This window comes from Protomyctophum bolini, assembly GCF_963924005.1.
Source record: "Protomyctophum bolini genome assembly, chromosome: 16".
In the NCBI taxonomy this organism is placed as follows: domain Eukaryota; kingdom Metazoa; phylum Chordata; class Actinopteri; order Myctophiformes; family Myctophidae; genus Protomyctophum; species Protomyctophum bolini.
In genome coordinates this window covers 19,246,417-19,318,505 of record NC_137877.1, presented here as the reverse complement: position 1 = coordinate 19,318,505, position 72,089 = coordinate 19,246,417, and the positions used below count along the sequence as shown (strand labels likewise).

Sequence of the window (72,089 nt, the reverse complement as noted above, 5' to 3'; positions counted from 1 at the left end):
TTTTCCTTGTGACGGCACCGTCAATACGGAAGGCATAGGCGGCAGACACACTACGCACCACCAATAACCCAACAATACAGTCCGAACATACCCTTGTGGAACGTACAGCAACCATTTTTATATAGAGCTCTACGACATGGCAACAGGTATGAAAAGCTACATTTACTGCAAAGAAAGAAAGAAAGAAAGAAAGAATAGGCCTACATTCTCACTAAGCCAGTCACAAACCAATATCAACCACCATGTCAGATCATCAACAACATTAAAGAACAGCGACAAAACACAGCAGATATACTGTAAGTCCACATAAGTCAATTGTTCCAAATTGGAATAATTGACCAAATTGATGGCTGTGACATAGAATCACAGCCATCTTGAGCCATCAGCTAGTCATCAGCTAGCCATCAGCTAGCTTGAACTTAAAAGGAAATAGCAAACTCACACATAGCCATAGGATAATTTAAGTGACCAAGAGCCACATACATAGCTGTTCATTCCCTGTTACTTACAACTCACTGTCTTCAATGACAGACACAACTCAACATACAAAAGGTTCACATCAGCATTCAATTCCAGAGCCACAAACAGCCACTGAACATGTTGGGCCACTGGGTCCCAAAATGACAGCAATAGTACAACAGCTTAAATCACATTACACACATCACAGCAGCACAACAAAATGTTCCTACCTTGAGCTGAATTCATCAGTTGTGTAAGAGATGGCCAGGGTCAAACCGCCCTTTCTCTAGTTCATCCCCGGATGAGCCCTCCATCGGCGTCTCCAGTGCGCCATCTCCGTTTAGCACCCACTGTGGCGAATGGCACTGATCATCCCCAACATTGTCACCTCAGACTCATGTCATCTGCTGGACAGATGAACAGAACTTTTAAAAGGCAAAAAGTTTGATTTGGTAGAAATTGTGTCCCTTGAGCAGCCATTGCTGCACTGAACAAACTGGATGTTAGAGTCTATACACACCAGGCTGGGGTACAGTATTGGGCTGCAGCGAAGACCAGGGCCTGCGTGGACATTAGCAGTACTGTGGTCCCAAGTACGTTGAGAGAAACACCACAAGCCTTGAGTGCCTGAAAGAAAGAAAAAAGAAATTTACACATCACATACTGTACCTGTATAATGTACAGTACCATGTCACAATAACTCACTATCTTTAACAATAGCCACAACACAACATCATACACAATACACAGCCTAGTTACCTACAGTATATGGGCCACATACATACTGTATCACACAATCTCACATCACTAAATGACGAAATAGCACATCAAGAAAATTAGAAATATATGTTCTGTGCTGTGCGCGTGCGTGCGTGCTCTTCTTATTGCATTGACGTTTCTTTAAAAATGAATAAACATGAGTAGAATACATTATCAAGACCCGCCACCACTTGTATAACCTTGTAAACATTGTTGTACATCATATGGCAAAAATAGCCAATATACAAGCTCACAACATGTCCATGACATGTTATGGCCATTTGATGGGAGTGTTATGCTATCAAGATGACTGAACCCGATAAGCAAGCCACAACAAGGAATGTTCAAAAATAAAAGTATTTATTTTAAATCCAGGGCAGTAAGAGACAAACAAAGGTAGCTATAAGCTAGCTCAGGAAAATTCCAAACTTTTCAAAAGTACAAAGAACTAGGAATCCCAAAAAGTACAAGGCAGTAAAACATAGTCCAAAAAGCAAACCTTTCATAAAGACAAAAACCAGGAACTCAGGGAAGAATGACAATGTTCTGAGTGCGTGTTTGTAAAGAGTCCAGTTATATAGTGAGCAGGTAAATTGTCAAAGTGTTCACAGGTGGGCTGACGAGGGAGTTGGAGACAGGTGAGTGAAGGGACTGTGTGAGTGGAAGGGAATGTGGGAGTTGCCAGGACAGACTCGATCGGTCTGTGGAGAGCCAAACCCTAACAAGAAGCTGTTGTGGCCATTTCATGGGAGCTCACAACAGGGCTTGCAGCCCTATACTATTTTTGCCACATATTTGCCTATTTTCACGATTCGAATGTTTGCCTGTTTTTTGTCAAACGTTCACCTGTATTATGACATGCCTATGTACTCTATGGACAGTTCACAAGGTTAATGATGAGGAAGGCCCAACTGACAGATAAAACACACTTCCAGTCTTCTCCCTGTTTGAGCTCAACATTTAAACAAGGACATAAGCCCTTATAATAGTTGGCACTCGGATATCAATCATGAATCCATAGAGAACACAGTTAAATATGCCAGGGTTTCTTTGGTTCTGAACTCATGTAGCTGAGAACCTGGAACCACCTCAAGGACTCTTTGTTTTTTTGCCAAAATTGTCAGTGTCAGGGTAGCTTAGAGCACTATAAGTCTGAGTTGTAAATCTTGTTGAAACGTGCTAGTACAGAAGACTTGTGCAACATTCTAACATTATCACATGCCTATATCAACTTCAAAGGATGATGATATGACTGTATTCTACCATAGGGACATACTGATATGCCTATATTTCCATTTAAAAGGCAACATACATCAAAGATAGTCCAACATATCATTTACTTTCACCATTTGCTGGCTTTGAAACATCGACTATACACAAGATAGCAATAGGTGTCCCTGATTGTGTGACAGTGTGTTATTATTAATGATAACGCCCCACTGCTGCTGGCTTGGTGTTCATGGATTCAGCCACAAAGACGTCTTCAGAAAAGATGCCGGTGGTGGTGATCCATCAGGTGCCTGGATGGAGCTCCTAATAATGATCTATCCTCTTCCTACCCACTGACAAGGAGCAAAGAAGCCCCATAGACAAGGTGTCCACAGGGACGTCCTGGTGATGGGGGAAGAAAGGAATGCAGGGGGTGTGACTTCACACACAGGTCTGTATGAAGGTTGTTGGCTTCAAAAGGAGATAGCCACAGGATGCTTTAGAGTAGACATCCAGGTTTGCTGGAATGTGTATGCATACTTCTCACTTTGTCCACGTGGATTGTTTTCCTCAGAATGATGAAAACCCGACGTACTGTACACCTGCGTTTTGCGTGGGTGTTAAGGGCCAGGCAGTAGCTACTGTTCTATACATTTTGCGCTATAGTAACTCATGCAGTCACACTGTGTGGAAATAATTTATATTTGTCACCTTGAGGGTTTTCAATGTTGTGCTGTAGGGCTAGAACGCTAGATGTTCCTTCACATCAGCCCTTATTCAAAGCTACTGAAACAACTCTACAGACCTTTTTTGAAGTCCTCTAGCCTTCTAGGAACATAGACTCTGTGTGTCGTTCTGTTTTAGAAATGTTTCCCGCCTCTGTTTGTACATCAACATTCAGTAGGTTTTCTTGCATATGTTTTCGTTGTAGCAACATTTATTTTATTTGTATTATTATTATTATTTATTAATAATTAATAATAATTAATCTAAGATAAAATAAGATCAACTTTATTGGTTGATTCAGGTGTTGTGCCATAGCAATAGCAGTGAGAATGAAACACAGGAGAGGGACGGATAAGAGTACTACTTGGAAGCGCTCATCGAAGTCACTGAACGGCCTTGTGTACTACTTGTTTCAAATTTGCACATAATGCAGGAGGCGGCAGCACGACCCATTAAAACACCCCGAACGCCCAGGGTTATTTAATCCATTAAATCATAGCGGCCAGCGAATTATAGCAGCAGAGCACATTTAGCGACGGACCGGATGTTATCCCGGATGTAGCCAAAACATTCGATCGTGATCGACAACAACGGGAGGTATGATTAATTCTATCGCGACGGGACCGCGGTGGGCCGTCTAACACATAATATTTTCTTAGAATTGGACGGAATTCTTTAGAAGTTTAGATCAATAGTATTAGTTATTAACATTTTAAGATTTTCGTTCTCGTCGGCTAAACAGGGGGGGAACATTTACGATGACGTTGAAACAGACGCTCCCAGCCTGTGGAGCGATGCAATCCAGCCCTGAGCCACCGTCGCCACAGCATGGACAGCACAGGACACACAGGACACACAGGACACACAGGACACATAGGACACACAGGACACAGCACAGGACACAGCACAGGACACATAGGACACAGGACTCAAGACAGGGGCTGATGTCACATGATGTCACGATGACCTGGGCGCTTGTCTGGGGTGAGTGACAGGTAGAGTGACGAGTCAGAGTGACGGGGAAAGTGGGTTAGGTACCTGTCAAAAACGCAAAGGTTTCAAACTTCGGTTGCAATAAAAAAAAGTTAAGCAGTGGTTAGGTGCAATGGTTAGGTGTAATGTAATGTGGCTCACCACGCTTTGTGTTACGATGTGTTGTCGAATGTTCGCACAAGAAGAGGGACATTAGGTTTCCAGTGGTTAAATATTAGGAATTAAGTGTAAATTGAAAATATGAAGACAATGTACTGCATGTGTCCAACTGTCCATGGTGTTGCTTGAAAATATACTGTATCTAGCACTGAGCTAATGTGAACTAAGTATAGAGATTTCTTTCTTGAAACTTCTCCCACTGAGCCACAAAGGAAGGATGGTGATTTATTTTACAGGGAGGCATCAACTCTGTTGGCGCCGGCGCTGTCACAGGGGGATGTGCTGTAGTGGACACCCTGCGTGACCCCACCTCTCCACCCTCAGTCTGCCAGATAGCATCGCCCCATCATTCTGTCTACTTCTGATCTTTCGCCTCTGCCTAACCCCTTCGCTCCGGTCGATGCTCAAAGGTGGCGCCACCCCGCCCTGACAGGCAGGCAGAGATAAGGACCACACGTATGAGGCCTTGTGCCACGCCCCATCCTGACCCCGACCCCTTACAGAATGACAGTGTGCCAACGTGCCATCTCAGGGGTCAGGCAGGCTAATTGGTTTGTGCACGTCTGTGACGGATCATTAGGCCTCACAACTAGTACATGGAGGCTATTTCCCCCTCTGTCTTCATTTCTTTCCCTGTCTTTGTCAGTCTCTCCATCTCAATCATCCTCTCAATCTCCTTTGCCTTTTCTACCCTTCCTCCCTTCTCCCTCGCTGTCTTTGTCTCTCCCCGGGTGGCCGATGGATGGTCAGATATCAAGCCAATGTAATAAGGCCCAGTTCAATCTGTGCCTCACACACACTGTGAGAGAGAAATGACTGGCTGTTTAATCTTATGGTCCAAATACTCTGGAGTGTTTTCTTTTTATTTCCTGTGTCGGCCGGTGGTGATTGGAGGTGGATGAAGAGGCGAGGGGGTGGGCTGACGGGAAGTAAAAGCTACGATGCTGGTCTCAAGACTGCAGTGGGTTTATTGGAAGTAGCCAAGCGAAACACACACACACCACACACACACACACTTAGTAAACTAAGCTAACCTTTAATGTCAGCAGAGCACTGGTGCCATGCAGAGAACATTGACCCCGTAAGGCTAATTTATGCTCCGCCGCACGACACGCCGGGAACGGACGAGAATAGCAGATCTGCTAATCATTGTGTGTATTCCTGCACTATCTGCATCGAGTGATCTTGGTACATTTGTACTGTACTGTCACTGTACTGTACTGGCACACCCAAAATAATCATATATACAGTTAATTTGCGTGTGTGTTAGGTTGCGCACAGGTGGTGAAAAACAACCATGCTGTTTTCGTGCTCAGACCCAACCACCCAGGCACCCACCCACACACATAGCTCCGTAAGGGAGTGGTTGCACCACTCAAAATTTTAATTGGGTGAGTGAGTGAGTGAGTGAGTGAGCAGTCTGACTCGCAGCATGTTTGGCTACGCTTCAGTGTGGACAAAATGAGAAAGGGTCAGATGGTGTCACCTTGTTCATGTTCAGCGCTTGTACGACATTCGGCTGACTAATTGACTCGACTGAATGTCAACAGAGATTCCTGGCTTTAACGATGAAATGTATCAGATCCTGAGGCCTAGATGTCCAGGCACCGGCAACTGACTCAATGAGCGAGCAGAGCTACTCCACAGAGGGGTGTTTAGATTGTGTGCGTGTGTGAGCGTTGGTGTGTGAATTCCTGTAGCCTGGCTTGGTCGTACCAATTGCACTGCAAGGCTAGTGTTCCTGTGGGCTCATGCTTCCATTCAAGTAATTCCAGTCATTTAGAAGCAAAGGCTGCTGAAGGAGCGCTTTTCTGTGAAAGCTCACCATTCACAATGCGCTGATGCATTGTGAGCTTGTAGATCTGCTATTTTTGAAAGTTTTTGACAAAAATCTGAGTCCTTCTACCACCACTGTATATGATTTCTCTGCTCCCCATCAAACTCTTAATTACTGACATTGAGACATCGCAGTCCAACCCTCCTCCTATCCCCCTTGGCCCTACACCTGTACCCACAGGGGAGTTCCAGCCCATAATTGCACGTGGAGCCCGGGAAGCGTTGCAGATGGAATGAGCGGAGGAGACTGTAGGAGTCAATTACCCGAGCTGACAGTGCCTACGATAGAATGACACACACTGCACACACTGTAGTGATCCATCTACACAGGATAAGGGAGACACAAGGCTGTTAGCTTACTTCCTCAGGAGGGTTTGGACATGCACGCTCGGAGAGAAGTCCCAACTGCACGGCCAATGCTGTCAGTGAGTCAAATTAGCTCTGTGGATAGCACTGTACAGTATATCGCAGGGAAGACGCCAGGGATGGTGTCAGTGCATGTTTGTTTAAATATGGCTTGGTTTCCCATACCACATGAGCACAAAAGCGGAATCTGGCCCCCCTCCCCCAGAGAATTGACACATAATTCATTGAGTTAAACACCACAGCAACTCAGCTGTGGCTCCATGGGCTTCAAAATGGATTAGCGTGTCAATGATTTAACAGTGATAACACTTTAATCAAAGACCCATCCCAGGGACCCAGTTCTCATTTTGCTTCCGTTGCTGCCACTGACAGAATGTGATTCATGAAGTCTTCATTCTCCGAGTGCGCATGACAGCAACGCAAAGATTGCTCAGTTGCTGTGAAGCCTCGAGTTCCTTCTCCACTAGGACAACTCACTTTCACTTCAAAATGAAGTTCTCATTATGTGAGTCTGTCTAAATGTCTGACATCTGTCTATATGTCTGTCTTTCACCTCTCCTCACGTCTCCTTCTATTTGTATAGTCCTTTCTATTTGTCTATTGGTAATGCTCTAGTCTAAATTACAGCCCACACTCCACAGTTGGGTATTAATTATGGGGTTACGATAATGTAGTTACAGGGGATCAAAACAATATGTCCGGGCATAAAGGGCTAACAATTTGGTATTCATGAGGGACTTATAAATTAATTATGGAGCCTTTTTTAACTACGGAACACTCATAAAATAATTATGGGTAGGTTACAGAAATGCCGCTACGGGATGTACACCAGCTAATTTCCTTTTCATTAGCAACAATAGATGGATGCGCCACTTATTCCCTATAGGGTTAGCACAAGGTATGCAGGCTGAAAGATATTCCCACCTTGTTCAAGGTAATTATGAGGTGGCTAATTATAAGCTCAAGTGGGCTACAGTAGTTATATATAATTGGTTACAGTATAGGCTTACCTCTTAACCACATTAACCGTAGCGTCCATATTCTGGGCCGAACATTTTTCCAAAATCACGTGTGTGAGGGGCGCTGTGAGGGTGTTTGTTTACGGCAGGGGTTCTCAACGTTTTGGGCTGGGGACCCGTCCCCCGGAAATGCTTTGGCCATGCAGTCTCGCGTCAGATGTAGTGTTGCTGGCCGGTGCCATATATGCAGATCTAGGTGATGATCCAGTCTTCACCATGTATGGTTATCCAGGGTTAGATGAGGTCAGTGTCATGATCTTCACATATGGCCATATATGGTGGCATGACGTGTCACGAGGCGTGACCATATATAGAGGCATGCATGTCACGGGCGTGACCATAAATTGAGGCATGATGTCACGAGACGTGACCATATATGGAGGTGTGATGTCACGAGGTGTGACCATATATGGAGGCGTGACTAACACACGGAGATGCAGGTTTTCATAGTAAAATGCCAAAAATACGAATAAAATATGTCCGTCGCCTCCTCTCCCAATACACAAACAAACCTGCTTGTGATCGACTGTGAGGGCTTTAAAGATAGACATGTCGATCGTGATCTGTCTACTGCAGGGAGACACACCTCTCCTCTGCAGTAAAGTGACTGGATTCTCATTTCTCTTCAAAAGCCCTTGCATGGAATATTAGTAACAAATTATACAAAATAAACAATACAATAATTGGCCCTCAGGAACCTTTGGTCTACTCTCTACTGTATATTGTCTACACTAAAGGCATGCTTCAGGAGGCAGAGGAGAGTAGAGAGCACGCCCCAACACCGCAACACCAGACTATCGAACAGTTTTTATCTAGCAACCAGACGACTCCCTGCAGGGGTGTTGAACGCGGGTCGAATTTGAAGTCGGTGGGGCAAACAGTTCTCGAGTTACGTGTATTACAGACATACACACAGACGCACAGACATATAGAGACGTGGTGCATTTATAGATACCGGTAGGTTAGGATAACTACTTGCTCATTTGAAATGGGATTCCATGGCCTAATGAAAATACATACTTTGGGGTCACATGAAAAATATTGAAAACCTTTGGCTATAGCCAGTAGTCAGAACTACTGTAGGTTGGCTTCACGGCATATGCTTCTCAGATACTTCTTCAGACCATTACTTCAGCTGAAAACAGAACACAATTGGTGTCATCCAAACTGGTGCAATGCTGCACCATAGCAGTGGCTCCTATGCAAGAAAAAGTCAGTCACAAGTGTAACTTAGTGATAATAAAGTTAGTTCTTTTTTATCATATAAAGTGTAGACTACTAAGGGTCGTTTGCACCAAGAAAATAATGCTTAGTTTAGTGTTAATCAGGGATTTGTTGATCAAGGATTCATTTTAATTCGAGTTGTGTTGCACCACTTAATTTTAAGCATTGCTTAACAGATCTGTGATTAAATCCTTAACCTGTGATTAAAATCCATTAAACTGTGATTAAAACTTTAAACTGTGATTAATTCATGGATTAAACTTTGTTGTGTGTCTGCCATATTGGTTTTGCGCAGTCGTGAGCATCATTAGCGTTACTATTTCATTCATATTTGAGAATGTTTAAATTAAATTATAGTGCCTGCAGCAAAAATATATATAATAATAAAAACCGTCTCGCTCGCTAAAAAAAACAACAGACGTATCGTCACTCCGTGGTGCGTGGTAGGTTTATAGATCTGTTCCGTTGATCACACACACCACCACTTCCTCCGATAGTTTCCCAAACAACAACAAACTTCACTAGCCATGAAAAGCATTTATTATGTCAGTTAATGGAGCAGTATGGGAACACTATTGAAGACAAAAAAACAGACAATGTATATCATTTAAACCTCCTCTCCTGCTGGTTTAGAATGAATCCCTTATTAATACTTAAATCTAATCTAATTTTAAAGTAGTGGTGCAACAGGATTGACATTAATCCAGGTTTACTGTGAAAATTAAAACCAAGATTAAAAAAACAAAACCAATTAAAAGGATGGTTTAAAACTAAACCGGATTAGTGAAAACTAGGTTTAAAGTTTGGTGCAACTGGATTAATAGATAAACCTTGATTTAAACCAGATTAAGGCTTATTCTTTCTTGGTGCAAATGGCCCTTAAACTCTAATGTAATAGTTGAGCAGAGTGCAGGCTCTATTCTATGTCTGCTCACATGCATTGTGAGCAGTAGTGTTTTGGTCGCTACACGGGACACCACGGCGTCCCAGTAGTACATTTTCACGGGCACGCACAGGTATGGTACAGATGTGCACCCCTCGATTCATGAGCCAAGTAAAGGGGAACCCCACATGGCTACTTTGCATAACAGGTTTACAAAGTGAGTGTGCAAATGCATCCTCAAACCAAACCATACAGTACATGGTAAGCAAAACAGCAGAGCATTTTGCCTTCAGTAGGGCTGCGGCCAATATCCTATCTGCAGTTCTGCATGCAACAAAGCCTCAGCCACCATCATAACAGAAGCTTCGGGGTAATACTATACTTGTTATAAACAAAGATTATAATTTTTTTGTTTCATCTCCTATAATTCAAGGCATTCCTTGAGAAGATTTACGAAGACTAAAACTAAGCTAAAAACGAGTCATTTACTATACAAACATGAAACATGTTTCATACTGATATTTATACATTAATAACATACATGATTTGGCGCATGGCGTGCGCGTTCATCTGATGTCATAAAAATACCATTCCTCCAAAAATCACCATTAACCACTAACTGTGAGATCTGCTAAGGGGTCATGTGATTATAACCATGCAAATCCAACACATGAATTCAATTCACAAATTATAATTCAACTTGATTGCCACTGGTTCGACACCATTTGGTCCATACATCTTCTCACTTTAGCTCCAGGAGAAGAGATAGCATATGCTGTCCGTTCTGTCAGGTGACCTTCTACAGTGCTGTCTGGATGAGCCAACTGCCGTCTGAGGGCACAGAACAGCTGTTTACTTTCATGGATCGCTAGTTTGATGGCCCTTCCCAGCTGGAAGTGGACCTGCTATACAGGCCCATGGAAGGCTGCGCTGGAAAGCAATAAATGTGTTAATTCTGGCTCTTAGCAGTCATTTTGTGAAATGCGTAGCGCATACTTTTCATGGCGTTGGAAATAGTCATGTTCACTTTCACATCAAACTTTAACTTTAAGGCTCTGTGCAATAAAGTCAAGCTGTGTGTTTCTAGGTAATGTGGCCTGTAAAGTGTTTACATCTAGAAAATACAGTTGCTGATTTGCGGATAAACAATCTCAATTGTGCTTTCACATTGGGTATTTCATCTAAATCATCTTTTTGCCATTATTTCATGAGCTACGAACGGAGGTTGGCGGTTGCAGTGTTTTGAGAAAATTAAGTGCATTACATCATTCTCCCGAAACCTGAGAAGTGCCGACTTCCAAGGCCTGATTGTATTTGATGATCAGTGAGCAGATACGGTGGTCTCACAGCGAGAAAAATATCATCACACGCAACATACTTAAGGCTTCATAGGCCAAATCTGATGATCGCAAAAGATAGACGAGCAGTGAAAATTCTTACAAAGCATACCAGTGCCAGACAGTAATCTCAAGGTCTACATTATAGAAAAGAAAACCCATTTAGATTGCTGCTGATCAATATCTATTTGACATATTGTTGTTTAAAGGGTCTACCTTCCATTTCCTTTCCATTTTGTTTTTCATGATATGTCTTTTCAAGCACATTGAAAACTCTGTGCACTGTATGTGCAATGTACTGTACTACAGAAAGGTTATTATTGTTGTAGCTTGTAATGAGGTTTCCTAGTACGGGGACACCCATTTAACTTTTACGAAAAATACAAGGTTCACAGCCCGGGTGGCTGAGTAGTTATTCTTGTTGTTAGATGGTGATGGTGCTGAGTGTTTTCTTTTTTCCCCCTCATAGCTGAATAAATTGTATGTATTGCCTAAAGGGACCATACAGTTGGGCAATTGCTGCAGTATCAGAATTCATTTCAAACTCAGAGTAGATTATAAACTTAAATCAATATCCTAAACCTTGTTAACATTTTTCATCTGAGGCATGAGGCCTCCTATACAGCTATAGTGTACACTGTACATGGTTAGGGTACAGAGTCGCTGAATGCATATATTTCCAGCTACTGTATCTGTCTGTCCCTCTCCATCGTCTGTCCCTTCTAATCCTTCAACTTCAACTATTGATTATCTCCTTAGTGATTATACTAACAATTACTATTTTGATTAATTGAGAAGGTTTCCTTTATAATGTACTAAATCAATTATGGATGGTCGGATTAATCACATAAACCACCATGCACTTCACCCATGTTCAACCTATCTTCATAACTGGTCCACTCCACAGTACACTGATGCTCATTTTAAGATGGTACCATTTCTGTCTATTTGGATCATGTGTATCAGAGGTGGACAGTTCATTAACCTGCCTACCGGTAGGCAGGTTTGGTTATTTCAAACAAGATTTAAACCTATATGGTTTCCTATATGTCCTGATTCCTGTCGGTCTTGACTCCCTACCCTCATACAGTAGTTACAGTAAAACTTATCTGTGTTCTAGTGTCCTGAGACCCTGCAGGTTCTCTTCTGCTTTACCAGTTTGTTTGACCTTGTACCTGTCCCTGGACAGACTCGCCTGCTCCCCTTTTGGATTTGTTTTGCTCTGGGGACTATTTGTCCAGTCATGACCTCAGCCTGATGTTTCACCATCCTCTTGCTGTGCCTTTTGCGTTTCAATAAATTCTCTGTCTGGATTCTTGCTCTGTCTCCTTGGTCTGTGCACTTAGGTACTTTCCCCTGACACACTGTGACATATACCAGGGTTCCCAAACATTTCCACGTCAAGGACCCCTGAATAGTCTCTGTCTGCAGTCTCCCTCTTGCAAAATGACTTAAAAAACAAATGGCTACATTATTAATGGCATGAGAGACATATCATGTTCAAAGTGGTTAAATTGTCACAATAGTTTTCTGAATTGAATTATGATTTTAAAATGTCCTTTCCTTTAAATTTGGTCCTCCTTGGTAACCCGCACACGCGCACACACACACACACACACACACACACACACACACACACACACACACACACACACACACACACAGATGTACACCGTGATTCACCATAATCAAGTTATTTACGGCCTCTGCAATTACAGCAAAAGACTCTATCTCCTTGGCAAAGGTTATAGAGATCTGATTCTGATCCCCATGCTACCAACAGGATTTTCATTTAGAGTGATTAACATTTTCTGGACATAATGATGACTCTGAGCTGCACAGATGAACCTGGCTTTAGAAACCATTAATGAGACAATCAATGAACAAATCAATTATTTTTTTCTCTGCTAATCCCCTAGAGCCACCCAAGCAGCCATGCACAGTATTACCACACAGTCACTAATAGAGACAGAAAAAGGTCAGTGGTCTATGCCTATTTAAACACACATTCATCAGGGGGGTGTGTGTGTGTGTGTGTGTGTGTGTGTGTGTGTGTGTGTGTGTGTGTGTGTGTGTGTGTGTGTGCGTGCGTGCGTGCGTGCGTGCGGATATGTGCAGACGTGTACACAATACATGGGTTCAAAGTCTCCATTGGAAACAGTTGTGGTAAGGAAATAGATAGTCAAAAGATGCACACACACACACACACACACACACACACACACACACACACACACACACACACACACACACACACACACACACACACACACACACACACACACACACACACACACACACACACACACACACACACACACACACACACACACACACACACACACACACACACCCCACACAGTGCACGCTCCTCCCTTCAATCAATGGCAGGTGTAGTTCAAATCAGATTGGAGATACTCTTTATGCTGCCTCAGACCTGAGCTGCATGTTCAGCGTGAGGAGGTGGTGGGAGTCAGTCAAGAGCATGTAAGAAGGCTTCACCCCTCATCACTGGCTGGGTGTATCTGCCCTGGAGTGTGAAGAGCAGCAGAGCAACTTTAGTGAAATAGGGCTCCGCAAACTGTAAACGCCTCCAGCTGACAGCATTTAGAAAAACTGGATTATACACCCACACACTGGGAGGAACTTCCACCTGTGGAAGTGGTTGAGACTAGAGACATGCTCTGGTGACATTGTATATTGTAAGTTTTCACTACTTTCTCAAGCCATCATCAGGTAAAGTGATTGCTCTTGCTGGTGACTTGTTATGAGAACAGGTGCAGTCTACACTGAGCCCATGCCTGTCTAATGTCAGTGATAAATGTGTTCTGTGACGGTCAAGACCAAATCATTTGAAAGTGAAATCACTGAGTACACAGTAGGTGTTAAGTGAGCTTGACTCACGTCTCACACAAGCAGACACCAGTTACAGTATCATCCAGACCAGCCCACCTTGCCCTAACCTTTACCTTTCCTTTACCACAGAGAAGAGATGTTGCACCTTGTGGCATGTTAGGTGTTAGAATTTACTCCCCTGTTTTCTCAGAAAATAACCAGGTTCATGCATAGTCCCAACTCCCTCTTGGTTGGAGTGATTTGGGTACTTGGCTTTCCTCTAATCCCTCTATGCAATGTAATAGAATCAGGGCCTGGCACATGCCCCTCTACTCATAGCAATGCATTGGGAGGGAGTCATAGCTATCGGGTCAATAAAACGTTTAAAGTGGTTATCCTTTGGCATCTGTCATGGATCTGAACTGTAAAAAAATATTTCACACTCCGCCAATACAACAATTGATGTTGTGTGCGACGGGCAGCGGCCCAGAAATGCAGTCTTTAGGTTGTTTGACTCGTTTCTAGCATTTACTGTGTTACTCTTTGGGTATATTTGTACATTTCTAACTTCAGTCAATGCTTCATATCCATATGAGTAAAATCGCTGGAGTGATTAGTTTATTTTTTGAACGCTGTCCTTGAGGCGTCCTATGAGGCGATCTAAGGTTCCCTGTAAGGATTGCAACACAACTAATAACCCCACGAACCAGAGGCATAGCGCCATCTAGCGGCAGTGACATCAGTGACATCAGTGGTCAAGGTAGGGGGGTTTGATGGAGCTTGATGGCTATACATTTATTATTTTTGTATAAATCTTTGCCCAAAATTAATAATTAATTATTTGTTGAATTTTGTTCAGTGGTGAATATGTATTCATTTCTAAACAATGACTTGCAATCAATCATCCTGCTTACACAGCTACTTAATAAACATTTATAAATTGACCCAATCACCCAAAAGTAACAACAAAATGAAATGTCCTTGCTTCCGGTAATGAAAGTAATGTAGGCTATTCCATAAATGTATGCCAGGTGTGGCCGTCCGTCCAGTGCAACACATTCGCCTCTGAAAGTGTTGATTAAATAGAATACATTTTCGGTTACTGCATTGTCTATTTCTCAATTAAAATGTTTAATTTTTGTATGTATTATTGAGAGCAATGTTTTGCTGTAAATTGCATTGTTCGTTTGTTTACATGGCTGCCGTGAAAAATCATAGAATAGAATAATCCCCACTCCTTTGGCTTGTATTTGGTCACATTATATGTATTACATTGATACATCGAAACATTGCTGGCCTGGCCTGCAGGCCTGGAATTGTACCTGGACAACCAGGGGCTGTGGCTCCCGAGGTGGGCTCACTAACTCCCCAGCTATGGCCGCCCTTTGCAGCGCAGCAGGTGCTCTGAGCCTTTAATTAGACATACAGTAGACGTTATTGAGCCCATCAGTCATTATCCAGAAATTACTCGCCGCTGAATTCATTAATTGACCAGCAACCAAGCCGTGTACTAAACAGTATTAATTAAATCTTGATATCAGACGTGGTATCAGTCCGAGAGGAAATTCATATTTAATTCAGTCTGAACAGAAGCAGGTGTAAAACATAAACATGACTCATCAAAGGGGGAAGATATCAAAAGCAGAGGCATGATGGACTTACCCCCCCTCAAGCAAATCCAACCCGTATATAATGATAGCCTTTTAACGTCCTCACTTGAGCCGTGTCAAACACAGCTGGGAATGAATTGGTGTCATTTGGTATACCGGTGGAGCATGCTGAGGTCGTTTTGCCACATATGAGCTGTGACCAATCAGATTTACTATGCCAGTGAAACGACATCTCTCATCGCGTGTCCTTGAGTTTGCTAGCTTTCATTGGCGGTGCACGCATGCCAAATGAGATTTTTCTCAGACCTTTTCGGAATGCAATGCACCCGTCGTCTCTCTGCTTTCTACTGTGACCCCAGTCTGATAATACTGTGCATGCTGATGTAAGTCTAGTACTCATAAACCATTTCATGGACCAAATACGTTTGTTCAATTGGATGTAATTCTGTACGGGAGAAACATAATGTTGAAATAAAACCTTTTTTTATAAAAACGTTTTCTTTTCTATTTTTTGGGGGGGGGGGGGGGGGTTTCTATGAACTACTTAGCCCCTATAATATGCAAACATTAAGTGCAAAATGGCAGATCGTGAATATCACTAGTCATCGTATTGCGATGCGACAGTGAGCTTGTAGATCACCTATTTTTGCTTTTCATGATGCAATGAAGTCTAGGGCCTAAGCTACTGTAAGTGGTTAACATGCCTGTAGTGGTAACATTCAGTAGTCCTACAGCTCACAGTCAAAAGCATCAGCGATTCATTGGCACCAAACTAGACGTTTTCTCCTATCACAATATACTATCACAATACCACTGTTTTACCAGTGGTGTAAAATAACTAAGTATTTCCAATTTCCAATACTTTTACTTCTACTCCACTACATTTCAGCGGCAAATATTGTACTTTTACTCCACTACATTTATTTGAAAACTTTAGTTAATAGTATTTGAAAATAGTAGATGTGTTGCGATGCAACGCATTGTGGGCTTGTTGTAGAGCAGGCATTTTCAAACTATTTTTATACATTTAAAAACTTGAAATGGGACATTCTACATAGTGAGTACTTTCTACTTTTGTACATTTTGATGCAAATACTTTTGTTCTTTTACTCAAGCACATTTTGAATTCCAGACTTTTACTTGTAACGGAGTAGTTTGTTCTACATTGATGTATTGATACTTTTACCTATAAGTAAAATAATGTGAGTTATTTTTTCCACCACTGTTTTTTACTAAGTAACACTGCAGCAAGCGATAGTGGTTTGCTGTCCCTGTCATTGTCACCATCAGTGAAGGAGCAATCGCCACTCAGGCTGCATGCTCCCTGGGGCAGAACGTACAGCAGTGATCAACAGAAATGAAATGGTAGCACTATACTGCCATTGGGGAGCTTGGGTCCATAGCAGCACAGTGTAATGAACAGGCTGATGGGATACTCTGCCGTGGCTATGGACTCCGAGGGATAAGGCGTCACTAAAGAATTCGGTACTCTGAAAACAGCCGTTATGAAAGACGGCTGTGTAGTGGGGTGGGGGGGGGTCAGATGATGCCTCATCAGGTCACTGTGTATTCATGTTCACCACGAGTAGGACATGTCTGCATGTCTTAATAATGTTCTGATGAATAGAAGAAACTGGAAGGACCATGATGTAAACAAGCTTTTTCTGGTTTTATCCTTTGAGCAGATTTTGTATTGACCTGTACTTTCGTTGAACTGTACCCATTATACAAACTGTTAATAATAAAAATTTCAATCAATCATCCAATCAATCAATCCATTGGAGAGTGTTCTGTATTGCTCGGGGGGAGGGGATGTATTCATTTTATAACCGGTGCATGGAGATATGTTTTATCCCTGCTTCGGTCAGGCTGAATTAAATATCTCCTTTTTTGGAAATGTAGACATGTCTGAAATGTATGATATTTATGTTTGCTAATAATATCACAAATTAACACAGATCTACAAGCTCACAACACATCGTGACATGACAGCTTAGATAGGCTATTTTCACAATTTGTCTTACATCTTTTAAACAAAAATTGTAAAAAGAAAATAAAGAAAAAACTATAATAAAGTTGTGGTTCTGATTACTTATTCACCATCACCAGCCACTATTTGCATGGCGTCCTCGTCTCTCTTCACCTCGTCTCATCAAGCTACAAGCCCCTTGTGGGGCACACACAGGTGTTATTATTACACATCATGAAAATGCTGTAATAACGAATTCAGTGAACACCATTGTGTGATTGCACACAGATGAGCAGCACAGAGCCGGGCGATATACCACGCATGCCTTCACAAAGTCTTCCTCTAATCTGTCCACGGTTCTAGGTCAAGGACGGCAGTGTGATTTAGGTTGTGTGTGTGTGTGTGTGTGTGTGTGTGTGTGTGTGTGTGTGTGTGTGTGTGTGTGTGTGTGTGTGTGTGTATGTGTGTGTGTGTGTGTGTGTGTGTGTGTGTGTGTGTGTGTGTGTGTGTGTGTGCGTGCGTGCGTGCGTGTGTGTGTGTGTGTGTGTGTGTGTTCAAGTTATTGCTTGGTGTCACAAATACACATATACAAACACAGTGGACACACACACGCGCGTTCACGCAGGCAAGCATCAGTCACAGCATATAAATTAAGGGGGGTGGAGGAGTAGACATTGTGGTGATCTGTGTGCACACCGGCAGATGTGCTCTCAGATTGTTTTCTAAGTCACTTTATTGCTTTGCTTGCTGTTCTGCAATTTCACAGCCCAGAGTCTACAGACACAGTGAGCATAAATTAAACAGTCTATTGACCAAACTAACGTTTTGGAAATGAATTTCACTCAATTAAAGATGGAGCACTGACCAAATGTCGGCATTCTGATTTGATCGTGAGGAGTTGTGTTCAGCCACTCGTGGAAAAACATGGTTATACTTGTGGACACTGTTAGAATCTTGATGGTATCTTTCCGTCTTGGCATCCTCCACCTCCCTGACTCAGGTCAGAAAACATTTGTTTTTTTTTCATTCTGATGTGTCCGCATAGGTTATACTTTGTGTAAAATATCTAAAACTCAGTATGTCACAAATTGTTTTAGCATTGAGCTGTTGCAGACTGCAGTCCATATTGTAGATGGAGAGGTAACAAGGAAGAGATGGAAATCAGAGTAAAGCATAAATTGTCATAGTTCATAGAAATAGTATAGGCCATAAAGTGCTCTACAGCCCGGCCTGTTCATAGCCACATATGTACAGTACTTTGTTGGGGGACCAAACAATGCATATTGGCAATAACAATTGATTTTCAATGTACGTCATCAATGCCCTCGTTGATTGATGAACAAGTTGTAAGCCTTTAGATCTGCTTATTCCAGTTTGCAAAACATTGAGAAACCAAGTATACTACCTCATAGATTACCTTATATATATATTATACTACCTCATAGATTACTATATATATATATATATATATATATATATATATATATATATATATATATATATATATATTATACTACCTCATATATTGATGAATCCATTGTGCCTGTGTTGCACACTGACAAGCTGATCTACAAGCCCACAACGTGTTGCAGCACTACACGTTGTGAGCTTTTATATCTGCTATTTCCAATGTGCAAAACATCGAGAAACCAAGTATAGATCAGGCTCAGACATTACTTTCTCTTCTGTGTTTGACACAAGTAGCACAGCATTGCTCTGAATTAAAATGGCCATTGTATACATAAAATGGTATGGAAATGCTATTCTAATTCATTCTCCCAATTTCATCCGGCAAACCGTTTTGGAATGAAATCTATAACTCATTTTGACAGGGCTTCTACATGACTTCTACAAAAAAAACCCTAGGGGTTCTTGCCTGGCCCTGGACCCCGTCTTTGAAAAGCACGGGGTCAGTACAACATCGTACACAAATCGCTTCTGCCATTAGCACACAAGCACAAAACAAGAGCTGCCCTGCATTGTCCACAGAATACTGAAGAATAAAGATGTAACTAACTCTAAACCAGCTCTGATGTATCTTCTGCCTGTGCACATTACATTGATCAAACCAGTTGTGTCCACCGGCATTGTGAACGCAGGGGGAAATGAATGTTCCCATTCAGGGGTTGAAAAGCCTGACCGGGTATTGAATTCCGGTTGAGTCAGATGTAATATAAACATAAATCTATATCAGTCCCTGCATCCACATAGAGGGTTTGTGTGTTGGGAAAATATTAGATTTAGCTGAGTTGTTATTGTGCTGTAGCGCTCCGCTGAGTACTTTGCTGTGTATCGACCTTTTTTGTTTCACTGAAAATGAATATGATAGAAGTCCTGGTCAGGCTTGGAGAGGTACAGTAGGTCTCTTACAGTGAAAACAGCCGATCTACACAATGTACATACACAATGTATTTCAGATGCAACCCATTATGAGCTTCTACGTATGCTATTTGCGGGACCATCGTACGACAGAGCATAAATTAAGCAATATGCAGAGAAAAAAACTGCACTCTGAATGATCCTCATGCTGTTGGTGTGCAGGGTTGAGGAGTCAGGGAGAGCGGTAAGTCGGTCAACTATAATGTTTGACCACTGAGCTGAAGCCTTCATAATCTTGATCGATGGACAACGTCCACGTACCTCATCGCTACCTGCCTTGACCCATCCGTCAGGACACTCATATTTCAAGATACAGAAAGTCGGAATCATCAACTTGGATCTAAGTCGTATTAGCTACTAGTCTAATATTATAAGAACAAATATGTGTTTCTGTTTGTTCAGTCACAAACAAGTCTGCTTCTCTGTTGTAAACAGTGCCGTGGGATTCAAGGATAAAGTGTTTGATATTTCAAAAAGGGGCTCAATTGAGAGAATAAACTATAAAACCTATAACCAAAAAAAGGCATTTTGGCTAATGGCTATTGCCTAAATGATAGTCTCATCTCTAATGTACAGTAAGGCCTATAAAAACCAGCCATATGTAACCAGCTCTAATTATTTTAAGAGGAACCATGCACCTTTCTGTGATTTTCATTTCCAAATTGGTCACAAATGTTGTCTATACAGAGCCCTCTTTCCCTCTACACCAAAGCTGAAAATAGATCTACAAGCTCTTATAGATTGCCTTTTTTTGCAGGATGTTCACCTATTATGATATGCCCAAAATAGGGAGTTAGAGACGCTAAGGTTCATGGGGTTAAGGCCTCAAAAACATATCCCTGTGGTAGTTGTGATTGAACAAAAACAAATGTTAGAGCTTGTTGCATCATGTATAGAGCCCTCTACCCCGTCCCCTCAATCGCCAGCACGCCTGAACCTCCTCACGCCACCCCGGCTTTGATGATGACTCCTGGATCAGGTGAAATACTGCTTAATCCTCTCTGCTGTCTGGTGAAGATATGCAGTGGTGGCATGAAGATGTACAGTATGTATGCCAGGAGCCAACTCATATCTCTCAACTGATAGCCTTCCTCTATTAGCATCTTTCTCTCCTTCCGTCTTTGTCTCTTTCATTCTTGCTCTTCTAGTCTCTCTCTCTCTCTCTCGCTCTCTCTCTCTCTCACGCATGAAGAGCACTTCAGTGGCCGTTCAGTAGACCCCGGTGACAAACATCCCCCCACCCCCGGCACCACAACCCCTGTCACAAGTGTTAGTGCTGCGGTGAGTATCATAAAGGGGCTGGCTGGTGAATGGGGTACATGGCTGGTGGCCACATTGAGGCGATGTGGCGCAGAGGAAATTGTCTTTGTAGCATTAGATACTGTCAGTAAGATAGCTACCGGTAATAGCTTCCTCTACCCGGATAATCGGGCATGTGAATGAACAGGCGCAGCCTAGGAAAAGGGAAACTCGCCACAAACATGAACATGTAATGCTGTGATCACTTTCTTCTATGTGCTGTTATTGCGCATTGCTTTCTGAAGCTGTGGTGGATGCATTGAAGGTAAATACAGAACATCTTTCTGTGCTCTAGTGGCATGCAGTGTTGATGCTTCAGACCTCAGCAGCCTTCCATTTCTCTGATCTCTGAAAGACCACTAGTGCCCTCTGTCAGCCGCTGTCTGGATCTGAAATATACTGTGCTGTTGGCTCATTTCTTGGAATTATACTGAAGTGGCAGCATTGTTGAGGGGCGCTAGCCCCTCCTATGTCCAGCTTTGTGGGTCTGTGTAAACACAAACATTGAAGACAAAAGTGTGTAAACACAAACATTGAAGACAAAAGTGAGGACACAAATTGTGATTGGCCGGAATGAGATCATACAGTATATGATGTATGATAATAAGAGCACCTGTCACTTCACACAAGTGTGATTACGGTTGGTTTAACCACTGGGCCCTAATTTATACTTTGCATGGTGAAAATAGTCAATCAAAATGTGACGTGTTGTGAGCTTGTAGATTTTCTCTTGCCATTTATGACAACATTTGAACCTGCCTATAATAATAATAATTATTATTATTATTATAATGATTTGCAAGCTAACATCCCGTCATGCAACACATTGTGAGCTTGTCAGGCAATGCAGTATTTATCATTTCCTGGCCTGATCATCCATAAGCCTGATGGCCGGGAGTAATATTAGCTAGTATTTATTTAGCAGTCTACTGCATGTGGCTCTGAGGTTGTATTGTGTAGGCAGCTGGCTCTCTCTGAGGTGTTGTGTTGTCCTCTCACTTCGTGTTTTGTTGTGAAAGCACAATGTTTGAAACAACACATTGGCTGTTTGAAACAACACATTGGCTGCACATTGGCAGATTGATATTATAATCGTGTTTCCATGTTGTGTTGTGAATGTAAGAGGCCACAGGTGATATGAAGGCGCCAATCCCCTTAATCCAGTGGGCCTAGCTAATAACTAGAGAGCATGTCTGTGCATGTTTTGTTCCCAAGCACACACAAAAACCCAGCATTTGCTCTCTTCAGTTCACAGGGAAATAATCTATTTTCATGTAGACATTTTGAGTGAGAGTGAGTGTATTTTTTTTGTATATTACTATACACTATGTACAGGTCACAATGTCAATGTGATAATAAATGGCATTATGTCCCTTCTTTTCTGCTAAAACAGTGGTCAGTTTGTAATAAACCTTATTACCACAGGAGGGAGCTAAAGTAGAGGTTGTATTCGACAAGGTTCACTGAGTTCAGTGGAACGCTTATTAGGCTCAAACTGTCAGACAGACAGACAAAAGAGAAGACTGTTTTTTTGTTTTGTTTTTTAGATTTAAAAAAATGGTGTGGCTATGCTTATGATGGCGATCTTAGTAGATAGACAGAATGGAGTGAGCAGTTCAGTGCAGTTAAAGTTCATGCAGAGCAATCATTTTGGCAATATAAATAAATAAATAGGAAATAATTGGAAATAATTGAGTTGACCTTAAGTGCAACTTGGACAAAAGAACCCCCTGTAACCTAATCGTTAAGCAGCGTCAGGCACCAGGCAGACGATCCGTGTGTCCGTATGTGATGGTCTGTCTGTGTGCGTCTGTCAGACCAAAGCTCCCAGAATAGCAACTCTGTCTGTACTGGCGCGGCTGCTGCATGCGCTGCTTTCGAAGATGGAGGAAGTCAACGGCGGATTTGTTTATTTATTTAGTCGATTACCAATACCGTAGTAATATCGTATTGGTCCGCAGTTTTTCAGCTTCACCCAGCTGATGACTGCTGCTCAGATGGTTATATGATGATAACGATGATGAATGAATGGTGATGAGCCCTCGGGTGGGGGTGGGGGTGGGGGTGCAGCACCAGCGGTGCGGTGGCCAACTGTTGCTGCTGCGGAACCAACTGTAGCCCGCACACATACTGTGGCTAGAATAATGAAGTCTGTCCTAAACCGAGACATTCAAGCTGGAGCAGCATGTGCAACTTCCAGGAATTGTGAGCATATGGAATTCTTTAAACTCCTGCTTTTTTAAGGTAAATCAATAATAATAATTTAATTTAAAATATGACAGTGTGCAGTGCATGAATCGGCTATTGATATAACCTACGGGCGCTGCTGTAGCCTACTAGCCTACTTGGCGAGGCTAGACATTCACCCTCAGCCGAGCAGAGCCGATCGAGTAGCCAGCCTATATAATTTCATCACAAGCCCTCATCCGAGCTGTGGGAGCGTGTCTGCACTCTGCAGCTTGCAGGGGAAGACAGGTGCGTCTGCCTGATAAATGACAAGTCGGACGGGCTTTATACTGCAGCCAGACAGAAGCAGACATGCTGCGATCGGATAACCTGTTGAATTGCAGCTGTCAGTCAGTTGGGTCACTGTCAGACTATACGGCTTTCTTTGGACAATACAAGTAAAGCCACAGAAATAATAGGCTATGGTACTTTGCGCGTTCTAACTACCAACCAACCACCGACCGATCAATGCTGCTGCTGTCTGTTTGTATTCCCATTGAGAACGTGCATTTAGGTGCTGCCTGCCTGCCGGGTGTGATGTAATAATAACTCACTCACAGCTCCATTCTCTAGCTTTTCAACGTCGCCTGTAGTGTACCCACCTACGGTTTTCCAATCCCTTTACAAGTAGAACATAGCATGGCTGCTCCCTAGCTGCCTCTTTGGCTAATTCCTTAGGAACCGGCCGATCCAGTTTGATTCATCCCTTCTCTTTCTTTTCCTTTACAAACTCCTCGAGTCTTTCCTTGACCTGTTGCGGGTGCCGTGAAGACGCATCGCACGCACAATAGAGAGCTTTACTACCTCTATAGCTTGCTAATGTTATGAAAGAGAATTAAAGCCCACATCTGAACCAATGCATTGATGTGCTTAGGCTATATTAATGAGAAGGTGCGGAGGTCGCGCATGAGCTGGAAAGACGGGCACGCACCGGAAGAAGAGACGCACGTAAAGTAGCCTACTTGAGACAGATGTCATGTTTTCCTAACTTTTGTCATTTTAGTTGTAGCCTAGCTATATGGTCAGGTTATTGATCAGCAAGGGTCTTTAATTGCATTGTAGCCTATTTGGCTGTAGCATGCACTGAAACAAGACCAAAGTAGCCTATAGTATTAGTTGTAACACTTCTATTATTTTAATACCGCGGTTCATATTAGGTCAAACAAAAATATTTTGACAATTTGCAATTTAAAGGAAGGTGGAGACAATTAAGTTGTCTCCTTGACGGACATCACCGATTTCGCAGTCGCATATATAGGGGAGACACTCGAAGGTAAATACATCAATCAACCCCTTTTTCATGCTTGTTTTCTTGGTTGCTTTCTGATGTGATTATTGCTGTCACACTTCTCTGTCACACACTTCTCTTCTTATTTTAATTAAACGCACAACCTGCAGATTATGACATAGCGTTCAACATGTATAGGCCTACAGGACTACACGTTTTCCACACTCTCATGCAGCCACACAGGCAAAGGTTTACCCCAATATTATCCATGTGCTTATTAGTATAGTAGACTATAGACAATGTCACATTTCAAAATAAATAGCGACCTGATGATGATGTTATATCCTTATGCTATATAGGCCTATGTGTTTGCATGGTAAACTAAACTCAATCCTAACCTATTTGGATGAAAACCGTGGGCCCTCATCTGTCAAATGGGGTCTGCTGAGTGCTGACTATAACATTTGGAAATAACTATAAGTTGTTGTTTTTGCTTCTCCAAAGGAAACATTTAGATTTATGCAAATTGTAACTGTGAAATAACTATTGTTCTTAGGAGCCCCATTCAGGGCTTAACAACTAATTGTATAACTGAACTAAGAAACAGATGGTGGTGTTATACAATATTGACCTGCACATGCAGGTGAAACCTTGCTGGAAAAACTCTTGCGGAGTTGATTAATTAAAACGTACTGCTTTAGATGATGTTGTGGACACAGTGAAAGGCACCCACCGTTTTACCCTAATATGAGTAATATATTTGATTCCTAAAATTATGAATATTGTAGATGCTGCACAGAAAGTGTACACAGACAGAACCAATGGGTTTCAAATGTACAGTATTTGAAATGACATATCCTACAATTGCCATGTTGAGGACGCCAAACATGTGTTGAAAACAAATTAATTAGTTCTACTAATCAGACTGTTCAGACAAATTGAAACACCTGTGTTGGTCGCCAACAAGGCAGGTGTAGTAGGACTACATTTGAAACCCATACAGAATTGTGAATACCGTAGTTAGATCCATCAAAACATGTCTCTGAACATTCTAAAGATGCTTAGTTCACAGTATACAGACAGAACCAAATAGATTTTTCCCCCCTTTTTTTTAATAAAGCTGCTTCAGAATGTCACTTGTCACTTATATCTTGTTGGATCCTTGATGATCCAGGATGACCTGAAGCTGTCCTGAACAACAACTAAGCCTGCCCTTTATAGTGTTAATAGTTATTGGAAATGTCCTAAGGGGTTAAAAGTTGTATTCAGCCATATAGGCCTACTGCCAAATGTGCCACACACATTCACTTCAACAGGTGATTACCATGCATATCACAAACTCTGTTGTGATGCTTCCTTTTTCAGTTTTTGTATGACTTAAGTTGTCAGTGGTGGACAGTAACACGAGTGCATTTGCTTGGATACTGTACTTTAAGTATTCTTTACTTTACTTTTGTACTGGACTTTTGTACTTTTGTCACTTCATGTGATTGTCACTCCACTCCAAATTACAACGCAATGCATTGTGAGGTTATAGAATGTAGAGATCATATCAAAAATAAAATGTACATTGTAATTGCACTTTTGAATACTAGCACTAGCACCCATGTACTTTAACTCAAGTACACATTTGACAGAGCAACTTTCACGTGTAGTGGAGTAATATTTGACCAGGAGTATCGAGTATCTACTATCTATACTTTGGCTCAAGTACTGGAGTACCAAGCGTCACTGCAGTTGGTTTGCTATACTGACTTCCAATGGGTTAAATGTCCAACCTGTAGCCTACTGGCAGCCAGCCAGCTAATTAATATTAATCCTTCATCAGTAGGCAGGATGATAAGTCCAGGAAGAACCTAAATCGGACACAATGGGATTCTTAATTGTGTCATTATTTCCATGCCATTATAGTGTCAGCTGCATGTGCTAATCAATTCAAATTAGAACCCCTGATTACAATTGTAATTTCCTAACATGGGCTTTCAAGTACACAAAACAAGAATAGGATAAGAATAAGAATAGAATTTTTGTAATAATTTTTGGCGAACGAAACCGTCAAATTAATTAAACTGCAAATGATAGAATGTGCATTCACTGTATCACAATATATATGAATATCTCTGAAAAGGAATATCACAGAGACATTGTATCGCCTCAACAATATTTATAACCATATCGACCACCCGTACTCCCTAAGGACCCCTGGGGCTGGGAGTCCCAGGACCCCACTTTGAGAACCAGTGATTTAGTGCATAATTGTGATAAAGTCCAAAGGTGTGTGCTGTTCTTTTAAAGTCCAATGCCGTAGCACATTATTATATGCTTTTAAGATTGCCATGTTTAGCTCATAAAACATAATGATCAACCTCCAACAATTACTTCAAACGTATAAATGTCCTGGCGGGATTAATTATTTCATGGTCATTATCATTAATGGTATAAAGTGGCTAGGAAACGAACTGTTCTATCCATAAAATGTGACAGGAAGTTTTCTGTTTGACCCTTGCAGCGCTCCCGAAGATATGGAAACAGAGGCCCCCGATGGCTACTGTGTTGGTAATGGTAAGTCCTCACAATATTATTTCTCATGCAGTACATTCTGTGCAGATAAATGTAGTTCTGTTGGCTAGGCCAGGGAAAGAATATACCGTACGTGGCTACATGCCTAAGGAGTGTGTGTGTGTGTGTGTGTGTGTGTCTGTGTGCGCGTGTGTGTGCGTGCGTGCAAATTATGTCAGTGCGTGTTGCTGTTCTACACATGTTCAGAGTCAATATTTGCCAATTTGGGGCTGATATACAGTATGTGTCCATATGTTTTGCAAGCACATTATGCATTAGGTACAGTGTCCCATTTTTCAATTGCTTTTGTTGCCCTGTTTAGTGGACAGAAATTAATGATTTGTTAATGTGCGTGTGCGTATGTGTGCGCACACGTGTATAAACTATTGCAAACAAAGTAGAAATGTTACCTCTTCAACACTACCAAACACAGCCTTACCGTTTGCAATGCTATTACCATTCGTTACAATTTTTTTATTTTATATTTATTAATATTCTATTATTGCACAAGACTGTAAACATTGCAAGGGATTTTCCCCTATAGCGCAGCCCTTTTCCTGTTCAGCCCATACAAGTATAGAAAACGATGCTCAGGCGACATCCTGTCGTTCTGCTCATTGTGGCTCTCCCTTGCCCCTTTCTGGCTTCCTCTCGGCAGGTGTTTTGAAGCATTTCCCAGCGTGTCCTCCTTAGGTATCTGTATGTGTGCATATGTGAACACACGGGTACAGCTACAGTATAGCTTCTTTGCTGTTGTTTATTACATCAGCAGGGACTTTCATGTCTCCGTCGGGGGTACACGCACCTGTCGGAACAGTCTGCAGGCGGTGTATGTACAGGGGCGTTTGTTGTTGTTAGTGAAATTAATATCCATCTAAGTATGCTCACGTTTAAAGCAAAGTCATTGAAACGTTTCTCCCTCAGCAGTAATAATGCCGTCAGCATGCATAGTCAACGCTGTTCTGCTTTCTGAAGGAGCTGCATGTGGAACATTAAAGCTGTATCATCCTCCTGCAGTATGGCAGATGGGCCAGAGATTTGTTATCTTGCAGGGTTAGACGGTACCAGGTCCAGCCTGGTACTTCCCTCCACTCCCTCAGCAATAAGATTGAATGCTTTTGTAATTAACCACCTGAAGTAGCATCCCTATTCTGGGGGTGAACATTCAGTGAAAATAGACAATTTGTAAGCTCACATTGTGAGGAATTGTGAGCTTGTAGATCAACTATTGTCGGCAAAGATATTTAGTTTACAGCGAAAACAGGAGGGGGCCTAGTATAGATCCCTAGGGACTTTGGTCAAGGGTGGAAGTAATTAAGCCAACATATAGGAAGAAGCATTATAATGTATACTTCTGCTTTACCTTTAAGAACACCTGGCTGTGAACAGCATAGTTCTGAGTGTAAGTTAACTCTTGTCTGCAATCTGTCTCCTTCCCTTGTCGTGTGTAGGTGTGTGTTTGTTGGTGTACGTTTGGGAAGCTTGAGTTTGACAGGAAAAACCAGATCCCACACTGTGTGTATCCAACAAGCCAGAACTGAGTGCCCCGTCACTCAGGGAACAAACCGTGTACAGTCCCACATATGCTGCTTTTGTTCTGTGTACACGCTAGGTTTGTAGGTGGCTGGAATTTTATCCTTGATTTGAGTTTTAGATTATTCATAACCTCTATTCATAGCATATTCTAGTCACAGCAAATGTGCAGACTGGTCTTAAGTTCCAAGGGGAGATGACTCTTTGGATATGCATGCGTCTTAAATTCAATTCCATTGAATTCACTGATGTCACCTACAGGTTTCCTTCTGTTTTCTGTGACTTGTACGCATTTGTTCCTTTCCACTCGCCAACACAACAGTGAATGATCCCAGGTGGCGTGTTACTCAGAATGTGTTTCCCTGAAGCCTCCCCTTAAGTCTTCTATCCAGAGCTTGCTGCTCATACCGCGTTGACTCAGCAAATGGGGGACGCCAACGCCGGGCAAAGCTCCCTTGCTGATTGTGTGTGTTTTTGTGTAAATTAACTGAATGTCTGTCGATTAACCAATTAAATGTGGGGGAGTGAAATGTGTTCACTTACTGTATATGACCGTTATAAACAAAAGTCTTACATCTATCTATCCATCTATTTATCTATCTATCTCTACCTAACTAGCCACTGCACTCTGTCTGTCTATTAATCAATACGTTATAAGAACGTGATTTAACATTTTAACATCAGTGGGGCTTGGTGAAAGGGTGATAGTCTTAAAATTTACCAAAAAAATTATCAAAAGAATTATTAACTATATCGAAATACTTGTCACCTGCTGGGAGAAAGAAGTCTCTCCCAAAATTCCTAATGTTTGGAACATGTCAAATATGTGCACTCGCCATCCCAACAGTTACAGTTTGTCTTTGAATGCTATGCAGCCATTTTATCCGTAAACCTTAATGAGATTTCAGATTGAGACACTTTTCAACATGGAAATGATTATGTGACAGGCCTAATTGTACCCGTCATATTGAGTGACACACAGACAGGAAATGTGCAAGGTTGGGAGAATTGCATAATATTTAGCAACTCATTCACAGTAGACAGACTGGTGGGGGTTGATGACAATTGGTACAAAATGCATTGTTGGCATACTGGGCTTTGCTTTGCTAAAATCCCCAGATTGATACAGCAGCGAGTGAGCGGACTGAGTGGTCGTGAATTAAGCAATATTACACGAGAGGGTGTTCTTTATCGTCATTAATGCACGCCTGTGCTGCCGTAGAAGGTATCGCAGAAGTGCATTAATGACGATAAAGAACACCCTCTCGTGTAATATTGCAATTATACAACAGTTACCCTTAAAACTAAGATAATCACTGAAGAAACATATTTGTTCAATGACAGATGTAGCCACTACGAACACAAATGTCCCAAGAAACTAGCTAGCCTAGCCACGAGTCTGCTGCAGTCTGAGAGGCAAGCACGGCTGAATTCTTTGTTTTGATTGGCCATGCCATTATCGTGGTTTATGCGCGGCTAGAAAGCTGTTTCAACCAATCAGATTGCTTCCTCGAAACGACCTGTTTTAGAACAGAACATTTCCATGTGAACTGATGTAACCCAGGTTACAGGTTAGGGACATACAGTACAAGTACGATGATGGGAGCATTGGGGGCACATCACTACTGTAGCAAAACCTCACGATTGTATTGACATTGGAAATGTGTCTGCGAGAGTGAAATAACTTGAAAGGTAATTTGGTGTACGTCTGATATAATACTGCTGCATCTTTCTGCCTTTCTTTATTACTATATTATTAAGGACCTGAATGGAAACAAAACCGCAAGGATTTTAGAGCAAGTGCTTGACTGTGCTGTTTACATTTCTGTCTAATAAAGTATTAAATCCATCAATGAACCAATCAACCAATCAATCAATTCCACCTTTCAATTAAAGGATGAATGCACTTGGTTTCTGATGTCAAAGAGCATCTTGAGGCATTTCTACCTTCCTGTGACTTACAAGGACAAATTACAGTAACATTTCCAGCATTATTCAAAGTTATATAGAATATTGTTGACCATCAAGTTCAATCTCGGATTTATTTATTTTTCTATTGTGCTAAGTTAAAAGCACACCATACCGTTTATCCAGCCTAGATTCCCTACAAATATGTCAATTTTTCAAAGCATGTTCAGAATGTTTTCCGAAGGTGAATCTTTAAAGAATTCACACCATATCACAGTATTCAAGGCTTTGTTGTAAGGGTCTAGTTTTATATCTCTGCTGCTAATCGATCTGCCAGTGAGCCGGGCGCGCTGTGCCGAGGCTGTCAGTGTGTGCACTACAGTAATGGAAAATCCTTCATGACAAATCTGGGCCACTCCTGTCTCCAGGACAGCGCTGCCAAGGGATAGCCAGCCTTCAGTCACCTGAGATTTCCTCCAACCCCGACATGTGCAACCCGAGCCCGGGCCCAGGGATTGTGTCGTGGACCGAGTCTCCTAGAGTGCCTCACTCAACGGCAGCCCGACGCAACAATGACACAATGCCAAAAGGCTTGTCAATAAGCACTCATAGAATTTAGGGGAAGGTCCAACACGGATGTTCTTTGAATCAATTTTGTTCATAAAAAAAAAAATGATAAAAAAAATCTAAATGTTTTCTAAAATACAAGTACAAGCTCAGATGTACATGATACATCACATGTACATCTGCTATTTTCTGAACATGTACAGAACCTTTCACCTGTAATGACGAGCCCAAAATAAAGACGCTAGCGTATAGCGGTTAACCATTCCCCCCAACACAAATTCATCATAATTCCCCAAGTTTAAAATGCACCATCCATCACATACATGCCTCCGTTACTAGAAACTTTAGGCGCTGTGGTATCAGCATCTCAGGTGCTTTCCAGCTCCTCTCAGTTGTCGGGTCGCTCAAGGAGAAACTCGAATGGTGTCGTCGGGTGAATGGCAGCCGAGCCCCACTGTGGTTCCTCTGGGATCTGACACCTGGGTCAGAGGGGGGTGTGCACCTGTTGCCACCGCATTGTTGCGGTGACCCTGATGGGGCCAGCCTGTAACGGGATAAGGGATTGGGTAGCTCTCCCTCAGAGTGGACACAGAGCTGAGAGCTGGCCATTCGATCCGCAACGGCAGGATATTAGGATCCCATAGTGTACTGTAGGTGGTTTTAGCCAGGAGCCTTGACCGTCCTGCAGAGCGTTGTGCTCGGCATTGAATGAGCTGACCTCTATAGTGGCCATTCAGGTTACGTCCACAGGGGCACGTGAGTGGAGATGAGGAGAGTTAATGAGATGTAGAAAAGACTGCACTTAAAAGGTATACTTTGTTAAAATAAGTCTTAAATAGCTCTATATTCCGATCGTAATCATCACACTCTATAGCAATGATTACTTTCAAAATAGAGCTTTAAAAGGATCCCTGGCTAATAAGACTTATATGCCTTAAAAGATTATACTTGCCCTCTATAACTAAAAACACCTTAATATTTAGTTAGTTTTTCACTCATTGGGGGCAGCTCCCGCCACAAATTGATTATGTCCAGCTCTATGGTATGTATGGAATGCGAATGCATGTGCTAATAAAAAACAATTGAATACTTCCTATGGTTAATATGATATGTTAATATTTTAAATACTTTTAATTAACACATTTTGTTAGGGCTGGACAGGGCTGGACCACACATGGGCAAATGACAACATCTCGTCATCAACTTTTTGAAGATATATAAATATTGAAGGTGTTTTTAATGGACAAGAATAATGTATTAAAGCATATACGTGTCATTAGCCTCCCTCTAACAAAAAGTGTAGTTATAACCAAAAAACACTTAAGACAGGCTTTGTCACATTTTTTTCTTTTTTATACGAGACAGTGAATCCATACTTGTTTTACAAGTATACAATCAGACAAACCATCAGACTATGTTGGGAGTCCATGCTATGTTCTTTATGATGGTTTTCGAGATGTGCTGGTTAGGCTGCCATGTGTTCAGTTCAGACATTCCACAGGTGCCTGCGTAACAGGGCTTGTGTGAAGATAATTCAGAACTTAACAGGGCTTGTGTGAAGATAATTCAGAACTTGTGTTAACTCATCCAAGATTTGGGCCTTTGACATCTGTAGTGCACATGGCCAAGACAAATTGTGACAGAAATGGATGTAATCCAGAGAAAAGGATTGTTGTAAATGAATCATTAACGTTCTATCTGGGGACTTTCTTTGTTCCATGGGTTACCCCTACAGTTAACCTCAAATCCGTGATCGCAGTGGTATACTGTCTGTCTGTCTGTCTGTCTGTCTGTCTGTCTTTCCTTCAGCTTCTGATTTCATTTCTGTCAGTCCACCTGTCCGTCTTCCTTTGTGTACAACAGACTGTCAGTCAATCCGCTCACTTGAGACATGATACGAGAACGGGGTGGATAGCCTTTACAGTACAAAAGCTAAAGTGTCCTATAGAGTGGGCGATAATATGCATACTGTACGGCACTGTACTTTGAAGGACACCGTTTCCACCTCTCTGACTGTTTGCCGTCTGTCTCCCAGGTAACGGCGAATGCTCTCCCAGGAAGGAGAACTCGAGAATGCTGGTGGACCTGTCGACGAGTGCACCCAACGGACAGACAAGCCCTCAGGGTCCTAAATCCCCAGCCGGTGAGTTCTTACTCAACCCAAGACAGATGCATTTGGTGTGGAAGGACACGCATGCACGGTACAGTAGACTGTGCATGTGTGCTCCATCTAGACCACTACCCACCCACACACACATTGGCATAGACTTGCAGGCTTCTAGGCAGAAAAACGCACAGGCGTAGACAGACACTCTCATGCAAAGACAAACACGAGTGTATTGCTTACAAACATCAAGCTTATCGGATATCAATTCAATGCCATTGTTGCCATTATAACCATAAAGCCAGAGTTTCATTTGTATTAGTGCGACCGTAGGTCACAGTTTACTATGAAAACCACCATTTCATGTCAGTCACGCCTCGTGACACACTCCATATATAGCCGTCTCCATATGAAGATCACAACACTGACCTCATTAAACCCTGGATAGCCATACATGGAGAAGACTGGATTATCACCTAGATCTACATGGAGCCGGCCAGTAGCTCTACATCTGACCTCATGGACACCATGTTGATCTAACTTCATCAAACCCTTAGATCTCCATATATGGAGCTGACCGTTTTGACATTCCATATGTTGATTCTCCCCCACCCGTCCTAACTCTCCCTTTTGACCTGTCCATTCAAACTCTAGACGGCCTGCCCCAAAGTCTATAGCGCAGCCGTGCCCAGCATTCGGCGAAAACTACAGTTCTCAACAGGCCCAAAAATGAAGGCCCGGCCCTACCTGGGCCCTAACTGGGCTGGCCCGAGGCCCTGCCTGGCCTTACTAATTAGCACACATTTTACACCCTCTTATCATCATACATCACCATCATACATCACATTCGCACTTGTGCCATATCAAGATGCAAAATCTAGTCTCGATATCACAGTATCATTATATAAGTATAATAATTATGACATTATGGAATACATTGGTCCATTACATACATGTTTGGTACTAGGAGTAGCCCTAGCCCTGGTAATAGGGACTTTAAGCAACGACTGTTTTCAGGACGGCTCCGCTATGCGGAAGTACGGCGGCTATGATGCCCACGCCGTAGCTGTCAAAATCGTTAAGCAAACAGCCTCCGGCGACGGCGACATTGTTTGCCATGGTGACACGTCCATGCAGCATGTGTCAAACATAAACACATTATTATTATTAGTATTATTTTTAAAACACCCCGCCGTGCGTCAGCTAACTTGCCGATATTGCTTAATTCTTACATGCGCTGGACATGATCAGCAGTGGAAAGAGGAAGGTGCTGGAGCAATTAAATATTCTAAAACCGTTTTAATAAACATGGTTAATATGACATATGGTATTAGTGTTATTTCTTCATTCAGAGCGTGCCAACACATTACACAGCATAAGAGAGGTGATGGAGCATTCGGTGTAAATGTATGACAGCTATAATTTCAATAAACATGGTTATGACATGGCGTTGTAGACACTACGTGTAAGTGTAGGTTCTCCCGTAGCCGACTGCCGTATCCGTCGTTGCTTAAAGTCGCTATTGTTTGGCCGTGTCACTGTGAGCTTGCTAAGTGAGCCAAAAAGGGAAGGAAAGTGAGAGGGACAGAGCTAAGTGAGAAAAAGGGAAGCTGGTTTCCCACAAGGTCAGAGATACAAGGAGCGGTGTAAGGGCCTGGTCCCACGGGGAGATACTTTTCACAGATAAGAGCTGTTGTCATCCCGGAGGTTGCTCAACACGATTTGTTTTCTGAGCTTTTGTAACACAAGATGAACCTCGTCTTCTGATGAAAATAAGCGCCGGGGCGGTGTCAGGTTTCGCACCGCCAGCTCCTGAACTCGCACGCTTTGAAGCAAATTGTATTTCAATAGTCGTGGTAGTGGCACATTCTTTCTGGCATAAATATACACTAGTGTATACAGTGAGAGAGTAGAATTACACCCCGTGGCAGGGGTGAGATAGTTTGCATAGTAAGATCAGTAGATCAATTACCCTTAACAGAATGTGCTATTCATGGCCACTCTTCACTTTTAATTGCAAAACATGGGCATCAATCATGTTTTTAGGGAATATTGTGGGGGGCGACATTTAAAGTATTAGTTTTTTTCCCTCCCTCTCTTTCTTGTATAACATACTATAGTCTGTATAACTTCAGTAGTTCATAACCAGCACCTGAACCATCCTAGGAAAGCCCACATGTCTAAACCATTAAAGACATATTTTCTGAAGGCAATTGAGAACAGGAATGTCAGTTCATCCACATGTCATCCTGCATACCACATACTACAGGGGAAATGCACCACGCATGTACGACGTGCTCCTCTGTGATCATGGCACGGTCACGCTTCGTGGAGAAAGACATACATGGAACAGGGTGGATACTAGGGATGTTTTATATCGCTGCTGCCGGGCAGAAAACTCTAATCTCTATATTTTAACTTTGTGTTTTTCCGTAAATGAATGCCCTACTTGATCGTACTACACTACTGTGTCACACAAAAAATATCAAAGAGGACCTACACTGTTGATTGCTATACCCACGTAATATCTGAAAACCTATATGAATACAGACATATAATTATAAAGTATAAACTCAGCAACTTTGGTCCATTATTTCTCCACTTTAATAATACCATATATATTGGTATCGTATTTCATATAATACGATCGTTGATTAGTCATCTTTACAACAAGGTATAGATTGTAAGGATCAGGAGTTCGTGTAATGAGCAACACCGCTAAACGCGTGGGTAGCTCCTCCAAAAAAAAAGCCAAAATGGCAAGTGGTTGGTATTATTCACCCTTGCTATAAATTGTAGTAGATTGGATGATTGCACTCTCTCACAGTAATAAGGGGGGGAAAAAACATATTGGCCATTTTTACACTTTAATTTTACATTTTTATTAACTTTACACTCAGTGTTAGGGAACTCAGTAGCGTCTGGAAGATCCATACGCAGCTTGGCACGGTATGGGGCAGTATCTCTCTCACAGGCAAGACAGAGTCATCATTGAAGGCAATATCAATGCAGTGAGATATCGGGATGAGATTCTAGATTCAAAATCTGGGACCTTACACCATCCTCCAGGATGACAAAGCTCGCCCCCACAGAGCCAGGATCATCACAGAGTACCTCCAGAATTTGGGAGTGGTTAGGATGGAATGGCCTGCCGTGAGTCCAGACCTCAACCCATTTGAACACTTGTAGGATCAGCTTGGGCTGTACGTGCTAGAGTGACCAACATAGCCACGTTGGATGACTTGCAACAAAACCTGGTTGAGGAATGGGATGCCATCCCACAGCAACATGTGGCTAGGTTTGGTGACCAGCATGAGGAGGTGCCACCTGTTGTAGCTGCTTTTGGATCTTCCACCTGCTACAGAGTTCCCTAACACTGAGTGTAAAATTAATAAAGTGTCAAAGCAAGGGTAAATAAGCACTTACCATTTTGGCAAATGTTTTGGAGGTGCTACCGACACATTTAGCTGTGTTGCTCATTCCACGAACGCCTGATCTTTACAATCTATACCTTGTTGTAAAGGTGACTTTTATGATATAAGACACAATACCAATTGGTATTATAAAAGTGGAGAAATAATGGACCAAAGTTAAGTTTCCGAACTTTTGTTGCAGAGTTTATAAAAAAGTAGCAGATCTTCTACTTTTGCAGTTTTTGACTTTGAATTAAGAAAAGTTTCCACCCGACAATATCCAATATGCTTTAGTAAAATCGACATTATAGCTGTAGTAACAAAGAAATAATTAAGAATTACCACATGTTTAGGTCTGTGTCGTGTTGCCTGGAGTTTTGGCGCAGGGCGCGCAAACCATCTACAAAAATGCTTTTTCTAAAAGAAAGGCCTCTTCCACGTCTCCTCCGAGGAGCTTTGAGTGACAAACGCATTCTTAAGTGAATCGAGCCTCAGAGCTTGAGGGGACAAGGGAATGCAAGGAGATGTTACGCTTTGATGTGTTACGGCCGTTTCACGCTCAGCCTGTGATTAATACAGCGAGTCTCACAGAACTAAGAACAGGCTGGTCAGGATCGGGAAGGGCTGGGCCCACGTCGTAGATGGAGCCTAGATCAGGTTCTCCACACTTTGCTCAAGAATGTGTGGAGCCTCCTTCAGTTGCTCTTTTGAGTCACGGAATCATTTTCGGATAATAGCGAGGCGTAAGAAAATGGCGCGTCTTCTAAGTGGCTGATTCTCTGCCAATCGGAAAGCAGCTGTCAGGATCAAAGTGAAGCAAATTGTGCAACCACACGCCCGTGCAAGAGAAGTGAGCGTATATGTCTAACCTCTTTAGCCATCATTTATATTTCAGCTATTCTGAAATATCTGTAAGCTCACATCATGTCACAACTGATCACAAACTTATATCTGCTTTTCTTTTTTTTTCAGAATCAATTTTATTTGTCACATCACTAGTGGGTGGCAATAAAGGGTGAAATTAGTTGTTTTCTTGCATAAGCTACATCATGTTATTTGTGTTGGAATCTGTGTGTTTGTGTGCGCGTGCGTGCGTGCATGCATGCACACACGCACACATTTGTGTTGCACATGCCACTTATGTGTAAATGCCACACTGGATAAGTGTGGACTGTGGGAGACTGTAAATACTTTACAACCTCTTCTCATCACACGACCATACCCCTTCTTCCTCTCTCCTCCGCCCACACACACACACACACACACACACACACACACACACACACACACACACACACACACCTCCTGCCCTCCTCCCAGAGTCCCTCCCTCCTCCAGTCATCCAGCCGGTCTCCCACTGCCAGTCAAGTGGAAAGCCACAGGGCACCGAGCACCTGTCTGCATCAGACACTCCCCTTCTCCCCAGGGAGAGCCAGCCAGGAACCAGACCATCCTGTTTCTGACTCTCTCTTTCTCTCTCATTTTTATTTTAACTTGGGTATGGAGCACAGAATCATACATAGATATTGTACGATTACATTATCAGTATAAACGTAGCCAAGAGCAGTTCAAGCCTATATGACTTGGGCAAGGTTGATTGATTGATTGATTGATTGATTGATTGATTGATTGATGTTGTTTTACTTGATTATTGATTGGGCTCACCGTTTTGTTTAGTTGGCTATGTTATTTATTTCTGTTGCTGTTGGTATAGTTAATGGAGTGGGGGCAGTTCCCACCTGATGTCGTGTGGGAGTTCAGACTAATCCAAACCGAACTGAAAAACTGCTAGCTTGCAGAACGTTTTCAGTCTAAAATATACAGATCATCAGCCGGGTCCCTTCCTCCCATCACGCATTAACTCATGATGATCCAAGACATCCTAAGTGGGCCTCAACCTTCTTCCAGTTATGGGGGTCCCTGGCATTAGGCCTATACCTTTCCAATAGTGGTCCACTGCCTAATACTATATCAGTTTGGGAGAACCACTGATTTGATTGATTGATTGAAAATTGTATTCACAGTTTGTCGTGTTTACATCAGGGTCCTCGATTTTCAATTAAAAGACATACAAAATAAATATACACTTCTATGAAAAAAATGAAATCATAATATACTATACAGTTAAAGAAAGTAAAACGTGTACAGTACTGTATATGGAAAAACGGGGAGGGGGGGGGGACTTAAAACTTTTTTAAAGAGGCCAGTTTAGTCAATTTAGTCAACCTACATCACTGGCTCTTCCTCCCAGAGCCAACAATCAAGCAGGAGCAAGAGGAAGAAGAGGCAGACAGGAGCAGCCCAGCAGCGGAGGACATGGTCCACAGTGGTGAGGAAGGCTCAGGGTTGGAGGAACCAATGACGGACAGCCCCAACAACCTACAGGACGGGATGTCTGGGCGGGACAGCACGTCCGACACAGGAAGTCGAATTCCCAGCGGTACGTGATTTTTAAATGGCATTTTATTAATGGTAATGGGGGTACAACAGTCAATGAAACTGATATTGAATTAAAGAGCACTTAATTAAACTAATCAAATTATTTGATTATGACAAAACATTTGATTTAAAAATGTTATTTTTTAGGGAGAGTGGGGGGTGGGCAAATTAGCTTTTTAATGGAGCAAAAGGAGATATTTTTGCCCACGCTTCAGGATTATTGTAGAATTGTAGAAGTAATCAATAGAATCTATTTTAACAATTGTCAAGTTGGTCACGTGGGCAAAAAATGTGCCGTCCAGCCATTTACAACCTGTTCCAAAAAAGATGTGCAAGCCAATCAGAGTCACCAGCTCTCAGCCCACACCAGGCCCGCCCCCGGCTCACACGCCAATCAGAGTCACCAGCTCTCAGCCCAACACAGCCATCTTGCTTTATATTTATATGGGCGAGTGGTCTGTTTGTGCTCAATAGCTCACAATAACATTCCGATTTTAGTTGTTGTGTTTTCTATGACATTTTGCCCAGTAGTTCTCCCACGTCAATAGCTCTCAGAAATTCACAATCTGCAGCGTTCTCTCCGTCCTCGCAGGACAACACACAAACAAGGAAGGGGACGAATTGGATTTAGCTTATTCCTTCTAAATGTCTGTCTTTAAAATATCAATGACTCAACTAAGCCCTTAGTTACATCAACATTGGTCTTTGCACGAACTTGGATCCTGGCAAAATCTTACCATTACAACGATCGCATTCGCTATTTTCGCCTGCCAGCCGAGAGCCCAGTACACACGCCTGCACACACACACACACACACACACACACACACACACACACACACACAGGAATAGGCATGCAGGCTATCCAGCACCTTTTCATTAAATAACTGTGTTTCTCCGCACGCGCACGTGCGCACACAACATTATCAATGACTCAACTAAGCCCTTAGTTACATCAACATTGGTCTTTGCACAAACTTGGATCCTGGCAAAATCTTACCATTACAACGATCGCATTCGCTATTTTCGCCTGCCAGCCGAGAGACCAGTACACACGCCTGCAACACACACGCACGCCTGCCTTGCGGCTTGCGCGCACACACACACACACACACACACACACACACACACACACACACACACACACAGGAATAGGCATGCAGGCTATCCAGCACCTTTTCATTAAATAACTGTGTTTCTCCGCACGCGCACGTGCGCACACAACATTATTCAACATTATTCAAGTGAAATGCGCAACGCCACACACACACACATGTTTTTTTAATCTTCAAACTGAGACATATTTTATGATAATACTGTTAGCACAGTCATCATACTCCAAGAGCATACAAATGGAACCAAATGGACCCTGATTTTCAGAGTTAAATTAACATTGATGATAGTGAGTGTACTCCCAGAGAGCAAATGGTATCAAATGGGGGTCTGTGGCCTAATGCATTTCAAACTGGGGGTTCTTGGTATTATATTCTCTGCATATATTATCAACTTGGGGTGAATATTTCACCACAATACTTTACTGAATATTTCACAAGAATATAACACAAGAGTCAAATGTACGGTCAAATGTAATATTCCAATAACCCATCCGTTACTACATGTGGAGTCAACTCCCGCAATTTATTTCTTCCCATAGTGCGTGGCGAAGTAGCTCTGGGATGAGTGCGCGCGAAATTCTAGTAAACTACATTTTCCATAGTTGCGGCCCTAGATTTGAAGGAATGAGTCATGAGAGAGTATGTAGAACGAGCAGGTCCTCCTACAGTCCACAAGTTATCTACTAGCAAATCCTTATGTAGAGTGAGTCACTAATCAGTTATCTTTTTTCTTTCTTTTTTTCTTGGGCGTGGAGAGGTTTTTGCTTGTTTGTTCAAAGACAATAGAACAGGCCTGGATTCATTATCAGGGTACAAAAAAAATCCCCAAAATCTCCCGCAACCTGTTCCTGAGCCCTTTCAAACTGACGCCATGACTGGCTCTGGTCGTCACGGCATCGGGATCGAGTTTCGCTTTTCTAAACGGCCGCAGATTTTTTTATTGAAAAAAAGATGCGCTTCAAGAAGAGATTACAGTAGTTGTGTAGCAGAAAGCGTTCCTGGATACAGACAACAAAGAAAACAATAGGGACGTGTGTGAATGAATTGTATAGTATAGCACAGTTAGTTAGTTGACAACCTACTTTCCTGTCTTTGTCCCACATTCTTTATGCTGTAATATATCACAGTTTAAATTAAATTGAATGAAACTAAATCCTGTTCAAATCAATGTGTGATCATTTATCCTGAGAACATGTAACTCAAGCACTTTCTCAGAGCCCATAATGTGCCCATGCTCATCGCTTATTGACTGTTATTGTGACTGATAGTGTCAGGATCGGGGAGGAAGTGACTCCACAGTCCACACACACATGCACACATATACCCATGCACACCCGCCTACACACAGAGAAACATGCAGGCATGAGCGCACACACGCACGCACAAAAGCAGTGCTGAAAGGTGGAGATGTGAGTGTGACAGTACTGCAGCTTCAGCTTAGCAGCGACGGCATTCAGAAGTTGTAATAAACCAGTGGCATTTAGGACATAAACTTTGAACACATCTGATTTGATACAGCACCACTTCAGTTTTGACAGGAGATGCTCACTGACAACAAACCATGAAGTGTTTTTTCTTTTCTTTTTTTTTGTATTATATCTGTGCATTTATATTTAACAACAAAAAAAGCTAGTGATAAAACTGCCAGAGTTTGGTGTATAAGTTGAATACAATGAGTGATGACTAACTTCCTGTGTGACTGTTTAGGTGACAGGCCTTTCCAGTGTAACCAGTGCGGGGTCTCCTTCACTCAGAAAGGCAACCTGCTCAGACACGTCAAGCTGCACACGGGAGAGAAACCCTTCAAGTGTCCCTTCTGTAACTACGCCTGTCGGAGGCGTGATGCTCTGACCGGACACCTGCGCACGCATGCAGGTCAGGCGCTTTGTTTCTTTTATTGAGTAGAAAAGGACTTTTAAAAAGCAACAGAAGCCGCTTACATGAATTAAAATTCTATATAACAACTGTAAACTACCTAAGACTACTACTGTTAGTCTGTCCGTTTGCACTTAGCAACTTGGAATTTGAATAGCCCGAGCAGTTCCAGTGCTTTCTGTCTCAGCTTTTATTTTCTCTCATTTCTTCTCATCTCCTCTCCTTCCTCCTTCTCTGGCAATGTATCCCATGATGACATTACTTGTGCCATATCACAATATACAAATTCTAGACGATATGTAGTATTATATTGTGATAATGATATAATTACATTTCAGTACCAGCCCTACTTTGCAGTGTTTACCACCTGCCACACATATCCTGAAATGACTTTTCGATGTGGAAGGGGGGGGGGGGGGGGGAGACTACACAGTTTCTTCTGCTATTGCTTTATCTGACATACCATCATTCAAGCCTGTGGGTAAACACTTTAAGGTTCTTCTTAAATGACACTGAAGTTAGCTCAAAGATGTTCCTCTGCATGAAAGGCCTACAGTATGTGCAGTAGCAACATTTCAGCATTTTACTGCACAGCAAGAGTGGTGATTATTTATTTATTCATTTTTAACAAAACAATTATGTTTTATTCATTAGTGTGGTTGCTATAGGCAACAAACTATTGTTCTCGGCCCGAGAATGTTTTGCCAGCAAAGTGAACCTGCATTTTGTTCATTTTTGCACAACAGAAACGTGAAGCTTGTGGTCATGCTTCACAAACTGTATCAGCTTCAGTTTTACAATGTTCCAGGTCCGATTATTTCTGCTCGTTTTTGTTTTGTTTCGTATGCGTTCTCTCTCCTGATCGGGATCCTGATCTGAAAATGTATTGTCTGTTACCTGGAGAGACCGGGAGACTGAGCAGATCTTCATTTTTTTTCTCTATCTTTCCAAAAGTTGGAAAGAAAGTGGATAGGTCTGTCTGTGGGTTTTATACACATTTAAGAAAAAACACGTTGTGACTAAAGTCAAGAAGTACATTGATTGGATACATTTGGACGTATTGGAACACAGGTTATTTTCCATTTCGTGACAAGACAACAGTTTCGGACAGCGCCGATACATAGAGATGTATGTATCAACGTCTCCATTAATAGGTCACTCTAGAATGATCTGGGTCTGTGTGACCTATGTGCCTGCTTATGTCAGAGGCAGCAGCAGCAGCCACAGTCACCACAAGTGCCTATAGCGCCATCTCCTACAGTTAGATAGACACAGCACCAGGTCTTCTCTGTTTCAGTTGTGGTTTGTCACCAAGGAAGGACACGTTTCTCGGTTGCCTCGGCTCGCACTTCTTATGGAGGAAACTCTGTGTCTATTGAGAGATGCATGGAGCTCTTTAACTGTAACCCACTTTCCTGTCGAGAGGGGTGGTGGTGTCGGGGGGGGGGGGGGTAGTGTACTCCTGTGTAGTGCCTTTGTGAACAGACCCTTGTCTCAGTTCGTGGCGGGGGTTGCCTTCCCCAGGGTTGCTCAGATGCAGACATAATTTTGTTTTGTTTGTATGCCTACATTGCCTACTGAATAGATGTCTGTAAGCATATTTATCTCTATGTCGCTGTTCTGAGGGTATACAAATAATCTCAATCCTTTATGGGAACTCAGCCTCATCTCTCTGTCTCTCTCTCTCTCTCTCTCATATATATATATATATATATATATATATATATATATATGTGTGTGTGTGTGTGTGTGTGTGTGTGTGTGTGTGTGTGTGTGTGTGTCTGTGTGTCTGTGTGTCTGTGTGTGTGTGTGTGTGTGTGCCGTCTTCCATGAGCGATCATGACCTTTCTTTTTCTCGATCGTTTTCACTTCCTATTCTTTATCGTGCTGAATTCATTCATCCGACCTCTCCCATGCACCTTTTCATCAGTGAAAGTGTAACTGCTAACTCCCTCAGATAAGGCAGGTGGTCTGATCCAGGGGAAGTACAGAATGTGAAGAATGTGTATGCGGCGGTGGTGGTGTGGAGGGAGCTGGCTACGTAAAATGACCTCTTCCCTTTGTCTTCCTGCATGGCGCTGCTTTGGCAGAAGTTGGCACTGAGCGGGTCTGGCTCCCTGCCATCGAAACAGGTGTAAGCGCAGAGAGACGAGGGAAGCAAAGCATGGAAAGAGAGGTTAGGCGTGGAAACGGATGATATAAGAGCAAAGAGAAGCGGCGGCAGGATGACGATGTGCTTGAATGCAGTGACGATCACACAGTAAAATTAATTTAACTTTGATTCTCAGTGTTAAACTAACACACTGAAAGGCTTCTTCACGGACACAAGAGCACAACGTGGTCAATCGGGAATCATTTTGTTTGTTTTGTTTTCTCTACATGATTACAACATGTACAGTATCATTACATACTGCAAGATCTTCAATCTCGTAGTATCAGCTAATGTGAATAAAACCCTGACGTGTAAATCCAGACTTTTATACTCTGTACAGTGTACACATAAATCACTTAGCGGTTCCTTGCGATGGAAAGGTTTGCACTTTGTGTAAGGCAGAGGACATACACCAAGTTCCCGTTTTCAAGCAGCCAAGTGCATTTTGAGTGCAGAGTTTAGGTTATTTGCATGATTAAGAATAGCTCCTAAGTGGGATTCTGAAAGGTCTTTCCAGGTTAGATCTGCAGCCGGTCATGCGTGGGTGGGTGTTGTTGTTGTACGAGTACTGGTCTGTCTCTGCATGTCATGTCTGTGTGTGCGCGTGTGTGTGTGCGTGTGTATGCTAAGTGTTTTTGTGCCAGTGTGAGTGTATGACTAATAATGGTGAGTGAGGTTGCGCACATCCAGTCCCTCGCTGGTTCTGGACCAAAGGCTGATACAGTGAAGAAGGAAGGGAAGTCCTCACAATAGGACCTGGCTAAGATATGTATGCACTTCATTTAGTGCATACCGAATGAATGTGCCACTCCATCCATTCCTTTTCTTTTCTCCATTCCATTTCCCTTTTGACCCTTTCCAGGGTCATGAAGTGCATACATATCCTAGCCAGGTCCTACAACAGCTTCTGCTCCACAGTGGTTTTATTCTTTTAAAATACGGACATACTGTACAAAACAACGTTTCGGCCATGACTAGCCTTCATCAGGAGATCACCTGATGAATGTATGTATGACAACACCCCGGACGGACGCACGCACGCACTGCATGTTGTGTAAATCAGGCTTCAGTGTCCAGATTGAGACACATCTTTAGAGATCTTAATTGCATTTCAAACCACTTATTATTGGTTTTGAGAACACTATACTACACCATTGTCACCACTGTCTGAGAGTCTGAAGTTGTGATCGATTGCAAATGCTATTGAAATGCCGTTCAAGGACGTGGACTCGTGTGTGTGAATGGATACATGACGGCCCAGACTGACGTGGTCCATGTGCCTGGATGATATCACCGTTTCCTAACCCCTGGAGTGAGGCAACTGGAGTGGAAAAGGGTGCTATGAATCATCATGCCCCACCTCCATAGCTGTTTGACACTGGAGTCAGTGTCCTATGCCACCATGGGATGCTTGTGTAGCGGAGCCCGGGAGACCCTGCTAAGATAGGCCAGTTTATGCTGCGTGGCACAGCTGTAGGGGTGAGGAGTACAGTATGTTCCAGTGACCAAAGCGCTGAAAGAAAGGTAGATTGTGTGTAAGTGCAGTGCGCAGTGTGCACATAGGCGCAGGTGTGTCTGTCTGAGTCTGTCTGTCTGTCTTACTATACTTACTATGTGTGTGTGTGTGTGTGTGTGTGTGTGTGTGTGTGTGTGTGTGTGTGTGTGTGTGTGTGCGTGCGTGCATGCGTGCATCACCCACACATCTCTCACCCACACGTCTCACTCTGCCAGACTGTGGAATCCTATAGTAGTGGAACATCCATGATCACAGAGGCTTTCGCTCAGTTATTTTGCAGTATTGCGAGTCTCCTCACAATGTTTACAACTATGTACACCCTGTGAAAAGCGTGGCAGTGTTTCATCACCACGTTCTGCCTGTCTGTGCTGTGCTGCCCATGGCTGTACTTCATTAATAGTCGCCCCTTTGATGTCTTCTCGCTTTTAGTTGGCAAACCGCACAAGTGCAACTACTGTGGCAGGAGCTACAAGCAGCGCACGTCGTTGGAGGAACACAAAGAGCGCTGCCATAGTTACCTGCAGAGTGTTGGCATGGATCCAGCAGCCAACACAGGCCTGTACTCAGGTAGGAGTCTCTGCTAAGAAACAGCCAACACAGGCCCGTACTCAGGTAGAAGTCTCTGCTAAGAAACAGCCAACACAGGCCCATACTCAGGTAGGAGTCTCTGCTAAGAAACACAGGCCCGTACTCAGGTAGGAGTCTCTGCTCAGAAACACAGGCCCGTACTCAGGTAGGAGTCTCTGCTAAGAAACACAGGCCCGTACTCAGGTAGGAGTCTCTGCTCAGAAACACAGGCCCGTACTCAGGTAGGAGTCTCTGCTCAGAAACACAGGCCCGTACTCAGGTAGGAGTCTCTGCTAAGAAACGCGTGGAACAAATGGTGGTGTTTCTAAGGGGAAATGCATTAGGACACGTGTGTTGCAACTAAGGGAGGAGTTGGAAGCACCTTCAGAGTTAAACTCTTCTGTGGTGCTAAACCCCACAAAACACCCATTTATCCCTCTATTCTTAGTAAAACGGACACGAGTTATAGCTGTACTTAAGTTGGAGTACATTTTTCCATCTCTAAAACATTTTCAGCCAAAACAAAGGTAACTATGTGAGCTTGTAGATTGGCAAATTTTGACTAATGTTCGTCTCAGAAATGGGATGCTGGGGTTCAAGTGGTTAAAAAGACTCGACATCCAAAGGAGCACTAACAAACTTAAATAAATAAATAATATGTTAAATGATTAGAAATAGAATACCTCAATTACGCACATTGCCAAAGTGTCAAGACACACACACACACACACACACACACACACACACACACACACACACACACACACACACACACACACACACACACACACACACACACACACACACACACACACACACACACACACACACACACACACACAGTTACTCATATAATAGAAGTTAATTAAATTACAGGTCAATTAATATACTACTAATGTCGGCTGGGGAACATCTGCAATTGATGTATATAAGTAAATAAACGTGCTTTTACCCCGCTACCTCAGGCGAGGGTCCTAAAGAGCCACGACCCCTGGCAGAATCCAGTGCTATGGCCACCTACGATCGGCCACCCGTCATTGAACGCCTGCAGAGCGTTGGCAAGAGGAAGAGTACCACCCCGCAAAAGTTTGTAGGTGAGTGAACAACAGCTAGGGGTACAACAGTTAACACCTTCATTGCCCGGGGTTATTCAATCCATTAAATTATAGCGCCCAGTCGATTTATAAACACGGAGCACTTTTACCGACGGACCGGATGTTGTTCCGGATGTGGCTGTAGCAGCTAGATGTAGCCAAACCACTCTAGAGGCGATCGACAAGTGTCCTTGAGCAAGACACTGAAGCCCTAATTGCTCCTGATGTGCTGGTTGATGCCTTGCATGGTTTCCGCCGCCATCGGTGTATGAATGTGTGTGTGAATGGGTGAATGTAATGCACAATCTATGTAAAGCGCCATAAATGCACCATTTACCATTTACCTCATTCTGCGCTGTGGCTCCCCTGCCAACAGGATGCACAGGGTATTTTATTTTGGTCCAAATGGATAAGTGCATATGTAACCCATTTTGGGCGGGAACCCCTTTTGGTGTTAGCATTATGTTGTACTTTAGTCATTTTTCAAAAATAGCAGATCTACAAGCTCATAGCGCGCCACCGAGTGTCGCGCTACGAGCTTGTAGGTCTGCTATTTTTGAAAAATGACTGACGACTGACATAAGAACATAGCTTTTTCAGAAAACTGTCAGGTTGGCACACGGCCAACCTGAAAGGTACAAGTTTATTCAAGAAGAAGCGATGCCTGAAGAAGGTCATCTGTGGGCGAAACGTTGCTTCTTCGTGAATACTTGTTGCTCCTGTATACCGTGCAGGTTTGGCACCATCATGTTGAAACCTGCCACTATCGTGTTGAAAGGTGTCTACTAACATATCCCACATTGGTTTATATTCAACCACCCTAGGGGAATTTTTGACAGCTGCTGAAAGTTGGGGTACCATCAACAGCCAATATATGGCAAAATGTTCTAAATTCCATTATGCTTTAAATAGCATGTGACGTATCAAACTAGGTGGTTTTCATCATTCTGAATCCATTCCAAGCATTCGTTTTGTACGAAAAACATTCCTTGGGCTAAAAACGGCCATAGACACTTGCCCTAATGTGCCCTAATGTGCCCAAATGTGCTGACTTCATCACATTTGTGATGACGGCTATGGCCATTTTTAGCCCAAGGAGTGTTTTTCGTGCAAATCAGACAGTGGTTAAAACAAATACATCACTTGTTGCACACATTTAAACATTGCACTGTTGATGTGAACTTCACCCGCAGCCTCTGACCCTCTGTACCTTACATATTGATCTTGGCTTGCTGTTGTCAGCGAGGATTAGTTAGTTTCTTCCAGCGGAAAAAATAAATAATAATACGTTTCATTTTAATTTTATATTTTCAAAACAACACCTTGAGTCTTATCACTATCAGGCGCATTGTCTATTATAAAAAAGGGAAGATACTGAGCAAGCAACCAGAGCGGATGACAGAGGCGGGGAAATGTTTTTCACTCTGTGGTTAGGTACACCTGTAGCTTTGCCATTGTGCTTATCGAGACTCGGAGAAAGCAGCACACCGCATCCCTGTTCAGTAGGGGTTAAACACCAAACAGTGCATACGGATGGATGGGGCTTTCCACCTTATTAGACACAAACACAAAGAAAAAATGTTTAAACAACAGTAACCTATAGCTCTGTTTTGAATCGCACCGGTTGAGGTATTTGTGAAGATACCTACTGTATAATGTATGTTCATATGCGCTACATAGTATGTTCATGCACTCGTTTGCCGTATCCAATCGTTTGATTTACACGGCTCTGTTCAAACTTGCAGCCCAAATCTGATAAATCCCATTGGATCCCAACTCAAATATGAGTCATAGTCTTAAGTAGTATAAGTCTAGAGTAGACACTGAAGCCTTATTTATACTTTGCATTATGACGGTTTCAATTGTTGAAAATAGCAGATCTACAAACTCACAATGCGCTGTGAACTCGTATATCTGCTGATTTCAACGATATCCGAATACACTAATACAATATGATCACTTGCCAATGCAAAACAGTGCTGGACAGTCCTAACAGTCGTATTTGGGAAACGAATTGGATTTGGCTGCAGTCTTAACAAAGCCTAAGCGCTCCTTTGTTCCGTGCAGGTGAGAAGATGGTGCGCTACACCTACCCCGAGATCAACTACGAGATGGGGCTGAAGTATGAGAAGGAGGCGGAGCTGATGCAGGCCCACATGATGGACCAGGCAATCAACAACGCCATCACCTACTTGGGGTCAGAAAACCTCCGGCCTCTGGTCCCGCACCCGGGTCACCCTCTCTCCATGGCCGAGGTGGTGCCCATGGTCAACCCCCTGTTCCACCACGTCCTCCCCCTGGGACACCGCATGGAGCGCCCCGGAAACCACCACGCCCTGCCGCTGCCGCCTCCCCAGCGACAGCCCTCCCTTCCCCCACTGCTCCCCGATTTCCCCGGCCACCGCCCCACCTCCAACGGGCCCGACGCACTAGCCAAGCACGGGAAGCACCAGCCCCACGCCATCCTAGACGAGTCCCCCAACAACAGCGGACCGGACTCGGCGGATTCGGCCAGGAGCAGCCCACGGGAGAGGCATGGTGGCTACCACGGCAACCACCTACCTCCTGGTCATCCCAGGTCGCGAGTCAGTCCGGCTATGGCCTACTCAGGTGACCGGGCGGCCGAAGCGGCGCCCAGTGGCGGTGGGAGGTTGGGGATGGCGCCGGAGGTTATCCGGACGGCCAGGGAGAGGCCCCCGAACAAGGACGGGCTGCGTGTGTTCGGGCGGGAGGGCGGCGAGCTGCGGGCTTTTCAGTGCGAGCATTGTCGCGTCCTCTTCCTGGACCATGTCATGTACACCATCCACATGGGTTGCCACGGATACAGGGACCCCCTGGAGTGCAACATCTGTGGGCACCGCAGCAAGGACCGCTATGAGTTCTCCTCTCACATAGTCCGTGGCGAGCACACCTTCCACTGAGACAGGACGTGCAGGACGAGAACAGAGGGAGGGAGGAGAGAGACCGGGGGGAGAATATCCCCAGACAACCAAGTGGACAAGGATAAATGGTGGGAACACCAGAGGACATGTGTAGCACAATCACTGACTCCATTTTAAGCTACTTGTTATGATTCTGAACAAATATTATGAAGGTATGGGCCAAAGACACATTTTCTACATCTTTAAATAGGACATTTTGAAGGAGGAAGATAAAATTACATCACGTTGTCTGTAATTTATCTTCTTACAACTGAGCAGCTATCAGACTAGTCATTCATTAAACCTCTCTTCTTCACCACTGCACTTGTCCCTCGGCTATGCTTCTGAGGGCTGCTAGGTTACATAGTTTTGCACTTGAATGTAAAGCCATGAAATGAACAAATAGTAGTATCTGTTCCTATGAAGGAGGGAATCAAGATGGTTGCATTTAATGCCAATGTTATGAATACAATTGAAAACAGTCACGTATAGCTGCCGATTCCTCCTTAGAAGCCCTATTGCACTGAACCAAATTTAATTTAACTTTAGACCAGATAATACTTTAAAGATTGAAGTAGAAGTAACACACATTGCAGAGACCCTCAATCAATTGAATAGTTGTTTTGATACTGTGGATTGAATTGACTTGCATTAGATTCATTTTTTTATTTGTTTTATTTTTGTGTGTGTGTGTGTGTGTGTGTTTTCTCTTTACCTTGCTGAAACCGAGTAACGGCTTTGAAGGAATCCGACCCGGTTGTATAGTGGCACAATGTAACCTTCTCTCTGTCACAGCCCGATACTTACACCATTATTATTTTGTGTAGTGAAAGGTGAGGACCCAGGGTACAATTGGTAAAAAAAAATGTACACTGCATAAACAACAGAGGAATGTCTTGATATTTATTTGACTTGTCCCTTGAGACAAGTCTGGGTGAGCCTTGGGATTTTATGAAAAGCACACATTATTATTGCAATATATACTTTATTATTATAATAATAATATAACTATACACACATAGGTATATATTACTGTATCAGTACTTTCTTCTTGTGCGTACTCATTTCCCAATACAGAGGCAAGTTCTATACCCTATAATATTTTAACCACTTTCAACCTGGTGTCCCTAAAATTATTAATTTTTGAATGGTTTATTTTCACAAATGTTATATATATAAAAATATATAGCAACAATAGCTTATCTACAAGTTCACATGCAGTGTGAGCTTGCAGATGAAGACATTTTCGCCATGAATACAGGTGTGCCTTGAGATTTCGACATGCCCATTGGTGTGGCTTGGGCACAACATGTTCAAATCACTGGACCTCGGTGTACAGCTGGTGCTGTTCACTCTGCACACTCCCCAACCCTTACCCCGCTACACATGCACACGTACACTAATGTCTACCACATTGAAGTATGACCTTTTAGATGGGGACATGTTGGAGTGAGAGCAAGAACGAGAGGGGGAGAGAGAGAGAGAGGAGAGTGATAGCTGAACTGCTACTGTTATGTGAACACCCCAGACAGTTTTTAAGATGCTTGATTAGTAATTAGATATTTGATATTCATTTTAGCTGCCCCGCTCCCTTCCTATTCAAACCCATTATATCGTCAACCATGATAAATTCATCGAAAACACCCAACCTTTTTTTCTGTTGACCGATATTGTCCTTCTAATATGGGGGGCTGGGGTGGGTGGAAAAGAACCTCCTCCAGCACCGCTCACAAAATCCAAAATAATTATTAAAAATATATGAAAACAGTAAATGAAAAACCACGGCCCCTCACATTATCAGTCAACAGAAAATAGGTGGTGTGTTTTCGATGAATCTATCATGGTTAAAATTGAGTTTTAAGTTATTATGGGATTGTATTGGAAGGGGGCGGGGCAGCTAAAATGAATATCAAATATCTAAATACTGAATCAAGCAACTTAAAAACTGTCTGGGGTGTTCACATAAGCCTGAGTAGATGATAAAAAAAATTAAAGTGAAATATCCCTTTAACTCTCAAAAGCCTCTGCAGCACCGTCTGCCATGGAGGCTTTAGAGAGAGTAGAGTTTGTCGAGCAAAATGTTTTTTTCATTAAAGCATACATTAGGGCTTAATACATTCCACAAAGAACAGGTTCCTGGGTATACTAAAATAACAACCTTCACCGGTCTCGTCTAGACTTGGATGACTCATTTTTTTTAATACAGACACACACAGCTTGTTGATGGCTACTATTATTTTCTCCGATTTGAAAAGGATATGGCTTTTTTTTTACATTTTGCCCATGCACTTTTTATCCATGCACTGACAATAATATAGACTTGGAGCAGCGATCTAAAGCATAGGATCACAATAGGTGTTCTGAGACAGAAGTTACTGTGATGCTATACAGTACGTTTAGGTACCCAATCCTACATTTTACTCCTGCATGAAATCAATTGAAGTAGATTATACTATGTAGCTTATACTGTATCATTATAGATGGTTTACTGCAAAATGTTTGATGCGGTTGGCATTTTTGTACCTAGCCTAGATGCTGTGGAATTCTGTTCCTTTGTGAAGCCTTTATGATCAAAATGGCAGCTTTTTTTCTTTCCGTTTTTTTGTTTTGTTTACATGTTGCTTCTCTTTTGTGAGATTGCCGTCGAGCCTGTGTAAAAGCTTTACCGACACTGGAGTTTGTAAATGCCTTGCAGCAGTAATACAGAGCTACAGTATTCATTCCTCTGATGCATTACTCTTGTAAATATGGTATTATATCAATTACTTTTAATTGGCTAATCCTTTTTTACATAGGCAGCCTAATGCCTGATTTACAGTTGTGTGCAGCTGTCACACACCAAAAATAGCAAAGCTGTAAACTCACAATGCATTGTAGAGTTATGTTGGGCTTTTTAGGAATTCAGACAAATGATTAAGGAGTCCTCAGTCCTCATCTTATGATATGGATATGATACTTGAAAGAGGGGACAAATATCATTACTGTTGCTCCAGGTTCCTGTGGAGGTGGGCATTTTTTATATACATTTTGAAAAAGGAAGTGTGTTGGATGACTATTTTTCTGCTTACTTGTAAATATCAATAGGTTTTTGTGAAATATGTGTTGTTTTTTAAGTATAAGAAACGTGCTAACCAACAAAGATGTAAAAGAGTGGGTACAGGTCTATTGTATTTTTTATATAAATAATATATAAATGATGTATCTTTTGGCACTGAATATTGAAATTCATCCTATTCATGTAAACGATTGTATGATGGGAGTGGTCTCAGGTATCTGCATAGCCTATGTATTTTTATGTCCTAATACAGTATATGAGATTTATTTATGAAGCGAACTGCAATGTAACTGAATCTCAGCGGTGATTTGTAATTGCTTTAAGGGACCAACGTCGAATGTGGCGATATAAGTCAGGCCCTGTTTTCCCTGACATTTAAAATGAAGATACTCTGCTGTGAGAAGAATGCAATGTACGTACATGTTTAAAGGCATGGGCTTGTCTCTATTAAAGCATTGATTCTACTGCTTTGGCTGTCAAGTGCAAACTGTTACAAACAAACTACGGTAGCGATCACAACATGCAAGCTGCTTCTTACTTGCGTTAAGAACAAGATGTGGAATGAAAATACAATGTAAGAGGCACACTAATAAATCATGAAAAGTCTACAGTTGATTATTGCGACTTTTGTCACGTCACTGTCCAAATATGGAGCTCTAGGTTAAATATCGAAGGCTTGCCTTTCACCTTGAGTATGGAGACAATCTATAGCTGATGCCCCCCCATGCCAAAGCGCCAGTGCTCACCCAGCAGTCTGCCGTCAACGAAGCTGATGCGTGTCGCTTCTCTTCCCCAGGCGTCTTAATGGTATATTGTAGCAATGTATAAACAAAAGACGTAGCATATGTTCTTTCTAGTTAGTGCGCGCATGCGCACACACAAATTCAAAGGCGGTTGAGGGTGGTAGAAAACGTGAGCCTCAACCACCCTAAACAGGATCTTTTCAACTACAGACGAGTCCCGTTGTTTACCTGCCCGTCCGTTTATTGTTTGTTCCCTTCTCTCTGTCAGAATCTAGATCATATCTCCATTTGACACGTGTCAATCATAGCCATAAATTGTTACCTTCATAACCTCGATTATCTGTTATTATACTTTGTCGTATGACTTGCAGGGAAAACAGCTGATCTTTTGACATGCCCAGCATTGGGATGCCAGGGTTAAATTGATCAAGATATTTTTAATCCACATTTCAGGCCCATCAATGTGCCCATCATAAAAAGTATAGGCCTATAAGAAATGCATTGACATCATCAATGAAGAAAATTGAAGAAAATTGAGAAATAGAGAAAAGGTTGTACAGAGGACAGATATCTTTCTGGAATGTCCTCCTTTCCTCCTAACACACTGGTGTACCGTGTTCCTTAATTGCAATCTATAAATTATGAATACTTTCAAAACCCATGGCCGACCCAGTGAATTACCAGACTCTGATCATTACCAAACTATTGTGCTTTTTCAACCATCATTTCAGAGTTCTCAAGTGATAATTTCCAAGATGCTTTTTCTTTTTTTTCAAACAGAAAGGAAACGTTTACTTGTTTTAAGGTACATCAAACTATGATATTATACTGATAAATTATCTTACAAGTGCAATCCAATGAACTGGATTCAGTGAGTTCTCACACACCAGCCATTATGTGGACGTTATCTTAGCGGTCACATTACGCATGCTGTGCATCCAGAGACATGATGTATTGATGTGCTGTGGTGTTTTCTCCTGGGAGAGAAGACCACGTCACCCCCACACTGCTGGGTGCAAGACTTCCTCTGTTAAGTTCTTCTCCACTGCAAAAACTAAACAAGTGATTCTGAATTTCTGGGGTTCATTCAAAATATCCAAATGTCAGATTGGCAGATAATTTTGCTAGTATAAATATTTTTCAACAATATAACTTCTTTCAAGACAGTTACTTGACAATGTACTATTATTTAAGATTACATTATCATTTAAACAATTTACTATTATTTAAGATTATTTATTTCTTGAATCAGTCACATTCTATAATGATGAAGTGAGTCCTAAAAACAGTAGAATTATCCACCAATGCATGCAGATACTTTTATTACAATTACTTGACTTAAAAGAAGCCAGAAACGTTGGAATGCACAAAATAATCACTTGCTATGCTGCTAGCTTGACATTTTTGCAGGATCTGTAGATATTCTATAGATCCTGTGATGATATGATCTGAGTGGATTTACTTGGTAACTACAGCCACAGTCACACATGCACACTTTACAGCAGCACTGTGGTCAGTTGAAACATTACTAATTGACTAAGTAGTTATAGCCATGATCCATACTAATGATGAATAAATGTAAATCATCTTGCATCAAGTGCACTGACAATTCTAACCACAGGAAGATGCACGTATTGCCTTCCTTAAGGCAGGAGCTTTATACAAGGAAATAATTGATCAGGGACAGACAAAACCTAATAGGATTCAACATCATAAGGCATTACTCCGTGTAAATTGGGAATCCAGGCTCATAGCGTAACATAACTTAAATAACATAACATACTTAATATTTTTACACTGGCATATTAAATATGCCAGTGTAAAATTATCTCCTCTCCTTGGATTGTGTTTTGTTGGGTTTATGATTCATGGTATACTTCCTGATTCCATGCTCTCTGTTTTATTAGTCCCAGTTATAAAGGACAAGGCTGGTAAAGTTAGTAGCGTCGCCGTTGACAATTACAGACCTATAGCTTTAGCCAGTATACTGTCTAAAGTATTGGAAAGGATTCTGTTGGACAAGATAAACGAGTACATTGACTCCACAGACAATCAGTTTGGATTCAAACCCAAGCATGGCACTGATCTTTGTATATATGCTTTGAAGGAAATTGTAAACAAATATAGAGTGCAAAACTCAATTGTATTGTATTGATGCGTCGAGAGCCTTTGATCGTATTAATCATAGAAAGATTTACAGTAAGAGTGTTATTTGTAGAACAAAAGAGGACAAAAGTCAAACATTTCCTGATTTTAAACTATCTTTTAACACTCTCTGTGTCTGTAGTAAAGTCAAATATCTTGGACATTTCATTACAGAACAGTTGATGCCATAGGATGTATGCACAGGCGAACACCCTCGCATGCATGTTCAGCATGTGTTACTTAGCTTACTGTACACCACTCTACACTGCCCACTTGTGGTCAAGCTACAAAAAAGTATTCAGAAACTTCAAGTAGTGTATAATGATGCCATGAGAATTTTACTCAAAAAGCCTAGATGGTGCAGTGCAAGTGAAATGTTTGTGGCTGCAAGAGTCAATACTTTTCAAGCTGTTCTCCGGAACTTAATGCATAGATTCATGTGTCGCTTGGATGAGTCTGTGAATAGCATCAACGTCAGTATAAATAACCCTGTCAAAAGCTGCACTAGATACTCCTCTAGCCTTAGAAGACATTGGCTTAAAAGCCTTTATTTATAACTGTCACAAATGCCTGTCTAACATGTTTTTTATTGGATGTATATTGTATTTTGTATGTTTTTCTATGGACCCTGAGTCTGCAAAAAAGGCATTCATTCATTCATTCATAACATTGTATATTAAAGATTCAAGATAAATGGTATTCACTGGCGGTCACACTAGCTATAGTAACAAATTATCGTACTTTTGTCTAAACTTAGGACAGGCGGCCAAGCAAGTTCTCTGGGTTTTAAAGTGCCAGTCCAGGGAGCAGCTCCAGATCTTTTGAGCCTAATGTGGATCGGTGGCGTGGTTGGTTGTGCAATCAGTGACTCCCATTCCAGTTTTTCCTGCCAGGTGATGGAGGATGTTTGGACTGGTCTTTTAAATCATCGCATTCCTTCTCACACCACGCGCAAATGTGTGCACACGCGCGCGCGCACACACACACACACACACACACACACACACACACACACACACACACACACACACACACACACACACACACACACACACACACACACACACACACACACACACACACACACACACACACACACACACACACACACACACACACACACACACACACACACACACACACACACACACACACACACACACACACACACACATACGATCCTTTTTCCTCATATGCACATTTTTGCTTCTGTATGTAGAAAGTGCAGCGCCGCATGTGACTCTGTGGTGTGCTTTGTCACCTATGGAAACAAAAGTGCCGTGAGGAAGACTTGGTGTCATTGTGCAAAGGCTTCTGGGTAATGTGGGGCTGGTTTGTGGTCGGGGCGCTCAAAGAGCTTCGTGTGGGGAGGAAGTAGGAACTGTGGGGGAACTTCCACCTTCCTTCCTCTGATTACCCGCGTTATGTAGCCATCTTGGGGGGGGGGGGGGGGGGCGCTTTGGGGGAAGGTAAAGCCAAGAAAGCAGCACCTCACTTTTAACCACATGAACGATAGTGTCTCTATTCTAGGGGAGAACATTTGGCCAAATTTGAAGAATAGAAGGGGCTGCAGAAATTGCAGCAGCACATTTGGACAGAGTGAGCGAAGATGATAACACACACGACACACCCGACATAGGAAAAGCGAAACGTGATTGAAACGAGAGACAGACATGCTTGGTTAAGCAGCGCACATATGCTGTTCAGATTACTTTAACTGTAAAATCCTATTAGGAAGCAAGACAGTGATTTGTTGACATTAGGGTGGAGCAGTGGCATAGTGGGGGATACAGGCCCTGATGGTTTGATGTACTGTAAATGGATACACAGCTGCCATGACATGAACTGAAATCAGGAAATTATGTGAATGCAAAACTTTTATAGGTTGCAAAGTTAAAATAAATAGGGATCACAGAATACAGACAGACAGACAGACAGACAGACAGACAGACAGACGAGCTTTCACAACAAGAGATCTGTTTGGGTACACGACAAACGGTCACTTCCAAACTTTACCAAGACTAAATCTTGATAAAGATTATATATAAAAATAGATCTTTCTATTTCAAAATTATGAAAGAAAGAGGACTGTGTGTGTTTGGCAACTTGATACAGAGCAGAATAAATATACACTGCACAGCTATTCTGTCAAAGTAAAAAATCACACACGTGTGAACTGAGTGGTGCAATTCCCCCCCCCCCCCTCTCTCTCTCTCTCTCTCTCTCTCTCATTACACAGCACTACCCCTCCCTCTGTTTCTGCCGCCCCCTACTGGTATAAATCAGTAACATACTCAGGCTCATGTGCACAGGTACACACACAGGTACGTAGGTAGATGGACATTGCTGATTGTAGGAGTGGTTGCACCACTCAAAAATAATCCATGCAAGCATGCAGGCATCACTGGACTCATCACTGAAACGAAAACAAAACAATCAGTCCTACAGAAAGAAAAATTAAATTTCACATCTGGTGCCAACTAGTGCAGCAACAAAAGACTATTCACAAAGCTTCTGTGGTGTCACGACCTTGAGTATTTGTGCTGTAGGTGTAATTGACATAATACAGTCCATCCACACAAGACCCCAAAACACACACTTTTGGGGAGTGTGGAAGAGAGGCGAATATGAGTTATTAGTTATTAGAGTAGTTATGTAGTATTAGTATCCATCCATCCTTATCCGAAATTCGGGTTGCGGGGGGAACAGCTCCACTAGAGAGCTCCAGACTTCCCTCTCCAGGGCAACATTAGTAACTTCATCCTGGGGGATCCCGAGGCTACCTTTTTTGAATTTTTTAAATTTCTACTTTTTGAGATAATTGTGGGTGTATGTGTTCCAGCTCCTGCACAGTTAGTTTCATGCTGGCAATTTTTTTTAAGTCAGACTCAAAAGTAAAGTCAAAGTAGAACTGAATCAGTTGTAATTGGAGCAGTTGTAAGCTGCTCTGTTTCCAGTTCTGACTCAAACTGCAGCTGATCAACAGGGGTACTTTGCTCAACGGAGAAACCACATAATGCACACGCCGAGTTTCCCTTTGTCGACTGCTGGAAACACTACACAGGGGGATGAGAGAGAGAGAGAGAGAGAGAGAGAGAGAGAGAGAAAGAGAGAAGAAACATTCTCTTTTTGTTTGATTGCTAAAGGAATCGCACTCTAACCTTTGTGCTTTGTGGTTACAGATTCTGGGGTCAAGAGAGCAGAGTATATATAGGATGGAAAGACTGAAACACTGTTTTCCGAAACTGCAACACTGAGGCAACCTGGGGCCCATTGTCTGGGTGCCGTGGTGGTTTTGTCTGTTTGTTTGTTTTTCTCAACTGATTCTTGTAGCTTGGGGTCACCTCTTAAGAATTGAGCATTTTTTGTTATTAACCCCTGAAGCCACTGCAAGATATTTGCTCCAATAATGCTGTCCGGGGACGTTTTTTCATGGCGCTTGCCGACAAAACCCCCAATCTGATGCAAGATCGGGCTTTGATCGCCAAGGTTTTGCTCGCTGTGTGTGAAAGGCTCTGTGAGAAGATCCGGTGGCGATAAAAGCGATCACCGATGACTTCCAGAGCGTATCTGAATATCTAGCAGGTTTGATATGGCTCTTATCGTCGACTGGACATCATACAGTACTGTATGAACTGGGTTGCAACTGCACCCCAAGAAGGTCTGTGAGCACAGGAAAGCTGTGCTCACAGACATTAGGTCTGTCTGTCTGTCTATTGATAGATTAGAGAAATCCTGGTGTCATATTGGTTTCATATAATCTACGCAGCAGCCAAATGTTATTATGGAACCATTTGGCACGGCGCTGTGTGTGCACGTGCACACATACGGAGAGAGAGAATTATTTAATGAAAATCCAGATTTAGCATCCTGCCTCGCTCTAGCGCACGTGATATATTGCATACTTTTCGCCCTGTGTATTCCAGGCAGTGTGTGTGTGTGTGTGTGTGTGAGAGAGAGAGAGAGAGAGAGAGAAGTGTTCTGTGTCGGTCTCTCAAATATATCACCGGGAGCCTGCACATACGTGAGATGTCAAAATGAATTGGAATAAAAACAAATGTAGCCTAATTTAACGGGTCTAGATCGCACCTTGGTGAACTCTTGCAGTGTGTGAACCCTTGTCTGCGACCATTCGTTACAGTGTGAAAAACAAGATATGACTCCTGGAGTGTGAAATACGCATCATCTGATGACTTCCCAACGAGCCCTAATGCCGGAAACAAAGAATCCACCAAAAATAAAGTTTTTTCATGCAAAACATTGATCTAAAACAGCTTTGAGGCAAAAAACTGCCCCGCCGATAAGATGTTTCTGTCTACAGTGGGGACCTCATGTTTATGTATTTTCTTGGTGTTTTTCTGTGCGGTGTCGTTTTGTTGTGGGTGTTTTGAACAGAATTGTGAAGACGAATATCGTCTATGTAATATAATATAGGGACATAAAGTTTATTATTATCAAAAAGTGGATATGTATGTATTTGATTTATGATAAATGCATTTAGCCAAAAATGCCAAAATCCTATACAAGATATTTTGTTTTAGATTTTATGTAAGATAAATGTATCAAATCTGCTTTCTACAATCTTTATTAGTGGAATTGTAGCATATTGCCTTTCCAATCGTTGCATATTATTAACCCTTTCAGGCCAGGGTTATGAGATTTCATGCAAACATCCCTCCATCCCATATCATGTTCAATGTACTTTAACGGTTAACTGCATACAATATACAACTATAAAACACAATTATTCCACATCAATTCATAGCAGATTATCCACCTGTTTCCCAAGGAGCTCACTGGGGAAAAATGCAGAGTAGTCACCCAGTAGTCTGCCGTCACCCAGGCCGATGCGTGCACCCGACCTCGCTTCTCGCCCTCAGAGCATCTTACTGGTTAGATAATGTAGAGTAATTGTTATTTTATTCAACATTTGCCTGTTATCTTTCCTATGGTACCACATAGGAGAGATAACAGGCAAACGATCAAAATAAATATTATTCTTCATTCTCCATTAAACTGTTATTCGTCTATAGTACTCAATTGTGTTTAACAATAATTTAACTCTTGAGAGTGTAAAATGAAACCAAATGTCATGAGTTAAGATCTATATTGGTTACCAACTATCCATCATTTAGCTGGGGACCACCTGGAACCCCCCCAAGGACCACTGGTGGTCCCTGGACCACTGGTTGAAAACCACTGCGCTAGACTAATCCACATCCAGAGATTCAGCTTTGCTTTTATCCCTTGTATAAATGTAACAATGCAGTACTCTCCTGACCAAATGAATGAAACTCTCAAAGTTGCTGAGTATAGTCGCTCAATAGTCGAAGATATCAAGAGTTTCCCACAGTTGTGGGCAATGTATGAGAACAAATTTAACCCGGCGGCATCATTCTCCTGGCCCCCGCAATGACTTATACCATGACACGATTATAATTGTGTTTCTTGCGTTATTGATCATGAGGCAAGTCATTCATCACTATTCTCTGTCACGCATGCACGTGCACCCACACACACACACACACACACACACACACACACACACACACACACACACACACACACACACACACACACACACACACACACACACACACACACACACACACACACACACACACACACACAGTATGTACTGTATGTGTGTTTCATTGTGTCACATTTATGTCAAGATAGAACTGTGAAACATGTAGCGTCTAACAAAACCCTTTTATCTCGGATTCTAATCCCAGATTACGATTCTAATCAAAACAAGCTATATTTACGGGCGCGTCACTGGTCGTGGTTACAAAATGTATACCTCGGGTGCTCTGTGATCCTCCGGGGATAGGATTGCATAGCCTTTATCTAACTTGATATTTACCCCTTGAATAAGGCACCTCAGGCTCACTGAAAATGCTGACAGTCAATGTGTAATGTGTAAGTACAATTTTGAGCTTACATTTTTCAATAATTTATATGCCACTACATCTCAGAGGCAAAAGTGTTTATTTTCACTCCACTACAATTATTTGAAGAATTTAGCTTGAAGGTAAATCTTTGAACCTATAAAAAGCCTTAGTTCTAAAAAGCCATTAAAAAAACTAATTTTGGTCTATTGATGAAATGGGAAAGGTGGTAAATTAAAGCAGAGTGCAGAGTGTTCCACGCACAGAATCACTGGGCCTCTTAACAGACAGCAAATCATTATGAGGTAGAGGAGGCATACTGTGAGAGGATAGAGCACCATGGGTCAGGGAGTATACTGGAAGAGCTGAGGTATAAAATGTCTCACTTCAAAGAAGGTTTTTCTTTGTCTTTTTTTCTGTGAAGAAACAATAATAAAAAAGAATATATAGGTGTAAATACTTCACCCTTTATTGACAGCTGTGGAATTGTCTGAATGTCGCACTGACACACCAGACCAATACATTTTAAAGTACTCAGATGATACAGTTTTGATTTCTCTCCTAGAGAGTTCCAGTGATCCTGGAACAGCACCACCACAGTGTAAATAAGGTGGTTGAGTGGAGTGATAAAACGCTCTCATCATGAACACAAAAAGACAGTGCACCACTAGAGATACACAGGTCAGATCCCCATTACTATTTAGTGAACAGATCAACCATGTATGTAATGTTTGTATATACCATCTGTATTATGGAAAGATCAGATTGAATAAGTGTAAGAAAACAAAGCAAAGAATATATTTCCTTTGCCCGTCTAAGATCTATTTAGTGCTAGTAGATGGATTGTTATTTATTATAATTTTTTACTTATTTTATGATGGGTAGCCTAAAAGTCACAATTGCTACAACAACTGAACATTTGTTCAAAGATTGTTGGACAACCACTTCAGAGGCTAAATACATCCATGTATGATAGCAGCATTCAAAGGTTGGCAAGGAACATCACCTCAAACACTATTGATTGATTGATTGTATTAACAGTTTGTAGAACTAGACCTGTAGGTGCCCATCGGCCAGACGGCCACCGGCCTACTTGAGAACGATGCAACTTGGGAACCTAATAATACCAGTTGTCAACTTATCATAGCACCTGTTTTAACTCTGTCTGTGTCCCACATGGAGATCTCTGTATCTGCCTGTGTCTGAAGAGGGCAAACTGACTGACTGTGAAAAGTGGACTGGTTAAGTAATCAATTGTCAGGTGTGGAGTTGCCATGGCAATCAATTGGCTGAGGCAAATTGCACTTGGCCTCATTAGGCCGAGCAAAATAATAGTTTGGTCTCCGGTTGCCAACCGACTCTATTAAATATGCGCGACCCAGATGATTTTATTGGCATTTGGTGAAAAAAGAAAAGTCAGAATTCGAACGACCAAAAAATAAAGTTTTCTTTCATCTAAAATATCACGTGCGCAAATGTTTTGAATTGCATCATTGCGAGGAGACGCACAACACAACACAACACAACACAGCATGGACCCGTGTACTAGTGTTGCGCGTGCACGAGAGAGAGAGAGCGATAGAGAGAGGTGACGGTCCCTCGGATTAAATCATGAACATATAAGAATTAAGCCCAACACTTATACACATGACATAGGCCTATCTGTTTCGGAACGGTTCACTTCACTCAGCATTCAGCACGCAGTGTAGCTCTCCACTCGAAATGAATGAATCTCTGCATGTTCTCATTTTAGTTTGATTGTGCCTATACTTCGACTTTATTGTGCGGCGGCGGTAAAATAAAAAAAATCCCCTACCTACTCAGCCCAAAAATGACAGCCAAGATTGGAGGCACTGGTAGAGCCTGACCAGAGCCTTTTGTGGTGGTTCTGGACAACCGTGGGTCCGACCGACTCGATACCGCACTGCACTCCCTGCGGGGGTGTGGAACACGTGTGTCGAATTTGAAGTTACACACACGCATGCATGCATGCAGCCATGCACGCATACAGAGACGTGGCGCATTTATAGTTAAATGGGTACATTTCAAAGAAAGTACAGGTCAACACAAACACAGAATCTGCTATGAGGATAAAACCAGAAAAAGTAGTTGATGTGAACTACTTTGTCCATGCTTATTCATTGTAATGATCAAAATCGCTATGATGATCATATAGCGACGGCTCTGCACCTCTCGCGGGCAGCGAGCACGGTAGAATCCACGCTTCAACCCGCCAGGCAGGCTGAGGCAGCCACGGTGGGAACTAACTCACCATAGCGACTTCCACCATTTCAACAAATAAGCACAAACAAACCACTTCACATGAACAATATTGATGTAACCAGGAGATTTGGTGGGGGATCTGACGTTCTCTCGGATCCCTCCCCAGCTCCCCGGGTGGAATCGAGCAGCGGTGAGCGAGCAGTGTTGTGTGCGAGGGCTGCTGCCTGCTGCTGGGCAGACTGGAGAAACACATGCACCCCTCGGGAGACGGGAACCACTGTGGCCAGCGAGCCAGCATTGTGCCCTCAACACCAAACCTATTCGGTGCTAAAAAGTAGAACTAGTAGCTTGTCGATCTGCTACTTTTGCCGACTGTTTGCTTCCAGAATGAGGATACTATAGGTTCATGCTGTTAATCCCAACAGATAATGTTAGTTTGAAACAGCCTACTGATCATTCCTACCACGTTTCATTGAATTCCTTCTCCATTTCTAACCGTGACCTAGACACAAACACAAACAGACAGGACTGATTAAATACCATGCCACGCATTGCTGCGGGCAGACCGAAAAGACTAAGAACGCCACAAGAGCCACCATGACGATCTCTCTTTCAGGGAGTCCATCAATCACAATGTCAGTCCATCTATCTGTTCACATGCCTCGGTCTGTACAGATATGTCCACAGTGGTGGAAAAAGTACTCACAAATTTGTCACGATAATCAATAATGCAATGTAGTAAGAAAGAGTCCAGAATTCAAAATGTACTTGAGGTACTTATTATGCAGGAATCAGGATGTCCCATTTTACAAGTTAGATCTGCTATTTTTAAATGGCCGAAATGTGTATAGGTCTGAAGTGGATAATAGTTTTGTAATGATAATTGAAATATACAAATATAACCCGTAACTAGAGTTTTACAATATTTGCCTCTGAGATGTAGTGGAGCAGATTAGAAGTAAAAGTAAATTGGAAATACTCCAGCAATGTAATAACACCTCATAATTGTACTTAAGTGCTGTATTGAGTAATGTACTTCGTTACTGTCGTGTCGGGGGGAAAAAACTTTGTGTATGTCCAAAACCTTTACATTTCAGGAAATGTATGTATGTATGGCTGGATGGATGGATGGAAAGTGCACTATACTTCTATAGGATATAGTGCACTTTGTCATATGACTGTGTGCATTAATGTACAAAAAATCTGAGTGGTGCAACTCCCCCCCCCCCCCCCCCCCCCCCCCCGTCTGTCATTAGCAGGCAACAGTGCAGCACTCTCGCTCTCTCCGTTTCTGGCACAACAGCGCCACTTTTGCCCCTACTGCTACTCATAGTCACACACATACATATAGTCACATAGGTTAACACGGACATTGCTGAGTGTTTGCACCACTCAAAAACATATAGAGCTGAAATATGGAGATACAAGGTGTCTGCCAGACAGCGACAATATCATTTATCTCTCTCTTCCCCTCTCTCACTCTCTTCCTTCAAGGGGACATGCAGTGTAGAATGATGTATGGGCTCTAATGGTGGGAGATGGCTGTCCTTTTCTGAAGACTTGTAATTAGAAACCATTAGTCATGTCTTTCCTCAAAGGTGTCAAAGGTGCAGTCAAGTGACAGTGATTTCTTTTTTACTTGAAGGACGTCTTCAGCCTATCTTCATATAATTGGTTCACTAATGTTCATGAAAAAATTGCAAAAAATAAATAAAAAACATTCTACTCCGTCTGTGTCTCATAAGAGGGCTGTGGGCAGTTCAGAAACGCGTCTTCCAGTGACAGCATCTATGGGGAATCCAAAGTAATAGAAATTGCTATTTCTATTCCTGAAAAGTTACAATTATTTTTTTATGTCGTTGCCTTGCTTTTCTTTTTTATTCTCCATTGTTCTGTAAAGCACTTTGAGCTGCATTTCATGTCATGAAAGGTGCTATACAAATAAAGTTTTATTATTATTATTATTATTATAATGAAGCCATCGTTCTGGCGATGTTATGATATGATATATATATATATATATATATATATATATATTAACATCTTGTTTAAAACATAATCTCCCTAATGATGATGGAACACAGGTTTCTGAACTGCCGACAGCCCTCCTATGAGACACAAAATACTAAATATTGGCATCAATATATAATTAAAACAACAAAAGTTAAAAGTGCTCATTGTGCAGATTGTCCCATTTCACAGGTCACAAATGTATAAAATGTATGCAAATATTTTTGAAAATAGCCAAAGTTTAAATAAGGCTGAAGTGGTTAATGTATGTTATGTAATTAAATATTCCAAAAAATGTAAAAGTAGCTAGCAAGTGTAGAGTAGACCTAGAAGTATAAAGTAGGCTACTGAAAATACTACAGTAAAGAAAAAACACCACCAGTATTGTACATGTGTTTTGACCTTTCTGTATGCTCTAGTCTGTGCTTATTTCACAGTGTTGCTGTCTTGTATGCATTGTCTTACAAGTGGATCCCTTATACCAGTGATTCTGTCAGTGATATGCATGTCTGGGGACCCCCAGTCCCCCATCTGAAAATACCATGTGCCAGATATTGACCCGTCACGCATACAAGATCAGAATAATGTTTAAAGAATATTCTAAACTTTTCCATGTTCTTTCTTTTTAAACATGTTTTAATATGTTTATCCTTTGTATTGTGAATGTAGGTTTTCATCAAATAACACCAACATATTATCTCTTTTTGGCACTCTACAGACACAGACACAAGTAATCTCTCTCTTACTGCCCCCCAGTGGATTTATGATGCAAGTAGAGGCCTTAAGTGACATTAGTAGACATAATAGACATTGAATATCATATTTTAAACATTAACAATTTTACATCTTTTCAGATGGGGTCTGCGTGAAGCTTTGGGGGGTCCTTGAGGGCTTGAGAACGACTGCTCTGAGACTACAGTATCTAAACTCTGATTAATGAATACCGGTATATGGCCCAAACTATACCCCCCTTCTGACAATGTCAGGAGTCAGTCTAATACAATAGTTGCAACTGAACTGACAAAATGGATCAATTCAGGAAGTCATCCAATGTTCATTTTGATTATCCTAAATAACTAGTACGTTTCACGTTTGAATGATTTGTTTGTAACTGACACAATACTAAACCAAAGCCAATGATGGGGGTTGCTTGCAATGAAAAACAATAATCATATTACCATTAAGCCAACCACTGGTAAATAATACATATTACGTATATTATACACACACATACTGTATACTGTACATAGGCCCAGTACATACACATGCATACAGTAGTACTTACACATACATGTAGCCTATGTAACACAGTCAAATCGTAAGGACTTTTTAAACCACAATCAAACATGCCTTTTTGTGTTCATGTTCATCACTTCTTCTAAAGTGCTGGAAAAGGATGCGTACTTAAAAGTTATTCAAATACTATACTACCATACAATACTGAGATAATACAATATAACTAAGGCCACTTTTACACGGCGACGCCGGGTCTCCAGAGAAAATTGCAAAGTTCCGTCACATTCTCACTTTTTATTCAGCTTTTACACAGAGATGCAACAGTGAGGTGTAGTGCGGTGACGGACTGCCAAATAGACCAGGCACACAATGCGTACTAGCTAGAACCACTTACATTCTACTTACTATCACAAGGCTCTTTGTTTACAATTTACATCATGGTTTACATTCACTAATGTAGCGGCTCGCTAGTTGCTACAATTTTATTTGTAGGATGAGCGACGCAAGGGAGCGGTTGCTCATTCTAGGAACTCCAAATATTGCCTACGGCTCTGCAACAAAGTAATAAACATAAGCGTTGTGAGCCCACGTGAGCCATGATGTCACACGTTTTGCAGATTCATCGTTTTGCCCGTTTACATAGAGACGCCAGGAGGAACGTTTTCAAAGATTTCCACTCTGGAAGGAGTTTTCACTTTGTTGCGTTCTCAACCCCCGAAAACGAAACCGTTCTCATGTAAAAGGGGCCTTACATAACTGCTGCGGTTGTTGTAGTTTTTCAATCGAAACATGTACTGTATTATATCCTGTGATTGTGTAGGACCAGTCTGGTGGATAGGCGCAGGTGTATAGCAAGAACCTAAAAACGCAATATTCTCTGCCCAAACCAGGCTTACTGTATTAGCTTAGTTTAGTTTTATTTGCAGATTGGACATGAAGGTTTAAGCCAACACTATTGGGTATCGAGTTAGTTAGTATCCTTCAGTTTGGTAGCGCTGTCCTCCTATGGTGTTTGTGAAGTTTAGCGGAGTGGCCATTAGTGGGAAAGTGATGATCATCTCTTTCCTATTCACCGCCACAATAGTACACAGTAGATCACCAGATTGGGTTACCTCAGTTATATACTGTACATACATCAATGTCACACCTCACTGCACTCAATAAAGGGTTGCATATGGATGGTATACAAGCGTTGGCAGTTTGTTGGATAACACTAATTACCTCCTTCCATAAGTCCAATTAATGGCGTATTCAATCAAAATGCCACTTCATGAACTCAACAAGACTGTGAATCATAAAAGGCAATCTTTTTTTTATTAATTATGTGAATCACCAGGCTATAAAAACCGTTCAGCCAATGCCTCAACTTATTACAGCATTATTTAATTACAAAACTTTATGATTAACTAGTGGATGAGTCAAGTTTGTGCTTGCTTATGTTTATTTGTTTTCCTTTATTTATAATTTATGTATTATAAGGATGTGGGTGAGGGTTGCTTGTTTTCTCCAGTATTGGCAGAAATATCAGTAAGCTGGAAACGAGAGCTCTTCACGGGTCCAAAATGACGTTAACCATGGACCCGTGAAATGTGTTTGGTTTTGTTTGGGTTCCGACACATTTCAAGAAAAACAGTATCGGACACAAATGGACATAAATGGACCTATTCAATTTGTTTGTAAGATCTGATTGGTAAGATCTGATTGGTACAAATGCTGTTCTACCAGTAGTTATAGGCTACTCCATAATGACATATAACAGCTACTGTATGGCTGCTACAGTCACACGGTAACAGCCTACTGTACAATAAGAGACATTGTGTTCATGGCCTAGATTCCTCAATCAGATTGAAATATTTCCAATCAAAGATTTTTTTACAGCGGCATTGGAGATCGCAGGAAGGTTCGAGTCAGCACATTACATTACCCAGATTATAGGATTGATAGACGGGTTGCATATTCCATCCCTGTCCCTGAACTACAGTATAAAATACAAAGCATGTGAAATGATGCGCGTGGATTGCATGTAGGCTATAATGTGTCTTGAAATCTCCAACAATGCGAGTGCATAATGTCAATGTGTGAGCATCTCGAGCACATGCTCTCAGGCTCTGTAGCCTAACATAGGAATGGAATCTACTTTTGCCTGATACGATTACGTGCACATATACCACAAGGGTCAGACGAGAACAAATTGTTTAAGGATGGATGGCTGTCTCATGTGCTATAGCGTGGTGACAAATCCTGGTAGGACATCTATCAGGGTCAGCTTCTATTGATCATGCTATGGCTTACGATATATATTATTCGTGCCTTCAATTTGACACCGTTAACAAAATTGCAATTACCAAGCAGCACCCTGTCAGAACAGACTATGGTCAAAGCCCAACACCACTAGCTACAACTTGAAAAGGAAATAGCAAACTCTCACATATGAATAGGATAATGGAAGTCAAGTGATAATGGAAGTGACCAAGACACATACCATTCCCTGTTACAACTCACTAGTCACTATGCCTTGATTGTCAGACACAACACCAACACAACGTAAACACTGTAGATTCACATGAGCATTCAGAAACAGTCACGTTTCATTGCCAGCGTCATTTGGTCCCATAATGACAGCAATAGTACAACAGCTTGAATCACATTAGAATAAACACACCATACGACACAAGCAGCAGCAGCAGCAAAAACAAAAGAAGAAAAATAAGTTCCTACCTTGAGCAATCTTCTACTTGGGCAGTGTTTGGCTCCATCCTTGGATGAGCCCTCCAGCGGCGTCTCCAGTCATCTCCATCCTCCATACAGTACATCTGGCAAGTCCGGTGTTGGCTGCCATCTTTTCATCACCCTTGGTAGTATTGCACATAGCATTCTGGTGTAGTAGGAACAGCGGCCAGGGACTTCCGTAGAGCTTCTGTAGAGGCTTCAGGGTGGGGTCGTTGGACTTTCACAGACTGGCTGTGCCAATCAGAGCACTCCATGCAAGCGAGGGTGACCCCCAGCAACACCCCTGTAAGGATGTCAAAGAGATTACTGTTCCCATCTGCAGTCATCACCTTGGCTCTTGTGTACATTCACATTGCTATGGTCTGGAGCAGGGGTGGGCAACTTTGACGATGGAGAGGGCGACTGTATTTCCACACTAACTCCAGAGGGCCACGTTGCATATTACTGTCGCAGCAAAAATAGACGATCTACAAACTCAAAACGCGTCGCACCGTGCTGCGTTTTGAATTGAAATCCTAAAAAAATGTGGCCATTTATTTTATTGGAATCCTGAAAAATAAGCTTTTTATTTAATTTCTGAAGAATTTAGTTATAGTTATTTTAACTTTATGAACTAAATCCAAACACATTGGACATACAAAAGCGGGTTATGTTTGGAATTGTAACAGCTGAAATCAATAATATATCAGTATTCTGATATTAACCTGAGGGCCGCATTAAGTGAAGGTGGGGGCTGCATGTGGCGCCCGGGCCGCCAGTTGCCAATGCATGGTCTGGAGGTTGGAAGGAACACCATGTCTGAAAGAAAGAAAGAAAGAAAGAAAGAAAGAAAGAAAGACATTTGTATAGAATATTTATGAAACCAAGACTGCAGAAAGAGGTTAATTCAAGATTTCCGTACAGATGCAATGTTGTTGAGTTTAAGTCGTTTAATACAAGCAGATCGGAAATGCAATGGAGGGTATTGCAATTCTAGATTCATCCCATCATAAAAAATAATCTAATGTTGCAAATTGCGGCTAAACTTGTCCTACAGCTGCAATGTTGGTGAGTTAACGTACGTAGTTTAATACAAGCAGATCCAACATTTTAATTAGATCAATGGGCTGTCAATGGCTATATTATTACTTGCTCTAATATTACTTTCATGTAAACATTTGACTATAGTTAAGGTTTCATGAGGATATTTGGTTCTGTGATAATTACAACCTAACAAAACAATACTGTAAAAGTAGGACATGCACAAGCACCATTATGGTCAGTTAGCTCAGGGGTTCTCAACCCGTGGGGTGGGGGGGGGGGGGGGGGTCGCCAAATTATTTTGGAGGGTAGCCTACCAAAAAAAAAGAACAAAAATTGCAACTGAATGGCTGGAAAATGGAAATTACATTAGCCTACACAGCACACAGACAGTGCATGCATAAAATTCTCCTTAATGATTTCAGTATTTATTTACGTATGTTCGCTATTATTACAGTTATTGTAGCGGTCAATTTGTATTCGCGAGACATGGCCAAAGACTTTCCGGGGGTCCCCAACAATTTAGCCAAAAACGTTAAGAACCCCTGCTGAGTTAGCTGAGCTCTAGTCCATAAGTCCGTCATTAAGGCCTGAGCTAATGGTCAGTTAATTTCAGTTTAAAATGTGGCCTAGTGGCCTACACAGTAGGCTACACAATACACACACACACACACACACACACACACACACACACGCGCGCGCGCACTAAGAAGCTAGCTGTAGGTAGCTCACCTGGCTGAAGACATACAGTTTGACGT

General features: G+C 42.1%; 1 protein-coding gene across 2 annotated transcripts; it reads left to right on the top strand.

Annotated features, from left to right (window-relative positions):
- The first annotated feature begins 23,171 nt into the window (after positions 1–23,171).
- ikzf2 (IKAROS family zinc finger 2) lies at positions 23,172–51,949 on the top strand. 2 transcript variants are annotated; one of them, XM_080785596.1, is made up of 8 exons: positions 23,172–23,306; positions 27,026–27,078; positions 33,119–33,226; positions 38,852–39,040; positions 41,861–42,028; positions 46,126–46,263; positions 47,229–47,357; positions 49,425–51,949. In XM_080785596.1, the coding sequence occupies exons 2-8, from the start codon at positions 27,039–27,041 to the stop codon at positions 50,276–50,278; spliced, it is 1,626 nt and encodes a 541-aa protein (XP_080641722.1). In that variant the 5' UTR covers positions 23,172–23,306; positions 27,026–27,038; the 3' UTR covers positions 50,279–51,949. The 2 variants fall into 2 exon arrangements, with proteins under 2 accessions (XP_080641722.1, XP_080641723.1); XM_080785597.1 differs by lacking the exon at positions 23,172–23,306 and adding an exon at positions 24,066–24,561.
- Positions 51,950–72,089: the final 20,140 nt, after the last annotated feature.

Coding starts and splice junctions, on each gene's coding strand:
- ikzf2 (XM_080785596.1), top strand. CDS start 27,039: ATGGAAACAGAGGCCCCCGATGGCTACTGTGTTGGTAATG. Junction 27,079..33,118: donor TGGCTACTGTGTTGGTAATG/GTAAGTCCTCAC, acceptor TCTGTCTCCCAG/GTAACGGCGAATGCTCTCCC. Junction 47,358..49,424: donor CACCCCGCAAAAGTTTGTAG/GTGAGTGAACAA, acceptor TGTTCCGTGCAG/GTGAGAAGATGGTGCGCTAC.